The sequence below is a fragment of the Muntiacus reevesi genome, chromosome 18 (assembly GCF_963930625.1).
Source record: "Muntiacus reevesi chromosome 18, mMunRee1.1, whole genome shotgun sequence".
Lineage (NCBI taxonomy): Eukaryota > Metazoa > Chordata > Mammalia > Artiodactyla > Cervidae > Muntiacus > Muntiacus reevesi.
Genome location: NC_089266.1, coordinates 42,241,776 through 42,313,864, shown reverse-complemented (window position 1 = coordinate 42,313,864; position 72,089 = coordinate 42,241,776). Strand labels below are relative to the sequence as shown.

General features: G+C 44.9%; 1 protein-coding gene across 7 annotated transcripts; it reads right to left on the bottom strand.

The window, feature by feature from the left end:
- Nucleotides 1-27,087: 27,087 nt before the first annotated feature.
- Nucleotides 27,088-46,856, bottom strand: LYRM9 (LYR motif containing 9). 7 transcript variants are annotated; one of them, XM_065910173.1, is made up of 8 exons: nucleotides 46,794-46,831; nucleotides 45,707-45,817; nucleotides 44,712-44,903; nucleotides 37,628-37,773; nucleotides 35,968-36,110; nucleotides 34,602-34,721; nucleotides 34,192-34,284; nucleotides 31,041-33,312 (listed from the first exon to the last, which is right to left on the bottom strand). In XM_065910173.1, exons 5-8 carry the CDS (start codon nucleotides 36,091-36,093, stop codon nucleotides 33,295-33,297), a joined length of 357 nt encoding a protein of 118 aa, XP_065766245.1. In that variant the 5' UTR covers nucleotides 36,094-36,110; nucleotides 37,628-37,773; nucleotides 44,712-44,903; nucleotides 45,707-45,817; nucleotides 46,794-46,831; the 3' UTR covers nucleotides 31,041-33,294. The 7 variants fall into 7 exon arrangements, 5 of the variants coding, with proteins under 5 accessions (XP_065766245.1, XP_065766243.1, XP_065766240.1 ...); XR_010659697.1 differs by lacking the exons at nucleotides 44,712-44,903; nucleotides 45,707-45,817 and adding an exon at nucleotides 27,088-27,797 and having other exon boundaries at nucleotides 33,068-33,312; nucleotides 46,794-46,817; XR_010659696.1 differs by lacking the exons at nucleotides 44,712-44,903; nucleotides 45,707-45,817 and having other exon boundaries at nucleotides 31,041-32,671; nucleotides 33,068-33,312; nucleotides 46,794-46,817.
- Nucleotides 46,857-72,089: the final 25,233 nt, after the last annotated feature.

The window sequence follows — 72,089 nt, the reverse complement described above, 5'->3', positions numbered from 1 at the left end:
TTTTTTTGATACACCAAAGTTCAGATAAATAAACTTCGTTAGGGGTTAGACAAAGGAGTCTCTGATACCAAGCATAGGATTTCATCCATTACATCAGCATTTCCCAAACTCTGTTCCAGTGGATAATTGATGTATCACCAAAATCTTAATGAATGCTCCTCCAACACAAGGTTTTGTGACCAATAAGTTTGAGAAATACTGATTAAGTGAAATTAACCAGGTTATTTACTGTAAGATTCATCAGAGCCTTTAAAATGCTAATCCACCCATGACTCCACAATGGAGTAGCATTTCCCTAGTCACGTGACCACTAAACAACTTTGTTTTCTGTGGCATACATATTAACACACAGAGAAACGTTAGGGTTCTATGGAAAATAGCTCTGGACATGTTTTGCTACATTAAAGGACAAGCGTGGCACTTCCCTGGTGATCCAGTGGTTAGGAATCTGCCTGCCAGTGCAGGGAACACAGGGGACCCCTCGTCAAGATCCAGTTAAGTCTGTGAGCCACAACTACTGAACCCATGCTCTAGAACCCTGCTCCACAACCAGAGAGGCCATCGCAAAGAGAAGCCTGCAGGCTGCAACGAGAGAGTAGCCTCTGCTTGCCACAACTCGAGAAAGCCCTCGCAGCGAGAAAGAGCCCACGTGCCACAACAAAGACACAGAGCAGCCATAAATAACTAAAAATCTTGAAAAGGACAAGCACGACTAGAAGAAGGCTATTAAACATCTGTTTTCATATCAGTCTCCATCAAAGAAAATGTCTTCCAATCACGAAGTGTAGAACATATTGGGGCATGGTGGTTAAAACAGAGACGATGAGCCACGTAAAGTACATGAACACGGAGGTGAGACTGGGATCTGAATTAAGATCTTTTGTTGAGGGGAGCATGTTGGGTTTTCACTGCAGTGCGTGGCTCTTCATCACAGCGCACAGGCTTCTCTAGTTGTGGCACACAAACTTAGTTGCCCCTCAGCATGTGGGATCTTAGTTCCCCAAACAGGGGTCGAACCAATGATCCCTGCAATGGAAGGTGGATTCCTTACCACTGGATCACCAAGGAAGTCCCCTGAAGGCAAATCTTCAGTTCCCTGGAATGATAGGTCATTTGCTATCTTAGAATCTCAGTTTCTTCATCTATAATTTGGCAGAATAACATCTGCTTCATTTGGCTGTTTTATGATTTAAATTTCAGTGAGTAATATCTCAGGGTTAGTTTCCTTTCTTCAGTTAGAATGTTTTCAGTTGCAAACAGCAGACAGAAAAACTTAGATTGGCTTAAACAAAAAAGGGAATTTACCAAAGTAAGTAAAAGTCCAGATAAGGTTTTACCAGTGCTTGTGATGTAATTAGAGTAGGTGATAATTCTCACCACCAGGAAGCTTAATGCCCAACCCTGGAAAAATTCTAAACTGAGTATTGAATAGATGATCTTTTAGTGCCTTGATCTCTAGGGACCAATGCAAATTCACTAAGAACAAGTCATTGGAAGATAGTCCTTTTTATTTTTTCAAAAAAAATTATCCCATCAGGGACTAGTGATTCTCAAGCTGTGTAGGCAGGCACCCTAGACAGTTCTCAGAATTTCCAGAGGGATTTTCTACCAAATTCCCTTTGCTGATAGATCTATTTTAAAAGTGGAATAAATAAGCATTGCACAGGGCATGGGCGAAAAAAATGTTTGAGAAGCATTGTCACAGCCATAGTATGACTGGTTCCCAGAAAGGGCGCTTAATAAAACCTCTCTCAAGGACTTCACAGATAAATATGCTGGGGGCACGTGAGCCAGCAGAAAACAACAGTTCCTAATGATGGAAACACTATATAGTTCTGCGTAAAACACACAGAATCTTGAATTTTCTATTTAACCAGAACTTGAAGAATTCTTTTATTAGATGTGCATTGGTTATATGTATACTGCTCAATGATGGATAAATTGTGAAGTCCAACTTATATTCAGAGGATTAAAAAAGCGTTGTGTACCAAGATGCTCATTGTAACATTTATAGCAGATAAGGAAAACAATGGCAAAGTCCAACAATAGCAAAATGGTTCGTAAATCATACAAAAAAGCATTAGGGTAAAACACAAACTAAGTGAAGGGATTATTATATAGTCATTATGATGTTACTTGGGATTCCCTTGCAGCTCAGCGGTAAAGAAACTGTCTGCGATGCAGGAGACACGGGCTCGATCCCTGGGTCAGGAAGATCCCCTGGAGAAGGAAAGGGCAACCCACTCCAGTATTCTTGCCTGGAAAATCCCGTGGACGGAGGAGCCCAGTAAGCTATAGTCCATGGGGTCGCAAAAGAGTTGTATACGACTTAGCAACTAAACAACAAAATGATGTTACATAGCCTCATTATGAAGTAAGATTGTGAGGAATACATAATGACATGAAATATATAGTCTGAATTTTGTTTAAAAAAAATGTTTAAACACAGATATGGATAAGAAGGTAGAATGAATGATAAACATGTTAATGATCGATTTCTTTTTTTTTTAACCTTTCTATGTTTTTCCAAAGTCCCTCTCTTTTATAAACAAGTGGGGGAAATAGCAATAAATGTTCTTTTAATATATCGTTGGGTGTTTTTATAGATCATAAGCCTAGCATGAGTCAACAGTGAACAGACACATCTGCCAAAAATACTAACTACTCTCAGCTCCGTGAAGAGAAGCAGAGTGTTCTGAAAACAGGAGGTGACAACCTTTGGCATACAGATGGCTCATCCTCATATGAAACCTTGTGTCCTGTTCAGGAAACCACATTTTTAAGGACATTGGGACACTGGGGCATGCCCAAAGTAGGGAGACAAAGGACATTAGGAAAGTTTATACCATGTCATATTTACTCATTAATGAATTCACCTATTCAACCTCAAAAGTACCGCTTAGGCACTGTAGGTGAAATGGGAGAATTGTATCAAAGGATGGTTGACGCATATAAGTGGGGGGTGCAATAGCTGTCTACAGTATTTTAAGGTCTATCGTGTGGCAAATGGACCGGGGGCGTATAAAGGGTCAAGACAGTGCATGGAGGCATAATAGTCAAATGATTTTCTACAAGGATGCCAAGACCATTCAATGGTTAAAGGACAGTCTCTTCATCAAATGGTGCTGGTTTGATGAATATCCCCATGCAAAGGATGAAGTTGGATCCTCCTCTTACTCCTCATTTTTAAAAGTAACTCAAAATAGATCAAAGACCTAAATGTAAAAGCTAAATCTACCAAATTCTTAGGCGAAAACAGAGAGAAAACATCATGGAACTAATTTCTTGGATATGATAGCAAAAAAACAGGCAATGAAAGAAAAAGGAAATACATTGGAATTCATCAAAATTTAAATGGGAAGGAAAGCCAAAAAAGAGGGGATATATGTGTGTATATATATATATGGGCTTCCCTGGTGGGTCAGATAGTAAAGAATCTGCCTGCAATACAGGAGACCCGGGTTGGACCCCTGGGTTGGTAAGATGCCCTGGAGAAGGAAATGGCTACCTGCTCCGGAGAGAGGAACCTGGCAGGTTACAGTCCATGGAGTCGCAAAGAGTCAGATACAACTGAGTGACTAACACTTTCATTTTCACTATGTATACAGATAGCTAATTCACTTTGCTGTGCAGTAGAAACTAATACACCATTGTAAAGCAATTATACTCAAATAAAAATTCTAAAAAAATCTTTTGTGTGTCAAAGGACACTGTCAACAGATTGAAAGGAAATCCACAAATGGGAGAAAATAATTGTAGCAAATCCTATTTCTGATCCTTATGGGATATCTATATCCTCGACTTATAAGGGGTTACATCCTGATAAACCCACTGGAAGTTGAAAATATCGCAAGTTGAAAATGCATTTAATACACCCAAACTACTGAACATCATAGCTTCAGTTCAGTTCAGTTCAGTTGCTCAGTCATGTCCGACTCTTTGTGATCCCATGAATCGCAGCTCGCCAGGCCTCCCTGTCCATCACAAACTCCCGGAGTTTACTCAAACTCATGCCCATCGAGTCGGTGATGCCATCCAGCCATCTCATCCTCTGTCATCCCCTTCTCCTCCTGCCCCCAATCCCTCCCAGCATCAGGGTCTTTTCCAATGAGTCAACTCTTCGCATCAGGTGGCCAAAGTACTGGAGTTTCAGCTTCAGCGTCAGTCCTTCCAATGAACATCCGGGACTGATCTCTTTTAGGATGGACTGGTTGGATCTTCTTGCAGTCCAAGGGACTCTCAAGAGTCTTCTCCAACACCACAGTTCAAAAGTATCAATTTTTCGGCGCTCAGCTTTCTTCACAGTCCAACTCTCACATCCATACACGACCACTGGAAAAACCATAGCCTTGACTAGACGGACCTTTGTTGGCAAAATAATGTCTCTGCTTTTTAATATGCTATCTAGGTTGGTCATAACGTTCCTTCCAAGGAGTAAGCGTCTTTTAATTTCATGGCTGCAGTCACCATCCGCAGTGATTTTGGACCCCAAAAAAATAAAGTCTGACACTGTTTCCACTGTTTCCCCATCTATTTCCCATGAAGTGATTAGCCCTCCTTAAATGGGCCCAAGACACTTAACATTAGCCTACAGTTGAGCAAAATCATTTAACACTAAGCCTATTTTATAATAATATGTTGAATATCTCTTATAACTGATTGAGTGCTGTATTGAAAGTGATCAGCATTTTTGGCTGGGTGCAGAATGATTGTAAGTGTATCAGCTGTTTGCCTTCGTGATTGCTTGGCTGACTGGGACCCAGGGCTCGCTGCTGGTGCCCAGCATCAGGAGAGTATTTCCCCTCATATCGCTAGCCTGGGAAAGATCAAAATTCATGGTGTAGTTTCTACTAAATGTTTATCTCTTTCACACTGTCGCAAGTCAAAAAATTATTAAGTCAAACCAATACAGTTTGGAGTCCATCTGACTCTGTGTGTGTATATATTTCTACCTGCATCTGTAATCTTTTCTGACTAATGATAAGGATTAATAAATTTCCAATAACTTAACAACTAAAACACACAGCCCAATTAAAAAATGGGCAAAGGACTTGAATATACATTTCTCCAAAAATGATTTACAGTACCAATAACTACATGAAAGGATGCTCAATATCAATACTTATCAGAGAAATGCAAATCAAAACCCCAATGAAATCACTTCACACACATTAGAATGATGGCTATTATTGAAAAAGCAAAATAGAATAAAATAAACAGATAATAACAAGGGTTGGTAAAGATGTGAAAAAATCAGAACCCTTGTATATGGCTGGTGGGGATGTAAAATGGTGCAGTCACTGTGGAAAAAAGTATGACAGTTCCTCAAAATGTTAAACATAGAATTATCATACAATAATTTTTTTCTTTAATTTTTAGAAGCTTGATTACGTGTCTTGGCCTGAATTTTTTTTTTTTTTTTAGGATTACCCTGTCTGGGATTTTTCAGCTTCTTGAATCTGTGTCTGTTGCCATGCTTGGGAAGACTTCATCCATCTTTGCTTAAAATACATGTTAAGCTTCACTCTCTTTTCCTCGGGCGCCAATGACACAAATATTCTTTTGCTATAGTCTCATAGGTCCCTACAGCTCTGTTTTTTCACTATCTATTTCTTTTTACTGTTCAGATTTGAGAATTTCTATTTTTATCATCAAGTTCATTAATTCTTTCTTCTGTCCTCTCTCTATCCTTCCCTTAAGCCCATAAACTGAGGGTTGTTTTTTTTTTTAATAAACTGAGTTTTAAATGTTTGGTTACTGCATTTTTCAGTTCTAAAATTTCTGCTTGATTCTTTTTGACATCTTCTATTCCTTTGCTGAGATTTTTCAGTTTTGTATTTGTTTCAAACATGTTTGCCATTGCTTGTTGAAACATTTTCATGATGACTGCTTCAAAATCCTTGCCAGGTAAGTCTAGCATCTGTTTCATTTTGGAACTGGTCTGAGAATCCCATGAAATGTTATACAACTACAGTCTAGGGGCCTGAGATGCTAAGAAAAAATTGTTTCTGATTTCCCAAAATTATGATTGGAACTGAGAACCAAAGGAACTGGATCTACCATGTAGCCAAGTCCATGAGCCACCAGGGACTTCCCTGGTGGTCCAGTGGCTAAGACTTTGGGCTCCCAATGCTGGAGGCCTGGGTTCGATCCCTGGTCAGGGAACTAGATCTCACATGCTGCAACTAGGAGCTCATGTGCTGCAACTCAGAGTTCACAGGCCACAACTAAAGACCCCGCATGCAGCAGCTAAGACCTGGAACAGCCAAATAAATAATCTAAAAACAAAAAAGCAAAGTCCATGAGCCACCAGCTTGAAGTAAGCCACCATTCCACCAGGTGATTGACACTGCCAAGGGATTGACACTCGTAGGAGTCAGAGACAGACGCCCTTCTCTCCACCACCTGGGTCCAAATAAAGCTGGTGGTTTAGGGTGAGTGGCGAGATGCTTCTTGGGAGAGGACAGTGTTTGTGAAAAGAAACTCTTCTATCCTTACTCCCCTGGGGATGGAGAGGGAGGAGTGGGCCTTCGACTAGTTCAAACGGGGATGAAACTCAATAAAAAGCTGGCAGTATCTGCACGATGGGGAGATGGACACTTCATTGCCTATTTGATGTCCCCCGAGCCGCCCTGACACTACTGGAGTGCAGAGTCAAGAGAGGGTAAGAACTCTCCCCTCAACCCTGCCAGCAGCCAGGACCTTCCGGTTGCCAGAGTTGGGGCACTGGAGAGCAAGATGAGCTGGGAGGCTGTTGATTTGCTGGAAACGAGGAAGCAAACTCCACTGGGCACAGAGGAAGGAGTGGCAGGGGCTTCCTGCTGGCAGTCAGCCTGAAGGTATCCAGTCTCAAGGGACTCCCACGGCCTGCCAAAGTTGCTTGGCATCATAGTATACCAAGGGGGTATGGTCTGCATAAGTGGGAAGGAGTATTTCATCACTGACATTGTTTGGTATTTTCTGGACATAATGAGGACACACATAGACTGACTTTTGTCAGTTTCATGATTGCTTTTAAATTCTGTATGGATAGTGCCCCCAACACACACGCCCCTCAATATGCCACCCGACACTGGTATTGACACTGAGTCTCTTGCAGGTGGGCTCTTAGCAGGTACCTCGTCTGACCTGTAGCAGGGAGTAACCACGGAGGACAGAGGGGTTGAGTGACAGCAGACATACCTCACCCAGCGCGCGCAAACACACACACACACACACACACACACACACCTCAGAAGGAGAGGAGCCTCGGGAGAGGAGGCCTGGGAGAGGAGGGATGTTTGGAATTGATGCAAGATTGGAGTTTTTAAATGGAGAGAATGTACATAACATTGTTAATGTTAAGGTTTAATAACTGAAACGAGACTGTTCCCTTCCCACTGCCCCAGCTTTACAGAGCTGTAACTGACAAATAAAATTGTATACATGTGTGAAGTGTACAAAAGACTTTAATAAATGCAAATGACTAGCGTTATGGGGACAGACTGAGACGTCCTGTTGGTTGCTCACCAACAGAAGCTTGCCTGCAGAAAACAGGGCTGAGAGCATCACTCTCAGATAAATGATACTATTTATCAGTATCAGAAAAATGATATTATTCCTTGTTAAACAATCAGTGAGGTGCAATTCCTCAAGTAAAACAACTATATTGGGGATTTTTTCTATGATAACGCAAAGGTACATTTTTCTGGGAAGACAGTATATGCTTTCAACCTATTCTCAAAGGGCTCCTGGATTCAAAGAAGATTCAAGAGCATCAGGCCTACAGACAACCCAGTCTATTACCTGATGACACTTTCTTAGCATACTGTGTTTGGCAGATGTTATCTCACCTCTGTGTGATCATGGAAAATTTACTAACCCTCTCTGTTCCCAAAGTTCATCACCTGTAAATGAGAATAACAACACCAACCTCACAGGGTTGTTAAGAGCATCAAATGAGTAAATGTAAGGGAAGTGCTTAAAATAGAAGTTGCACTTATGTATTTATATGTGTATATATATTTATATAAAGTGCAGTGGTTCAGTGGTAAAGAAGCTGCCTGCAATGCAGGAGATCCCAGTTAGATTCCTGGTTGGGGAAGATTCCCTGGAGGAGGAAATGGCAACCCACTCCAGTATTCTTGCCTGGGAAATTCCATGGATAGAGGAGCCTGGCGGGCTACAGTCCATGCGGTCACAGAAGAGTCAGACACGACATAGCAACTAAACAACAACAAATAGAAGCAAAGGCTATTATTATTTTTTACTACTGTTACTTTCTATTCCTCTTGGGAAGCCAGATTTTCTGCATGGATGCCAGTCTCCCTTGCAAGTGGCTCAGTTAAGTGATGCCTGTTTCTGAGAAGTATTTTTTTCCTACAGCAAAGTCAAGACAGAGCCAAGAGCCGAGAAGGGATATTAGCCAAAGAGCTGAATCACTTGTCTCACCCAGACAGGGAAAACCCCACAGTTGCCATGCTCAGAACAAAACTGGGTGCCTCAGAATGCACCAGTTTAATAAAATGGGGAAGTTAGGGAGCTCTCTTCCTCTCCTTTGACTTGACTTTGGCTTAATGTCCCTCCCATAAGGGGACAGCCCCTTGCTTCTCAATGCTGACTCATGCCCTCTGTTGTCCATGAAACAGCTCAGTGTTCCAGAAAGAAGACTGTTACTCATCACCCCTGCCATTCACTTGGCATCTTGTGTCTTCCAAAAGGCGCACAGCCAAAAAGAATCCATCCCTAGGCTGTCCCCAAGTGGAAACTGTCTCATTTAATGGCTTGTAACCAGGAGATGGAATGGCCGCATTCAATTCTGTACCTACTTCCTTGTGAGACAATGTCTCTCGATCCAGAGAAAAGTTGTGAGCTTCCCTCAAGAATGGCTCACAGGAAAGATGAGAGTCTCCCTGGTGCCAAAGGCACTTGCAACATGGACCTTTGCAGATGGCTCCAAAGAACCAGATGAGAGAAGGCAAGGAAACAAGTTAACTGAATCTCCTGCAACTGTGTATCAGAAAAGCTGCCATTGTACATACACAGCCAAACATTGGAACTGGGCCAGTTTGGTAAAACCAATGGCGAGAATATTTGTCCTTGGGCAGGGACCACTCTCACTACAGATAGCAGGCGGGGCTTTCTTCTACCATCCCAGGAAGTCCATACTCCAGGTGGAAAAGCCAAAACGCGCCCGCTGGGAATTTCCTACATTTGGGACTCCTGCTCAGCCTATGAAGTCAGTGCTGTTCTTCACGTCTCCTTTGACCACAGGCTGTCCTGGTTGTTTCAGTTTCTCTCTTGACAGCATCACACAGGGGTAAATACAGTATTAAGCAACCACTGGAAAAAGAAGACACGGGGCTTTTCTGGTGGTTTGCTCAAGCTGATTTGTTTGTAGTACCTGTGCCGTCTGTGTCACTATTATCCGTCTTTCTGGAAGTCAATCCATGATGAGCAACCACGTCACATCCCTGACCCAGAGTTAAAAATAAACATGACATGGAATTAGGCTTATATTCGGAGCATAATTATGAGTTGACAGCTTTCCTTGAAGAACCCATCATTGATTTAAGCTTTCATGATTTCATGGTAAGATGGGGGCCACTTTTGCTCTGGCAAAACTACAGCTGAAGACATCTCTGAGCAAGTTATCTCAAGTCCCTTACATAAGGATCTACAAAACTTAATTTTCCAATGATATAATGCCAGGTGAATGCTGGCATTCTTCAAACAAAACTAGGTGCAGCTCAGCTGCTTTGCTTCTCCATCTCCTCCCCTCCTTTCTCCATCTCCTTCAGATAATGATGATGAAACTCACATGGCCCACCATTTCTACTTTTTCCTTGGGTGTTAGGAAGCTCAGAGTTAAATTTCATGCTCAAATTATTTTATCCATATTTCTGAAAAGACTTCCTATTTTTCCATAACCAGCTTCCAATCCCTTTTAAAATTTTCCATTTTCACTGTATTTAAAATTCTAAAACCCTTTCTGTCCTTTTTTTTTTTTTTAATAAAGAGGCAGAATAAAATTAATTAACTAATTAAACCTGAGTTGGGAAGATCCCCTGGAAGAGGAAATGGCAACCTGCTCTAGTATTCTTGCCTGAAAAATCCCATGGACAAAGGAGCCTGGCGGGCTATAGTCCGTAGCATCGCATTGAATGGGACATGACTGAGCACGCACACACAAACCTGACTTTGGGGTTAAGTGCCCACGCTCCTTAAAATAGTTGATCACCTAATGTTCAGTGAAGCATCGGTTACAGCTATTGTTCACAAAGAATTGGCTCTGGGTGGGGTTTGGTTTACTGATTTGAATCTGTTTTCTTGGAGCCAATTTGAATTCACTGGTAAGGCTGAAGGACTGTCACTTCCTACAGTCCTTTGTTCGAAAGGATTGTGTTTTGCATCACAGCCCAGGGAGACAGGTGCAGTGAAGCAAAACAACTTTTTCTCCTCTTGCCAAACGCTTTGCACAACTACACACATCCATGTTCTTATCTTTGAGCTAAACCTTGCTACAACAAGGAGCCGCCCCGCAGCATTCTCAATAGAACAAAAGATTCCTCAGCCTTGGGAAACAGAAGCGGTCCACTTGTTAGAACAATTGTCAACTAGTATATTACAAGAACAGCTACATTTGGACAGAGTTCAAGGTTGGTTACAGTGAGGTGTGACTGTTTCTGGTTTACAGGTTGAGTAAATGTAGGACTCAAATTCGCCTTAGGGTTCCATTATTTACAAAATCAATCAACCACAATTAATTAATTACAGCCCTCAGTTAACTGGAATTTTTTCTATCCATTTCATTCTTAAATGTAGATGCTCTGCTTTTAACATAAAAGGCCAAGTTACAAGAAGTTAAGTGTATGTCTGAGAGATAACAAAAGTACTAATATCCAAAGAATGTCCTTGACTTAGCTCAAGTTTTTGGCTGTCTGTACCCAAACTGGAAGAAGCTTTGCTGTACTCAGCCCATAGACACTATATAGCATCCTTGGCTACTGAAGGCAAAAGCGTTGTCTCTCAATATAACTTTTTTAAGATTTTTTTGATGTGGACCATTTTTTAAGAGTCTTTATTGAATTTGTTATAATATTACTTCTGTTGTATTGATTCTTTTGGTCCTGAAGCATGTGGGATCTTAGCTATTCAACCAGGGATGGAACCCACACTTGTTGCATTGAAAGGTGAAGTCTAAACCACTGGATCGCCAGGGAAATCCCTATAATTTTTATTAAGGACACAAAAGTGTATCAATCAAGATAGAGTAAATTTCTGTTCAAGTAAATCAGGAAGAACTTCCCTGGTGGCTCAGACGGTAAAGTGTTGTCTGCCTATAATGTGGGAGACCCGGGTTCTATCCCTGGGTTGGGAAGATCCTCTGGAGAAGGAAATGGCAACCCACTCCAGTACTCTTGCCTGGAAGATCCCATGGACAGAGAGGCATGTTAGTCTACAGTTCATCGGGTCGCAAAGAGTTGGACACGACTGAACGACTTCACTTCAAATCAGGAAGAGCAAGATAGCATAGCAGTCTCTTCCATAAGCACCCTGGAGAAGCAAGTTTTGCCAAGATGCTTCTCCTTGAGACATTAAAAAATCCCACTCCCACCCCGTGTGACCTGACAGTTTTGAGTCAATTCCTCAAGGAAGTAAGGGTGTTGCAGAAACCAGTACTCGAGAAACCAAACATCACACTCGGAGAGTAGGAGACCGCAGGTTTATTACACCGGCAGGCCCAGAGGAGTTAACACTCCAAGCTCTGAGCTTGGAACAAAGCGATTACAGAGTTTTTATAGACAGACTGTAGCGGGCAACACTAGCTGTCAATAGGCTGGTTTAAACTAAGGGGTTTCGCACACACGCAGGAACAGTGGTCAAGATGGGGAGGAGGATGTCTGGCATGGACAGGCATGATTAAGCAGGTTTGCAGGGACTGGGTGATTGCAAAGAGCAGGACAAGGGTGAGTGAGATAAACTCCAGTTCCTATAATTGCAAGTCCCCACTTTCTGAGACTACGTGACTTATGTGATCTAGATTTTGCAAGGGGGAAGCTGAATTACAGAGGCAGAAGGAGAAGGAGGTTATGTAAAATTTTAACTTTTCCTCTTCAAGGGGAGCAATTAAGTAAACCCCTGGGCCACAACTACTGAGCCCATCTGCCACAACTGGAGAAGCCTGTGCACCAACTCCTTGCATTGCAATGAAGATCCCTCGCAGCCAACTAAAAAAGAGAGACAGAGAAAAGAAGAATGAACCTGGCCATCATAGTCAAGAACAATTTACTAAGGGGGACAGGGATCGAAGTGGGGAGACTAGCTCAGAGGCTATTAAAATAAGCCAGGCAAGAAATGATGGTCACTTGGACAAGGATGGTGGCAGGAGAGATGGGGTGAAGTGGTCAGATTATAGGTATATTTTAATATAGAGCTAACAAGACTTGCTAATGGATTAGATAGTGTGGTGTGAGAAAAGGAGAGTAAATAGTGACTGCAAGGGTTTTCCTTGAGCAACTGGAAGGGCGAAAGCACTTTATCTGAGAAGCAGCAGATGGCAAGCAAGTCAGGAATGGGAGGAAGTGGGATTTGGACACCTCCCTAGAGGTGAGAAGAAAACTACAAACCAAGAATGTGTGGTGTCCTTGAAGCCAAGTGAAGAATGCCTGAGGGAGAAGGGAGGAGAGGGATAATTCTGCAAATGCTGCTGATGAGTTCGCTGAGATGGGGACTGAGAGCTGAGCCATGGATTTAGCAACCTGATAGCCACTGGGGACCTTGACAGGTGAGAGAAAGTTGCTCAGTCATGTCTGACTCTTTGAGACATGGACTGTATAGTCCATGAAATTCTCCAGGCCAGAATACTGGAGTGGGTAGCCTTTCTCTTATCCAGGGGATCTTCCCAACCCAGAGATTGAACTCAGGTCTCCCGCAATGCAGGCGGATTCTTTACCAGCTGAGCCTCCAGGGAAGCCAGGGGACTTTGACAAGTGCACCACTAATTACTGAAGTTCTCAGGCACCTCACCAAGCATGGAAATTCAGGTTCTGTGATGTGGAAGATGCTGGAAGAAAAATGAGCTCTTAACTCCAAATTCTGCAGCTGTCTTGGGAATCATAGCAGCAAGTCACACCTAGACCTGTAACACCACAGACATTAAGGCCAGAGAGAGTCACATTATTGATACAAGCAGGTCCATTTGTGTGAAAGCAGACAGGGAGCTGCTGGGAGTTCAAAAGTAGGACTCCAAGTTCCCAGCCAATCCACTGGCTCCTGTAACATACTGAAAAACCAACCAACCAACCAACTCAGAAGCAAAGCAAAGCAGTATCGAAAAGGCAGCAGCAGGAGCATTATAAAACTATCTGAGATCTAAACCCTTCCACCTCCAAGAAGTGATGAGAATAATCATTAAGTTCCTTTCGGGCAGGGACTCTGCTTCACAGTCGTACACCATGCCTGGCACAGAGTAGACACTTAACAAGGGTTGCTTGTTGATTGGCTGACTGCTATATCTCTTACATGTTATCTCATTTAATATTCACAATACTCTTCAATATAGTCACAATACTCTTCAAGAATGGATGCTTTTGAGAGTAAAACCTACCTGACCTTTAGGGCATGAAACATCAGAACTTGCTGCAATGGGAGATCAGGCCTTTATGTAATCCATTTACATTAGGGAGAGAGAGAATTTTCTTTTGCTTGACAGGTTGACATGCCTTCATGTGTTTTCCACTTAATCAACAGAATCATTTAGGCACTGAGGGTTTGATGGTCTCAATAAAAATACCTATTTATGTAAAAAAAAAAAGAATTGATGCTTTTGAACTGTGGTGTTGGAGAAGACTCTTGAGAGTCCCTTGGATAGCAAGGAGATCTAACCAGTTCATCCTAAAGGAAATCAGTTCTGAATATTCATTGGAAGGACTAATGCTGAAACTGAAACTCCAATATTTTGGCTACCTGATGCAAAGAACTGACTCCTTGAAAAAGACCCTGATGCTGGGAAAGATTGAAGGCAGGAGGAGAAGGGGACAACAGAGGATGAGATAGTTGGATGGCATCACCGACTCGACGAACATGAATTTGAGCAAGCTCCAGGAGTTGGTGATGGACAGGGAAGCCTGGCATGCTGCAGTCCATGGGGTTGCAAAGAGTTGGACACGACTGAGTGACTGAACTGAACTGAACTTCAATATATAGGTGTCAAGAAGAGACATACTGAGAAGACAATTCAAAAGATGGTCAGAATGAATTCCTTTAAGTCTTGTGCACCTAATGTTTGTCAGGTGGTTTCGGCAGACTTTTAATCCCACCACGATGCTCTGTGATAGACAGTGAGGCCTGGTGTGCTCTAGTTCATGGGGTTGCAAAGAGTCGGACGCAACTGAGTGACTGAACTGAATAATGCTCTAAGGTGGGTAATAGGATTCCCCATTTTACAGATGAGGGAGAAAGAGACTGAAAGAGACAAATAACTTATTCTGGACCAGTGGACTGAATTTTGGCTGTATACCACAATACCTAGAAAAAACACAAGACATTATAGTAGAAGACAAACTGTCATGTAGGAAGAAGTAGAATAAAATCAAACCCTAAGCTAATGCAATTGCCATGGTCAAACACCCGGGATAGGCAGCAATCTACAACAAACTGAGTATAGGTTTTAGAGTTGGACAAACTCATATTTGAATCCCAGAGCCACCAGGTGCTCATTATAAAGCTCTGGGCAAATCATTGAACTTTGTTGAGCTTTGATTTCCTTATCCATAAAATGAGGTAATAATAATTACTTTGAGGATGTTGTATTACATGAGACAACTTAAATAATTGTGGATATGCAATTAATGCTATTCTTCCTTTCCTCAACCTAACAGTCAAGGGAACAGGGGAGACAGAATTATGTAACTGTTATTATTTCTCTGCTTTGTTCCAACGTTTCTCAGAGTGCTATTGTAACCCACAGCACCACTTGGGAACTTTTAGGATGCCAATTCTCGGGCCCCACCCACACCTACTGTCTCAGAACCTCTGTGGATGGGGCCCAGGAATCTGTGATTGCATGTGCTCTCTGGTTTGAGAACCACAGCTCTGTTCCATTATGGACTCAGTCTGCAACATAGCCATGGAGGAAACTTGAGTAGCTGAGTAACTTGGCAAGATCACAAAGTTATTCACTGAAGACGCCATTCAAATAAGGATCTCAGGCAAAAGAGGGCTTTTATTCCCATCAATAATTACCAATGGAACATAGACTTTTCTCATTTTACAATTGAAAATATGGGACTCTCTGCCTTTGTGAGCCTTACTAAACTTTCTTATAAGGCAGTTTCTCTGTTCATGATTCTTTTCCCTACTCAAAACTATGCCTGGTGGTAAGTCCTCTATATATCTTCTGTTCACTCATGGTGAGGAAAAATATGTTAACATGTATAAATACATGTTAAATAACCAGGCTCGAAGTAAACGGGCATGCATGTTATCAAGGGAATGCAGGGTGTCGTTCTAGGCCTGGGGCAGTTGGCACACAGCTGTAAGAAGAGGGGCATTTGGACCTCTGCCCTGTGGCCCTGCAGTAGGCTCAGCGTCATGGCCACAGCATCATAGCTGGGTGTGTCTCCCGGCAAAGCACTGGGGGTGGGGGGGACAGATTTTCAAAGTACAGTAGTCCTAGACAGCACATATGGAAAACCGGCTGTTAGGGGTGTCCTGGTTTTCATGGTGAAATACTCTCACTACGAATGATTTCAAGCTACCAAAGGTTGACCATCCGGCTAACAAAGTTCTGAATGTTCCACCATCAGCAGTGGGCAGTGGAGCTGGCCCCAGCACACCACTGTGACATCTACTACCGGTGGGCCCCATTTTGACATGGCAGGTGGTACGGAGCTTTATTTATAGCGCTTGCACGTACCTTCAGGATGCTTTACAATATGCCTCCTGAGTAAGTAATCACACAGAACGTGACTTTATGAACCCTGTCTGATTCTCAGGAAACCAAATTTACATGTTGGATTTTTTCAGTAGAAACAAACATTTTGACTTTACACCTATTTTGACTGGCACTTGTGAGAGCAGGATGACCAAAATTATTGTTTTCAACTAAATAGCATGTTGACAATAATATGAAATAAATTAGAAGGTAGAGATAAACTCCTTCCTTGAAAATCTCTTCAGACAAAATTATTATATATAATACAGAAGTGTATGTTTATATTATATATTAATAGAAGAGTTCTATAAGTATTAAATAAACCATCTTTGGCATAATTTTACATGGTTAGATTTTCAGGAAATTTTATTTGTTCCAATATTTCTATGTATTGCTGAAAAGAAGAATGAAGTGAATTAATAGTATTCTGAAGTGAGGTAGTTGACCTCAATTACACAATGGATAGAAAATTTTTAGAAAGAAGATCATGGTCTTATTTTTTGCCTGTCGTCTCAGGATTAAATTCACTATCAAATTCTTTTTTCTTTTCATTCTTAAATTATCCCAAGACTCTTGAAAACCTCATAAATAAGACAGTAGAATAAATCAGGTGCATTTCAACATTTTATAAATTCTAATCTTAAATATATATACCTGCTTATTCATAAAATTTATTTTTAATTTATATCTAGCACAGTATTTTAATTTAGTTTTTTAAGAGAGTGGAATTTTTTAATATTTATTTGGCTACGCCAAGTCTTAGTTGTTGTGGCTGGCAGGATCTTCAGTTATGGCGTGTGGGATCTAGTTTCCTGACCAGGGATCGAATCCAGGCCGCCTACATTGGCAACACCAAGTCTGTGCCAGTGGACCACCAGGGAAGTCCCTTGAATCATTTTTATTATCATTATTCTAAACTCTTTTTCAGGTAGATTCCCTATCTCCTCCTCTTTTGTTTGACTTGGTGGGCATTTTTCATGTTCCTTTACCTGTTGGGTATTTCTCTGCCTTTTCATCTTGTTTAGATTGCTGTGTCTGGAGTGGGCTTTCTGTATTCTGGTGGTCTGTGGTTCCTTTTTATTGTGGAGGTTTCAATCAGTGGGTGGGGTTGGACGATTGGCTTGTCAAGGTTTGGGAAGTCCCTTGAAAACAGTTACTGGTGGAAGTGAAAATTGATTCAACTTCTATGCATGGCAACTTCACCTCATTCAAAATTACAAATATATCGATATGTACCTTTTTCGCCCAGCAAGTCCATTCTAGGAACTTACTCTACAGATATACATGCTATGTGTGAAACGATATTTGCTCAGCATTATTCACTGCAGTGTTGTTTATAATAGAAGCAGAATGGAGACAGACCAATGTCTCTCAGTAGGAGATGACTGGAAAAGTTGTGATGCCTCCATGCAGTGGACTAAAATGAACAATAAAAAAAGGATAAATGAAGCCTCTTGTGCATTTTTTAAAAAAAGAATCCCAAGATACATTATTAAGTTTTAAAGAAAATCCAGGTCAGAGCAGAGTTTGTAAACGACTACCATTTGTGTGGGTTAGAAAAACCCTAATCAACAACAACAACAAAAAAACAGGCAAAGGGAAAAAATATGTACAGCTTTTCTGTACATAGCATGACTTGAAAAGGAAACCCAAGAAACTGGTAACGTTGCTGCCTCTGGAAGGGAAACCGGACGCCTGGGGGTGGATTGTCATTGTCATTTAGTCGCTAAGTCCTGTCCGGCTCTTTTTCAACCTGCCAGGCTCCTCTGTCCATGGGATTTCCCAGGCAAGAATACTGGAGCGGGTTGCCATTTCCTTCTCCAGGGGATCTTCCCCACCCAGGGATTGAACCTGCGTCTCCTCCATTGCAGGTGGATTCTTTTACCTCTGAGTCACCAGGGAAGCCTGGGGAGTGGGTTGAAGGGAGACTTCTACAGTGTACCTGAATTTTGAACTACGTGAACATCTTACCAATTCTAAAACTAAATAAATTCACATGGCAAGTACTCATTGGCTAAATGAACTAGAAAACTGATTGATTAAATAAAGGGCTTCCAGTCAATACTCCTCTCTGCTCTTTAGAGGAAAAGGTTTTAGAGATTCCTAGCCTCTGCCCCTTCCCTAGTTCCTGGCAGAGTCGCCACAGGGAATCACCAACAGAGGTGCTCTCTGCGCCTTCAGAAAGGTTTGTGGAGAGAAAATATTTATTCCGGTCAACTGGCATAATTTCCAGGAAAGGCCTCCCTTTTTCATCCTGAAACCATGCTTTCATGCGGCCCCACAGAGACATGTCAGTCGGAGGACTCTGCCAAGCTTGTTTAATTAGGCTTCTTGCTGAAAAGCTCAGCCATTGGTCTCTGAGGCAGCAACTGGCCCCAAAAGATGCAATCACTTCTCCACAGGGAACTCTTTTTAAAAATGTCTGATAGTTAATGCCTTCCTGCATACAAACCAGCATCTAAAAGTTATTTACAATATTGAGAAAAGCAAAGGGAATAATACCAAAGCTTCCGGAATTGTGACAACCCGCAGAGCTAGTCTGTGAGTACTGATTAAATTCCAGGGGAAAGGGTAGTGAATAGCATTGCTATGTGTTTTGGGCAGCTCGGGTGTCATCACTTGGGCTTGATAAGGAGGATGAAAGGGAGACTGACAACTTCCCCGGGAGGAGGCTCCAGGTGCTCCAGATGCCAGTGAAGGAGAGTCACAACCTGCAGACCTGCAGGCCAATAATGAAACGAGCAACAGAAAAGAATGGGAGGGGTGGAGGTCCTCAACCCCCTATCCCCCCATCTCCATTTGCACTATAATGTGATCGTTTCTATAGCAACCTTATGGAGAAAGGATTACTGCCCCCTGCCTACCCCACTCTGCAGAAAACAGGCTCAGAAAAGTGCAGTAACTTGTCTAAAATCTTTACAACTAACACATGTCCAGCTCAGGAAATGAGCCCAGGGCTCTCTAAGGCCAGAGTTCGTTCACTCTAGGATTTTTATCAGAGTTTGTTTTAGGAAGGAAGACTATAATTTTTTTTTAACTTCTATCTGATTAAGTCAGACAGTGTTCCTTGCCAAGATTTTTTTGCTACTTTGTGTGTGTGTGTGTGTGCTGTGAGGGATCTTAACTCCCCAACCAGGGATGAAATCCGTGCCTCCTGCAGTGGAAGCATGGAGTCTTTACCACTGGACTGCCAGGGAAGTCCCTATTCACTTTTTAAGTCAGAAACAATCATTTAGCTTTTAAGAACTTGTGCCATTTTTCTAATATTGCATCTCAATGTGCTATTTGACATCCGTACATTATTTCCATTTCCAACACAAGGAAGATGAATTCTTTCTTTTTCTTTCCTTCTCACCTTGGGTTTGTCCATATGAGCTGAATGAGGGATCCTCAAATTGTTTTATCAGTCAGAAGACAAAGAGAAAATTCCCAGGAGTCCCAGGACAGCCAGAGCCACTGACTGGAGGTAGGATCTGGCTGCTCCGGTTACTTGGGTATTCTAGATGCCAAAAGCTTTCCATAGGGACAAGACCAGTATATTTTCCATGCTGGGACTTTCCATAAATTGTGTCTTTTGACTTTTCTGAAGACAAAACTGGGAGATACAATTTTATGTTAGCAGTGTGGACTTGTGTTAGACCTAAGAAAAACTTAATGTTCGATAAAAGAATACAAGAAACAGATAATATTAATAAAATCATGCTTCTTGTGCATCCATAACTATTGCTACCCTGAAAGGAGCGTTAATTCAAGCTGAAAGGAAGAGAGGAAGGCAACAGGTGTGCATGCGTGTATGCGCTCAGTCGCTGAGTCATGTCTGACTCTTTGCGACCCCAGGGACTGTAGACTGCCAGGCTCCTCTGTTTATGGGGATATCCTGGCAAGAATACTGGAGTGGGTTACTATTTCCTCCTCCAGGGAATCTTCCAGACATAGGGATCGAACAAGAGTCTCCTGTGTCTCCTGGATTGGCAGGTATCAGGGATCAAAGATCAACAAGCAAATTATTCATCTCTGACTGGTCAGTCCAGAAGATGCTGAACTTTGCCTTGCACACAAGGATGTTGCCTAGTACTATTCGTGATGTAATTTGAAGATCATTGCAAATGTATGTCTTCGTCAACCCAAACAAATCCAAAATGACCAACAAGGAAAGTAAAGGGCAAAACATCTTGCCTGCATTTTCACAGTGATGGTTTCTGTCTACCAGGACCCAAGGTTCAATTCACTTCCAAATAGCAAGGACCTAATTCCTCCCTCTCTGTGCCCACAACAGCTCACCGAGTCAGTTCTAATTTTGATGATGAGCAATGGAGGGCCCCATCAGGTTCTGATCCATCACTGAGAGCTTTTGTTTTTTCCTGTGGATTAGGAGTAAGAGGCTCTCCTGTCATCTCACTTAATGGAAGTGAGAACTAAATGAGATAATGATATAGGATAGCTCTTTGAAAAAGTTGAAAATCTGATATTCAAATATCATGATTTTATTGTTAACAACAGCAATTGTTTCTTGCTTTTCCCAGCTAATTTTTTTTTTCCTGTTCTTAGAAAAAAAAAAGAAAGTAATAATTGTTACAGCCTTCTCAGAAGCATGGGAATGCTGTTCAATGAGAGCTTTTTAAATGGCTGTTTATTATTAAAGCCCACAGAATTTCTTCTTTTACACATCTCTTTTGGAATGGAGAGTCCTCTAGGGAATGGATGGCACCATCCACTTTCTGTGAAATGCCTCTTGGGTCTGACTCAGTGTGAATGATGAAGTAGGATGGTTGACCATCGTGATACAAACACATGCCTCCCCCCAGCTGCATTTCTGCCTCTATTTCTCTGACCCAGTCCTCTACCCTCAACTTTTCCTTGACTCCATCCACAGTGCTTATGAAGGGGTTTCAGCCCCCCTAATTTCTATTAAGCCATTCTAAAGATCCCTTCCATAAACACACAGTCCATAAAAGGCAGTATGATTGTTGCCTTTGGGCAGCATCAGACTATCTTTTAGCTGCTCCCCTTCTAACCAGACTGCTATGCCAACCCCCTTCCATCAGGCGACTGTTGAGAACACACAGTCACCACCCCCTGTAGCAGCCACCACCTGGCTGAGTAATCCCATTTAGTCGGCAAAACTTGACTGAGTGTTGGAGTCATACAAACCCAGCATCAATCCTGGTTCTACCATTAGTGTCTGTGAGAGCCTGGGCCAGTCCTTCTCTCCCCTGAGCTTGTGTCCTCATCAGTCAATGGAAACATGAATGCTTCCTCTCATGGTGGCTGCCAGAATTCGAGATAACATACACCAAGCACCTACCTCCATATCAAGTACCCATGAAACACATGCAGAAAGGGTAGATATTGAGTAACTATGAGAAACGTTCTAGAGATGGTAGAATTTTTAGGGAGAGATCAGAGCTGCCTGTGGACAGAGGTCAAGAAAGATTTTGTAGAGGAGCCTTGCAAGAAGGGTAAGGAGTCTGGCAGATGGACTGAGGGGAGGGCAGAGAAGGCAGGGTAACAGAAGCAAAGCTGGGACTGGTGCCCAAACCACAGGGCCCAGAGGGGCAGGTGACAGGATGCAGCTGCAGCGGAGCAGGAGTGGGGAGCGGGGCTTGGGAGAGGAGGCCAGAGCCAGGAAGGAGCTAGATCAGAAGGGCCTTCTAGGGTCATTGTTAAGTTGTAGGGCACATGGTTTGGCCCACAATATAGTGAGATTCTTGCCAGCAATGGCCATGTCAGAATACATTAATTACACTAGCAACTGGATAACGAGAGTTGAACGTCATATATTATAACCCCCCAAAATATAAGGGTCTCTGAGCTGATGGAAACCTTTGTTAACCCTTCCAAGTCACACCAGGGTCTGCTGAGAGGCTGGTCCAGGAGGGATCTCTTGGCAAAAGCGGGAGATGGAAGAGAACACGGAGAGAACATCCAAGACCAAATCCTTGAGGGTCAAGAGAAGAGGAAGCAAAATATAAATCTTAAGCCCAGGGATCAAGGAACTCAAAGATACAGGGCTGAAATGATGTGACCTGGGAGGTAGGATGAAAGACATGTGAATTAAGAGCACTGGCTTTGAATTCAATCCCAGCCCTACAGTCCACTGGCTGTGTGACCCTGAGCAAATTGTTTCACCTCTCTGGGCCTTAATTCTTTCATCTGCAAAGTGAGGCTAATAATAGTTATGTACCTCTCAGAGAAAACTGAAGCAAGGCACTTATAACTTTACTGCCTAGCAGGTAATAAGTATTAAAAATATAATAATTCATAAAAGTGATTCCAGAATACCCTCCTTCCCTCTCTTTTTTCCCCCTCTACAATCTTGCCCTCTGTCTTCTTTTGTTTTCCTTGCAAAACCTAAAAGGACGGTATTTTCAAGAATCCCTGTCTTCAGCAATGTTTTGTCTTTCTTCGTTTTGTTCCTGAGGACAGAGAATAACTTGGGAAATCACCCTCCCTTGATCACAGAGGAAGCTATGACAAAAGGACTCCAAATCCTATTAATGATGGTTGGGCCATTTAAAGAAAAACCAGGCAGTGAAATTGACCTCTGGCGGCAAGTACAGGTCTATGAATTTCAGCACATGTACAGATTCTTGTGACCACACTACAATAGGACACAGAACAGCCTTTTCACCCCCAAACCTTCCTCGCACTACCTTGATAGATACACGCTCCCACCACCCCAACCTTTGCTAACCACTGATCTGTCATCAATTATCGTAGTTTTGTCTTTCTGAGACTGTCATATAAGTGGAATCATAACCTATGTAAGCTTGGTTACATGTAAACTATGCTTCCCTTATTGTCTTAATGCCATTGAGATTTATTCAAGTTGGTTTATGTATCAATAGTTAGTTCCTTTTGATTGCTGAGTAGTATTCCATGTTTGGACACTTTGAAGAGAATACACAAGCATCCTTGGTGCTATTTCTTTTGTGAAGGTTGCCTTAGTGAAATTGAAAGCAATTGGTTCCAAGTAACAAATGATGTATTTTTAATTTCTTCAGCCATGCACTCAGTTCTTAACTAATTTTCCCTATGAGAAAGTGACCCCCCCAAAAAAAAACATATAAATTAATGTATGTGCTTCCCCTGTTGGGAGATAATCATTGAGAGAGGGCTATATGTAGGCATCACTGGCATCCCGCCTCACATGGTCCTACTGCCTCCAGCCAGGTTCCAGGCTGCCCACATGCTCTCACAGGCAACCATACCATGGATCTTGTGTGACAGCTTCCAAAGCCACTCTGTGCCTACCTCAAGTGGCCTTGGTTTCAGCTGATGCCCACCACTGCTCCCCATGAAGAGGACCGGTTGTGTCTCTGGGGTTTTCTGCTGCCATGTTCACATCACCCTCCTTAACTTCACTCCTGTGAGCCCATTCATATCTGCAGTGACTCATTTCTTCCTCCCATCATTACCCCATTGCTCTCACTGAGAGAAGGCCCTCTCCTGACCAGAGGGTTTTTTTCCCCCCAGCTTTATTGAGATATAACTGACACATGACGACCTTGTGTAATAGTTTAAGGTGTACAATGTGTGGACTTGATGCACTTATATGTTGCAAAATGACTACTGCCATTGATGATTAACAACTCCATCACCTCATAAAATCACCACTTCTTTTTTTAGGTTGAGAACATTTAAGATATATTCTCCTTGAAACTTTCAAGTTTATAATAAGATATTACTAGCTGTAATCACCATGCTATACACTAGACCCCACAGGACACATTTATCTTATAATTGAAACTTTGTACCCTTTATCCCCCCTTTTACTCCATACCCCAGCCCCGGGTAACCACCACTCTACTATCTTTATGAATTCAGCTTTTTTAGATTTCTCAGGTAAGTGATATCATATATAGTTATTTGGCCTTCTCTGTCTTAGTTTACTTAGCATAATGCCCTCAAGGTCCACACATGCTGTTGCAAATGACAGGATTTCTTTCTTTCCCATGGCTGAATAATATTCCATTGTATGTTTATATATGTCACATCTTCTTTATCTATTCATCCATTGACAAGACACTTAAGTCAATTCCGTATCTTGCCTATTGCAAATAATGCTGCAGTGAACAATAGAGTACAGATATCTCTGCCATATCCTGATTACAATTCCTTTGGATACATACCCAGAAGTGGGGTTGCTGGATCACATGATAGCTCTATTTTTATTTTTATTTAAAAAAAATTTTTTTTTTTATTAGTTGGAGGCTAATTTCTTCACAACATTTCAGTGGGTTTTGTCATACATTGACATGAATCAGCCATAGAGTTACACGTATTCCCCATCCGGATCCCCCCTCTCACCTCCTTCTCCACCCGACTCCTCTGGGCCCTCCCAGTGCACCAGGCCCGAGCACTGTCTCATGCATCCCACCTGGGCTGGTGATCTGCTTCACCATAGATAATATACATGCTGTTCTTTCGAAACATCCCACCCTCACCTTCTCCCACAGAGTCCAAAAGTCTGTTCTGTACTTCCGTGTCTCTTTTTCTGTTTTGCATATAGGGTTATCGTTACCATCTTTCTAAATTCCATATATATGTGTTAGTATGCTGTAATGTTCTTTATCTTTCTGGCTTACTTCACTCTGTATAATGGGCTCCAGTTTCATCCATCTCATTAGAACTGATTCAAATGAATTCTTTTTAACGGCTGAGTAATATTCCATGGTGTATATGTACCACAGCTTCCTTATCCATTCATCTGCTGATGGGCATCTAGGTTGCTTCCATGTCCTGGGATAGCTCTATTTTTAATTTTTAAAAAGAAATCCCCACGATGTTCTCCATGGTGGCTGTACCAATTTGCATTCCCATCAATCCTTGCTAACACTTTACTCCTCTGACCAGAGCTGTAATTCTTTTATCAGAATCCTGAACAAGATGGCCTGGTTCTTGCAATGTCATAGTGCACTCTAATCATTAAGTCTTTGCTTTTTACTATCTCTGTCTCTGACTCTAAGACTGATAAGAATAGCTTGAGTTGAGTCAAGGGAACATTTATAGTGTTGCCTCCAACACTGTCCTTCCTTCAACCAGGGTCTGCCTTAAAGCATTTTGTTTCTATCTTCCCAAAATTTTAAATTTTCAGCTCACTGGGTATGGTGGATGGTCTCCGAAGGTGGCCACCATCAATGTCTCTCTCCATTGTATGTGCATGCTACTCCTTCCATCAAGATGTAAAGTCTAAGAACTACACTGGTGCTCCAGAGGTTAAGATTCCACTGTTCCAGTACTTCCATTGCAGCAGACATGGGTTCCATCCCTGGTTGGGGAATATTAATAAGATCCCACATGCTGCACATGGTGCAGTCAAAAAAAAAAAGAAGAAGAAGAAGAAGATGTAGACTCTAGTTCCTCTTTCCTTGAATCAGGGCTAGCCCGTGACTTGCTCTAACCATCAGAATGGCGTCACTCCAGTGACATCAGAAGTGTCACTCCAGTCTAGACTTTGAGGACATGAAAAAAGTGAAACTCTCATGTTCTCTGAGGAAGGCAGCCACCACACAGTAAAGAAATGCATGGTCTTCTGAATGACATTTCATGTGGAGAGAAGCCACCCTGAAAGACCAGGGTGCCAGACATGTAAGTGAAATCTTCCCAAACCTTTCAGCTCAGCCCAGCCACCATCTGAACACAGCACAGAGTGACCCAGCTGCCATTACTTGCCACCACCCAACCAAGCCCTGCCTGCATTCCTGACAGACAGAATAATGAGAAATAATAAGTCATTGCCATTCTGAGTCACTAAATTTTGAGGCAACTTGTTACCTAGCAATAGATAAGAAAAACATGGAAAGATAATCTTTCAGGTTTTCAAGAGGTGGCTTTGCCCTTTTCCTTGCTTCAGCATCTCAACCCACAGCCAGACCTGTGTTTCAACTTGTCTTCATGCTTCCCAGAAGGGCTTGAGGATCTTTGTGCAAACAGAAGCCTTGGTCACTTCTGAAATATGCCTTGACATGCCAGCCCCCACATGTGACAGGAAAAGATGACTCCTTCTCTCTCTTCAGATTTCTTTTCTGTTATGAGAGAAGTTTTTAGGAAGTTAAAATGAGTTTGCTTTCCCTAATCAGTGAAATAATGTATGTGTGTGCTAAATTGCTTCAGTCGTGTCTGACTCTGCGACCCTAGTTCACCAGGCTCCCCTGTCCATGGGATTCTCCAGGCAAGAATACTGGAGTGGGCTGCCATGCCCTTCTCCAGGGGATCTTCTCAACCCAGGGATCGAACCTGTGTCTCTTACATCTTCTGCATTGGCGGGCAGGTTCTTCACCACTAGTGCCACCTGGGAAGCCCAGGAAATAATGTACAGAGAGAAATCAAATTGGCTTCAGACAACCTCCAGAGCAAAGAGCCCCCATGCAATTAGCAATCATAGCAGATACATTTATTGTTAGCCATGGACCAGGCTCCAGGTTAAGTATGTTAGATGCAGTATCTCACTGAATCCTCAGAACAACATCGGGAGAAAGCTATTACTTTTGTCTCCATTATACAAATCAGAAAAGTGTGGCTTAGTAACATTGAGTAACTTTCCCAAATTCACATAGCTATTAGTCCATCTTTTAACAAGATCAGACGTCTTCTGGGCTGTGGTAGCCATATACACATCACAGAGGCACCTCAGTTCAGTGCTTTCAGGCACAGAAAATGCCAAGGACAAGACCTCAGCACTCCCCGATCTTTCTCATTCCCTGGCATATGTAAAAAGGGACACTGTAAGTATGGCATACTGGGATAACGGGTTGAGGTTGCTTCAAGTGGAGGTGACAAGCCTAGGGCACTCCAGCTGGGAAACTCAGTTAAACTTTTTGTAATCCAAAGTCATTTCATTTCCTCAAGTCTTTTTGTATCTCTTAGACTTCTGAGAGGGGATGAGAATTTTTTATAAAGTTTTTAAATATAACAATGTAGATAGGTTATTACCTCAGAGCCCTTGGAAGAGCAACCTTCAGTCTCTAGAAAGGGCCCAACCTGGGAGGCGTGAGTTCTTGAGATGTGACCCTGGACAGATGTCTTAGCCTCTGTAAGCATGTTTCTCTCTGAAGAAAGGGGAGAACCATCTCACAGGATTATAAACTGAGCACAGTTGAGTGCAGAAGGCATGAGGACTGGCCCTTGTTCCCAGCAGAAAAATTCAGCTTCGGACACCACTGGAAAGAGAAGACAATTGTTTCCTTCAACAGGAACTCATCAGAGGGTCGGTTCAGTTTAGTCGCTCAGTCATGTCCGACTCTTTGCGACCCCATGAACCACAGCACGCCAGGCCTCCCTGTCCATCACAAACTCTCAGAGTTTACTCAAACTCATGCCCATCGAGTCGGTGATGCCATCCAGCCATCTCATCTCATCCTCTGTCATCCCCTTCTCCTCCTGCCCCCAATCCCTCCCAGCATCAGGGTCTTTTCCAATGAGTCAACTCTTCGCATCAGGTGGCCAAAGTACTGGAGTTTCAGCTTCAGCGTCAGTCCTTCCAATTAACATCCGGGACTGATTTCCTTTAGGATGGACTGGTTGGATCTCCTCGCAGTCCAAGGGACTCTCAAGAGTCTTCTCCGACACCACAGTTCAAAAGCACCAATTCTTCGGCACTCAGCTTTCTTTATAGTACAACTCTCACATCCATACATGACCACTATTAAACCCATAGCCTTGACTAGACGGACCTTTGTTGGCAAAATAATGTCTCTGCTTTTTAATATGCTGTGTAGGTGGGTCATAACTTTCCTTCCAAGGAGTAAGTGTCTTTTAATTTCAAGGCTGCAGTTACCATCCAAGCTCCTCAAGCTCCTCAAGCTCCTCAAGCAGTGGCTTCTAACACAGCCAATTATTTACAGGGGCCCAGACCAGAAAGATGAAATCAACAGCATAGCTAAGATGAAGAAACAGATAAGAATGTTTATTTACGCACATGCCTAAAGGTTGGAGGTTGAGTCTTGAAAGACAGGTTGGCCCCCTTGGCAAATCTTATCACTCCAATTCAAGAATTTTAAAGATTCAGGGTAACAGGAAGGTGCAAACGTCAGAAAAACATATTTTCAAAGTGATTAACCATTTCTCAGCCAGCAAATGTTACATGTGTTTGTAAATGTGGGCTAATGTCTATAAACAAGAAACTTATAGGGAAAAAAACTTATTTAGTTTGATTAAAAACTAGATTCCTGTGGATAGTCACAGGTGCCCAAAATGAAATCTCTCCATACATCTCCAGAAACCATACAGATCAATAAGGAGAAGAAATTAAACCACCCATAACCTAACCTTGACAGAATGAGATGGAATTTTTGATATATAAAAGGTGCTCAAAGTTTGTTAAACCAATGAATTAAGTAAGTAAGAAAATGTGATTGGGATCCAGATTAAGGCCCTAAACAACAGTCCTGGGAGCCAACACACAAGACCCTACCCATGACAAGGTCATGAGGGAGAAAACCCAATGGGCAAGGCGGATCAGGTTTTCAGGGGTTTCGAAAAGGTCAGCTCACGAGATCCCACCCATGACAAGGTCATGAGGAGAAAACCTGACAGGCAAGGCGGATCAGGTTTTCAGGGATTCCGAGAAGCTGCCCCCGGCGCTCACCTTAAAGATGACATCTGTCTTTCTGATGCTTGCTTCAATAGACTACTCCCTAATTTCTGTGACACAGGCAGAAGGCCTTCCCCGATCTCTTTCCAAATAAGAATCAATTTAGAACTTTAATCAATAAGTTTCCCAGGTGGTGGTATTTTATGAGATTATCCAGGGTGAAAGGAGTGTTTTAATTTAAACTCCTTTGCTGGTATTTTAGTTTGTTTGGCAAATGCATCTATGCCCTTAGTACTAGTATGCATGACTGCTTATAATACCCTAATCATAAAACAGCATAAAGAACCTGATCATATAAAGGCCCTAATAGACATAGAGCCCTCTGGGGAGTAAGGAAGCCCTATTAGAAAACATAAGAAAAATTATTCTAAAAGTGGTAATTGGGTTAACATTTGCTTGCTGTGTTTTTGCTCTTAATGTGCTAAGGTTGTGTTATGGAAACCATTGTTAATATAGTTATAGATCTAGAAAAATAAGAGCTTAGCCCTAGTGTGGTACCAATGAGACGGTTGTTAATTGTCACCCAGGAGTGCTAGGCAGAGGCTGCCTCACCAAAGTCGCAGAGTCAGTGTGGGGTAAACTTCTTAGATAAACTCAACTGACAACTTCTGCAGAAGAATTGATTTTTATGTTAACAAGGTTATACTCCTACTATGTTGTGACATGCTGTGCTGTTGCCCTATGAGACTGCAACTTTTCTGTTAAGATCACCACAGAAACAGAAGATAGGTTTACATTCACCTGACTTGCATAAAATGTTAATAGGCCCCAAGGCCAGAAGATAATGTACAAGACCCTCATAAACAAAGAAGTATGCAGAAAACACCCTGGTTTTGTGAAGGACAAGCTGATGTAATGTTAAACTATCCTCCCCTCATAAATGTACTAACTTAGGATATAAAAGCTACGGTAAAAAATAAAGCATTGCCAGACTCTGCTGCACCCCCCATCTGGTCTCTCTCTCTCTCTCTCCTCTCTCTCTCTCTCTCTCTCTCACTCACAGACTTGGCCCTATCAAGGCTGGTCTCACGTGTCCTCTCTCTCTCTCACTCACAAACTTGGCCCTATCAAGGCTGGTCTCACATGTCCTCTCTCTCTGACGCCGTTCATCCCGAGGGTATCCCCTGGATCCTGCCGAGGCTGGACCCCAGCACAACAGTACCCACCAGCACCTGGCAAGGAAATTATAGCTCCCCTGGTGACTCAGATGGTAAACAATCCACCTGCAATGCGGGAGACCTGGGTTGGATCCCTGGGTTGGGAAGATCCCCTGGAGAAGGGAATGGCTACCCAATCCAGTATTCTGGCCTGGAGAATTCCATGGACAGAGGAGCCTGTCAGGCTATAGTCCATGGGTTGCTAAGAGTGGGACAACTGAGCCCCTTTCACTTTCACCAACACCTAGCACAATGCCTTGCACAGTAGCGGCTTCACAGACGTTTGTTGCATGCATTGAAGTCATGATCTTTGCCTCTGGAACTGACAGGTAGAGTAGCAAGGCCTTTAATTCCATAAACACCCAGTCTGAGTCCAGGGGTCTACAGGGAGAGCAGTGGGCCCCAAAGGAGGGGCATGCCCTTGAGAAGGCACTTAGCTTCACTCAAGCTCGTGCTCAGTCGTTTCAGTTGTGTCCAACTCTTGGTGACCCCATGGACTGTAACCACCAGGCTTCCCTGTCCACTGGGACTCTCCAGGCAAGAATACTGGAGTGGGTTTGCCATGCCCTCCTCCAGGAGATCTTCCCAACCTAGGGACAGAACCCACATCTCTTATGTCTCCTGCATTGGCAGGCAGGGTCTTCACCACTAGTGCCATCAAGATCAGGTTTCTCCAAACCACCAGAATCTCTCTTTCTACCTCCTAACTGCTACCAATGGCTGTCAGTACCATGGAGACACAGCATCTGTGGAGAGAGTGGATCCTTTCTCGTTGACATCTGGGGAGGTACGCTGTTCTCGTTCAGCTTTGAGCAATGAATGCATAAGAGAAGCTTCATTAGACCTCTGAAACTGACTAGGGCTCATAACCTTGAGGTTGGCTGAACCTGAGACTGCTATGCCTGTTCATTTCAGCCCCTAGACCAAAGCAGGCCTCTTGAATCACCAGTCTCACCTGCTCCCATTCCCAAACAAATGTGGGTTTTCTTACCCCCGCTGCTGACCTCCCTCCTACCCTGTTGATGCTGTTATCTGGTACCCTTGTCCCTTCCAATTAGATTCCTCACCCTCCTCAGCACCCTAACCTATTCATGCCATATGTCCTTGCTCATATGTCTCCTCCTAACTGGCATGCTCTTCTTGCCTCTCTTATTCACCTGAAAAAAACATTCTTTCCTCTATGAAGACTGAGCTTAAGCATGACTTCTTCTACGAAGGTGTTGTTTGCTTCCCCTCATATCATGTGTTTCAAGATTTTCTTCATGTTAAATGCTGAATGCAAAGCAATCAGATGACACTGGTTCTTTAAAAAAAAAAAATGAATACAATCTTAGGCAAAGTAACAAAGTCATGTCAAGAAAGGAGGTAAAAATCCTCTTAGTATTCTGGTTTATTCAGATTACACACAGAGACAGTGATCAAGTGCAGTCCATGGACTCCATGTACAACCCAAGGAATCCCTAAAATCCTTTCAGGAGATTCTCGAAGTCAAAACTACTTCCATAATAGTATTAAGACTTTATTTGAGCATCAGTGATAAGAACACACACACATACACACATACCAGTGGTTGGCCAAGAAATAATCACCACCTCCCAGCATCCCCTATTATTAGAAAGCAATAAACACTCCAACAAAAGAGCCATATCAGTTTGCCTGGATTATCATTCTTCCATTCAACAAATGCTTCAAGTTCACCACTTGGGCAGCAGGCACACAGCTGGCCCAGAAGATTTTGCACTGACCAGCATATGGCCCCTGCCCTCAAGGGGTTCACTCTCAGAAAGAAGAAAAATTACATAAAGAGATGGCTGCAGAACCGTCTCTTCAGTCCAGTGTCTCCACCACACAGAAGAGTGTGGGACTTCCTGAGCAAGTGGTGCTATTCTGAGCCTTTGGTGAAACTGCCAGTCTGCCAGGCACCCCTTGCCACTCCCTCACCCCAAGCTAGCAAAGGCGGCCCGCCCGTGGTCCCCTCCTCTGACAGCAGGTTTCCCACTGGAGCAGATCCCACCTGGAAGAGAGATGCCTCAACCTTCATGCAAGTTCTGAAATTTTATCTTTACCTAGGACCATACATTTCAATTAATGAATTAAAACATGAAAGAATGATCCCTCCTGGCAGCTTTCTGTCTGCCTGCCTCTAACCCTCAACATCGAACATGACAGCACACAGTAGGGAACATACACCAGAGCTCTGATGTATTTACTTCATGATCTGCTGAGTGCACATGGGTGTACCTGAGTCACTGTAAGTCACGTGACTGCAAGCTCATCCTCTGGCGGGGAGTCCTCGGGGGACACTCACCACTGGTGTGGTCATTCCTTGCATCTTCTGGCTGCTCCACCCACTCCAGCCGGTCACCCTGATGTTCCCTGCTCGCCCTCCCTGCTGCCTCCCTCCCACCCTCCTTTCCCTCTGCCCCTACTGCTGTCCTTCCCCTCTTAAATCTAGAGGATTTGGCACATTCACAGACCCAACTTAGTCATTTTGTGACCTTGAAAGGGGGCTCAATCTCTTGAGGGCCGGGTCCTGGGTGAAGCACTTGGCATACATTAGGGCTTATGACTGCTCACTGCGACCCCGTGAGGTAGGTACAGTCATTACTGCCCGGAGAGATGGGGAAACTGGGACTGAAGGAGGCGAGGTAAGTTACCCGAGAGCACTGTGTGGAGTTGGGACGTGACCCAGCTCCGCCTTCTCCACAGACTTCAGGCTCACGACGACCCTCACGATTGCTTGCTTGCTCCTCCTCCCTCTCCTTCTAAGATGGAGCCAAAGTAGGCAAGAGCTGGTCACACAGATCACGGGTTCACTGCAGCCTGAACACATCGGCGTCTACTGCAGATGCCTGGGCATTTTTCGTTTCGACACTGAGACACGACAGATCCCACGAAGACAAGGACCAGGGCTTCTGTCTCTCTGGGCTGGGAGGATCGGTGTCAGGAAGAGCAGCTGCTGGGTGGACCGCCGGGCACAGTGCAAGTGTGAGGGCTCAGGGCCTGGGGTGACAAGCAGGGACAGGACAAGCCCACAGAGAACTAAGACCTGATGTTGAGGGAGCCAGAGAGACACGTGAGCACCACGAGGGCGTCAGAGGCCGGCTTCCTCAGAAGGACATTTACTGGCCCCACCACATACCATGTCCTGTGTCAGGCTCTTTGATTTCATCTTATCCAATCCTAATGAAGGAAGAACTGGACTTGAAGCCAATACCCTTGAAAAGCCACCGAGCTGAGCTTCAAATCTAGATCAGCCTGATTGTAAAGCCCATGCCCTGTCCTCTGCACAGGCTGTTGTGTGAGGGGATACCAGCTCTGCCTCTCAAAGGATGATGTCCAGAGTAAATGAATCACTTTCAGAGCAAAGTGAGAAAACACCTTCTCCCCAAAGCTCACCTCATCACCAGCTGGAAAAGCAAATGTGAAGGACGCTGGGGATACCAATGTGGCAGGAAGCGCAGTCTGAGCAAATGACAAGCTTCTCCTATTGCTGATTTCCTGCTCCCAGCCAACCAGGCCAATGGATATCCCAGCATGGCTGCTGCTGCTGCTAGGGCCGGGCGAGACGAGGGCTCTCCATGTCAGCGTCGCCAAGTCAGCTGCGCTCTTTACACCCTGGAGTCTCAGTTTTGTTTTTTATACTGTAAGACAGAGCGATCATTAGGAGTGGGTGAGGGAAACCGGAAGGGAAGGGAGGACCTGGGAAATCCTGATAACTGTGGTTACTAGGCCTCAGTCGCCTCCCGCCGGGGCTTCATAGAGGCGGTAGCACCTTGTCAGCAGGCACCAGACGGTCAAGTCTCTAGTTGGTACCCGTGGAAAAGGGAGCTGATGGAGTTGGGGAGAGAGGACAAGAACGACACCGGAAACACTGGAACTGAAAACTGGTCGGTCCAGCCTTCTCTTCAAGCTGAGTCTTATTCAGAGGGGAAAAAAGAATCTCAGGTTCTAGAAGACAACATTCAGAAACCATCTGGTCTTATCCCTGAGTTTGAAAAACAAATCCTAGACCCCACACCTGGAGGATCTGAGTCAGAAGGACAGGAAGGTGGGGTGTGCTCCAGCTCTTAGGCTGTTCTAATACCACAGTGTGAGGACCAGCAAGCCTGTCTATATTCTAACTCCCTTCCTGCCGCCACCAAAACAGATACTTGAATGTTTCCTCAGTAACGCGGCCTCACCCAGCCAGCTTTCCTCTCTGAGCTGTCACAAGGCTGCTGTCGATTTTGGCACTATTGTTGCCTGCAAGACTCCTCTCTTCCGTCTTCCTGTAGCCCCATCTTAGCTTATTCAGCACTGTTTGCCTTTAGGGACTGAGGATGTGCACCCCTTTGCAGAAACTGCAACCGGAAGGGCATCTGCCATCCCCTTTAGGCTTCTGGAGGAGGGGAGCTGCTGGTCAGGGGCGGGGGAAAACACTCATCAGTCTCAACTGTGGGGCTGGGGCGACCTCTAGTGGTCACGGAGATTATAGCCCTCAACTCCCAACTTGCAGGTGGAAACAGGAGCCAAGGGCTTACTTTGTTCAGGATCCAGTCGGCATCTTCAATGGCTCTCTTAATAATCTGCTGGATCCTCTCAGGGTTGTCCTCATCCGAATGAACCCGGAAACTCTGGGGGTTTAAGTATAAGACACAATGACTTGGCAAAAATCAGGACTGGCTACTTCAGAGCTCCAGTCAAGGATCAGGCACGTGGTGGGCATGGGGTACTTGGCATTGCTCTTACTCTTCCACACACAGTTTTGTTTTGTTTTGTTTTTTTCACACGCAGTTACGACGATCCTGCCCTGAGGTGAGCAAACAGGCTCCAAAACTCTAACTCGCCACTAGGCAATGGCAGCAGCATCTGAGTCCTGGACTGTCTGACTACACAGCCTGTGCTCCTACCAGGAGGGCAGCCGTGAAAGGGAAGACCGGCCCCCAGTTACCCCCGAATCGAGCCAGGTCCAAAGCTTATCAGGCAGCAGGGGCCTAAGGGACGCTTCCATCTCTCTGCTGCTCCCAGGAAGCCTACCGTCAGCAGGCTGAGCTCGCTGCATGCCTTCTCCCTGGGGAAGAACAGAGTTTCTCTTGGTCCCCGTTGGAGAGTCAGGCAGGGAAGGAAGGGGAATGGGGAGGGGGGCTTTGGAAAATCCAGCCAGGCCCAAAGTGGCGCAGTGTGGGTCTGCTGTTTGCCTTGGCCAGATGTTCCCCTTTGAGTAGCAACATGAGACTCAGGTCCACTGGTGTTGCACTCGTGGCCTTTCAAAAGAACTGGTTACTTCCTCTGACCTGCCACTCTCAACCCCACATGTCCTCCTACTTATCCTTAGGAGCAACTCAAATGCTCACCTCCAGGAAGTCCTCTCTGATTCCCTCAGACAGTTAATTGCTCCTTCTCCGTATTTCCACAGCTCTCTGTTGCTGCCTTTTTTTTAACTTTCCACATCATATTTGTATACATTTTAGTTTTTAACTTTTTATTTGGAAATAATTTCTAATCTACAGAAAAACTGTAAGAATAATACGAAAGAATTCTCTACTAGAAACACCAACTGTTAATATTTTGCCACATTTGCTTTATCATTCTCTACACGGGTTTGTATAAAAATCTGAGAAAGCATTTAAACGTTGCAGGTATCATGCCCTTCATCCTTGAATACTTCAGGCGTGTAAAGACAGGCATTCTCGTACTTGACCACAGTAATCAAAATGAGAAACACTGACATAATACTATTATCTAATCTACAGTTCATATTTCAACTTCATGAATTTCCCAGTAATTTTCTTTATCATCATTTTTTCTGGTCCGGGATCCAACCTGGGATCACTCCTGACACTTAGTTGTCACGCCTCTTTAGTCCCCTTTAAATCAGAGTAGCTGTCTGCCTTTGTGTCTCATGACATTGACGTGCTTGGTGTGCACAGGCCATTAAGTGGTAGATGGTCACTTAGTCTGGGTTTACCTAATGTTTCCTCATGATTAAATTCAGGTTGTGCATTATTGGCAGAAATGCTTGTCAAAATGATGTTATGTCTCACGCTCAATTTTAATTATCCATTCAACTGTCTTATTCAAGCCTTGGCAAAGAGTTGGTGTGCCCAGATGATGCATTCTGTTTCCTAAACAGAAACTAGAGAGGAGCTGGGCTGGCCAGCACCGCTTTCCGGTAGCTCTTACTCAAATGCCACCACCCCCACACCATCACCACCTGAAAGACCAGCCCTGCCCACTGCCACTGACCCCCAACCCTGTGACGGCCCCATCACAAGAAGCCCCACCCCCACCCCTAGCCCAGAGTACCCTGCTCCCACCTGCCTGATGGCATGCTTATAATGCTCCTGGATACCCTTGGTTGGCAGCTGCCGGCAACAGCGCAGCAGGTATCGGTAGAGCTGCAGCGGCGTCTGGACGAGCTCTGCCCCCGGTAGTGGGGCCATCCGCCAGACCTCAGTCCCTGGAAAACACAGAGCATCACTTCTAGGCATCCAGCCAATACTTTGCCCTGACCCCCAGTTTCCAGCACTCTGGGAAGCAGGCGTATTTGATCCAGTGTGGATGGAGGCCAGATCCCCATGGAACCGAGACCCTGAGCTCAGGCTGGGCATCAGCCCTGCAGAAGGCTCAGCCCCGAGCAGGCCTGCAAGTACAAAGGTGGGAGGCACGACCACTTCTGGGCATAAACACTGAGGAATCCAGATCTGAAAGAGACACAAGCACCCCAATGTTCATCGCAGCACTGTTTATAATAGCCAGGACATGGAAGCAACCCAGATGCCCATCAGCAGATGAATGCATAAGGAAGCTGTGGTACATATACACCATGGAATATTATTCAGCCGTTAAAAAGAATTCATTTGAATCAGTTCTAATGAGATGGATGAAACTGGAGCCCATTATACAGACTGAAGTAAGTCAGAAAGATAAAGAACATTACAGTATACTAACACATATATACGGAATTTAGATAGATGGTAGCGATAACCCTATATGCAAAACAGAAAAAGACACACAGAAGTACAGAACAGACTTTTGAACTCTGGGGGAGAACGTGAGGGTGGGATGTTTTGAAAGAACAGCATGTATATTATCTATGGTGAAACAGACCACCAGCCCAGGTGGGATGCATGAGTCAAGTGCTCGGGCCTGGTGCACTGGGAGGACCCTGAGGAGTCGGGTGGAGAGGGAGGTGGGAGGGGGGATCGGGATGGGGAATACGTGTAACTATATGGCTGATTCATGTCAATGTATGACAAAACCCACTGAAATGTTGTGAAGTGATTGGCCTCCAACTAATAAAATAATATTTAAAAAAAAAAAAAAAAAAGGTGGGAGGCACGGCCACATCCTGTGGTCTTTCTTCTGGAGACTGACCACAAGTAAGAAGACCCTGCATCACAATCACAGAGAAACCAGATGACTTCAGGAGGATGGAGCGGAGAGAGGAGATGCCCGGAAGTCTGAGCCTCCCTATTCAAAGTGTGGTCCTAGACGGGCAGCACTGACATCACCAGCAGCTAATGAGAAACCCAATCTCACCCAAAAACAACCAGGCCTGCAATTTAACAAGATGCGCACAGGATCCTGCCTGGACCGCGACCACAGCATCTTGCCTGGTGTCCCTGCCTGAAGCCTGTCATTCCCCAGCCACCACCACACTGATGCCAGCCAGGATGAGCTCTGGAACCAATATGCTGGGCTCACTCCACTGTCATATGCAAGGATCTTCTCCCAGATCCCCGGAGCCATCAAGTAGGTCACCTCTTATGTCTATGCACACACGGCCCCCTTAGCCTGGAGCTCCCTTCCCCATCTCCTCCCCCTGAGGCACCCGTGCTTGTCCTTCCAGGGCCAGCTCAGTGCGGCTTCCTCCGGGAAGCCCTTCATGACTGTCCCTTGCTTGGTTGTGTGAGGGGGCTGCAGTGCCCTGTTTCTGAAGCTGTTATAGCACTTCCCACACTGCTGGGGACTCACCTGCTGCCAGGCCTCCAGAGCCTGGCCCGGGCCCCAACACTTCACTTCGTGCCCTGTTTGTTGAACTGGACTGAATAGAATCTGTTATCTCCTCTGCACAGATTTCCCCTCTTAGAGAGACGCTCACTGTGTTCCAAATGGAGGAGCTAAAAGACCAAGATTAAGTGGTTGGCCTTGGTTTAAAAGTAACATTAAAAAAAGACAACCTGCACCCCCTCAAAAAAATAAAGAACCAGGATAGGAAATCTAATCTATCTTAAACTAGGAGAGGAAATTTACTAAGGAGCTAAATTAGGAGAGGAAAGTAAAGAAGAGCTGAACTAGGAGAGGAAACTTACTAAGAAGCTAGTTTCAGAGGCTCTTTCATTACCTTTCCAGCATATTATCTTCCTGGTAACAATGTCTGTCCATCTCCACAGCTAAATTTGCCAACTGCTCCTTGTATTTTAGCCTCTCACTCTCACACTGGGGTGGGCTCGTGGCCGCTGACCCCCATCACCCATCGTCCCACCTGGTAACATCCGGGGATGAGCCACTGGGGCTCCACCCTTCCAGGTCTCTGCCCCCAAGGTCTGGGCGGGGCTCCACTCCAGGCCTGACCATTCAGAGCCCTTCATCTACATGGTCGCTGGGACTGGCTCACAGATGGGCACGTGACAAGCTGGTCCAACCAGAGCAGATCTCACTGCCTCTGCAGGGGTGCTCCACTCTAGACTTGAGGCTGAGAGGACTTCACCCGCAAAGAAGCCATCTTGCCTCCTCTAGAAGCCCGAAACTGAAGCGACAGGGCAGATGGCAGAGCTGAGACCCTGAGTGACACCAGGTGTGAAGAAGTCACCTGAGCCCAAACACCATGCACCTGAAGGTGGTCCCACCCCTAGATTTGGGTTTGTTGTTTCGTCACTTGCAACCAAGAGAGTCCTGACTGATGGAGAGATCCAGCCCTCCCACATTCTGCGTCCCCAGTGAGCTCCCACGGCTCCAGCTCTAAGGAAGACTGCAAACAGGGCAGGGCGCAACCTGCCAGGCCAACTAGCCACACTTCAGCGCAGCAGAGAGGGTAACCACATATGGTGGGGCAAAGGCTCTCAAGGGCCACCCACAGAAGACACATCATTAAAATCCCCAACCTGATGGGCAGGGCAGACTCCCTGGACAGGCTTCCCCAAACTATATAAAGTGCTAATCAAACATTGTAAAATGCTAGTCGTGTAACAGATGGTTACCATCTGCAGTCTTTAAAATTAACACTTGGAGAGAATGCAACTTTGTTTAAAAACTCAATACTTAGAAACCAACCCAGCAAGTATGGGCGGGAGATTATTTTCAGCTCAATTATAATACTTAGTCATTCTCATAATAACAAGCAGAGAATGCCTGTGTGGGTCCACTCAGAAGAGTTTTAAATGCTTTAATTTAATTTAAAGCATGGGTTTGCTATTATTTAAGGCGCAAGGAACTTTATATCACCATTGCTAAACCTGTAGTCAAACCCTGTGGCTAGGAACGCTTACTTCTCATATCCTGCTCTTTGAATTTGACCTTAGCCTCTACCTTGGCTCCCTGCCTCATCAGAGACACCTCTGTCTTCCCAAAGCCATCACAGAGACAGCCCACCTTCTCCTCAATCCCCACACCACTGGTCTGTGTGTGTGCATGCACGTTAGTCCCTCAGTCGTGTCCAACTCTTTGTGACCCCATGGGCTATAGCCAGCCAGGCTCCTGTGTATGGAACTCTCCAGGCAGGAATACTGAAGTGGGCAGCCATTCCCTTCTCCAGGGGATCTTCTTGACCTAGGGATCGAACCCGGGTCTCCTGCATTGCAGGAAGATTCTTTACTACTGAGCCACCAGGGAAGCCCACCACTGGTCTCTGAATCCTAACAAATTCTACCTCTGGACACCCCCTCAAATCTGTCCCCTCCTATTTCCGCTGCACAGGCTTGGCTCAGACTCTTATCACAGCTCAGGCAGACACCTGCAAGAGTTCCCAACAATCTACTGTCTGCCAATTTATTCTGCAATCAACAGCCAGGGTGAATCTTTCCAAACACACATCACAGGAAGTCATGCAAAGCCCCTGATGTCCACTCCAGCCCCATCACTCATGACAACTTTTCCCAAAACATGGGACAAAGATGAAAATATTTTAAGCAGTATATGGACCAACATCTTTTTATTGTCATACTTTGATATTTATTTTCACGTGTAATAAGAAAAAACTTCCATAATCTTATGGGTATCACAGCTCAAAACAGTTTAAAAAATGAACAGGCAGAAAAGTGATTTTTAAAAATATATCAAGCAAGTGAGAATGCAGTTGAAAATCTGGATCTGCCAAGAGTCATGAAGGTGGTACTGAACTTTGAAAAAGCACTGGTCTATAGAATAAATTCCATACTGCCTTCCTCCCAGACCCGCTCTTGATCTGGCCCCTTCCCACCACCCCTCAACACATCACCCACGGCTCGCTGAGTCCAGGCAAACATGAGCTCTCTCGGCACCCTGCAGACAGCCGGTCACAAAGAGCCGGACAGGGCTGAGGGACCCAGCACACTGAGCACCGCCCCCGGGCACGGACCACATGAGCATCTGCCACCCCTGGAAACAGGGTCCTGAGGAGCGTTACAAAGAGCCGGAAAAGAGTTCATGCACCGCTATGTGGGTCTGAATCAGCCTCTTCCTGCTTTGAACTTTTCTGGAAGATCCTGTTGCCTGACCTTCCAGAAATGTCTAGACCTTTGCCCAGTTCTCCAGCTTTTCCCTTGATTCTCAGAGCTTCTAACACTCTTTCAATAATTTCTTTTTGGTTAATTCCTCCTACCCCTCTTACCCCCACATGGAATGAGACTCACTTCCTTATCTGTTTGCCCACGGAATAACCTGCTTTCTTGTCCATCTCCCCGCCCAGCCAAACCCCGCGAGGGCAAGGACTGTGTCAGGCCCTCCACCTCGGCGCCTCTGCCCAGGCCAGCCCTGGGCACCCAGTGGACTCCTCCATCAGTGCTTGCTGACTGAAGAACCTCAAAATCCAAGCACTCCCCAAGCTTGAGAAAACAGCAGCTCAGCCTCCTCGCTGCCTTCTCGATCCAAAAGTAAGAGATGGCCCTGTGCGCCTGCCCACTATAAAGTGAGGACCGCTGCCGTCCACACAATCCTCCATGCCTCGGTACTTCTGGGCATCACCTCTGGCAGAAACACCCTACTTTCCCACCCAGATACTCCAGGCTTCTTCCAGCTTCCAGCTCATCCACAGGAACTCTTGCAGGCCACCAACACCGCCTACTTCACTGAGTCTAGAGAGGCCCTCAGACCAGAGTATCCTCAATTCCCCTCCACCACAAAATCCATCTTCACCTGAGACCCAACCAAGACGCTAAGCATGGGGCAGGTTATTTTACAACTACCCCCTGATAAAAAGCATTATCATCCCCCACTTTGCAGATGTGGAGACTGAGGCTGAACAGTGGGCTGACATGCCCACAAACACACAACCAGTGAGCAGTGGAGCTGGGTTGTGGGCTCTGGCTCCAGCTCCAGCACCCCAACATCCCTAAGTTCTTGGACAAAAGGAGGCCTTTCCTTTTCCAAGGACTCCTTAGGCCTGGATTAACCCAACACCCTTCTCAACTGCTGCCTCTTCAATCCCTCCCTATGCTCAGCCAGACTGAGCCTCTGAAAACAAAACTCTCATCTTTGAGCCCACTGCTTGATATCTTTACATGGCATCCACAGAACAAACCCAAGGGTCTCGAGTATGTGTGTATGTGTGGTGGAGTGGGGTGTTGAAGATGTTCCCCAGTCAACCCCCTATCTCTACCCCATCTGCAACCAAATCCCCACACACTCTCCACTCTTCCCAGCTCTACCTCCTCTGTCCCTCCCACAGTGCCTGGCATGCAGTGGCTACTCAACAGAGGGGTGTCTAGAGTGAATCCTCCCTCTCCCCTACAACTGTCAGGCCACTTTTCTGCCCCCGAGTACTGACTGAGTAGAACTGTGAAGCATGTGGGCCCCAAACCATGGTAAGGCTGATGTGAGGATTAAATAAGAGAAACATGTGCCTGGCTTATGACAGTGGCTCACGGAATATGACCTCCCTCTCCCAGGCCCTGCTCTGACCCTGGAGGAGCAGTAAAAGAAAAAAGAGTAAGTCAAGATGCCCTTTTCACGCTTCTATCTGAAAGAACTTGCCTGCCAATGCAGGAGACACAAGAGATGCGGGTTCAATCCCTGGGCTGGGAAGATCCCCTTGATGACAAAAGAGCAACCCACTCCAGTCTTCTTGTCTGAAAAATTCCATGATAAGAGGAGCCTGGTGGGCCACAGTCCATGAGGTTGCCAAGAGTTGGACACGACTGAGCACACATGTCCACAATAGGAATGGCCTGCTAAAGGGAGCCTTTGGTGCAAAGTGAGATCGAGAGAGATTTGTGGGTTTCATCGACTCAGTAAGCTCTCTATACATCAGAAAGGAAGAAAAAAATAGACCTTTTTTTCCTTTTAAATCAAACTACACATCAGGTGAAATTTATTTAGCTTTTTCCCAAATCAGAAGTGAGTTCTGGTTACTCATCCTACAGCCTTTAATGAATTAGAAACTTACAAAAACACCCGAAGTAGCGGGCTCATGGGAAAAGGTGTCAACTTGAATGAATAGAAATAGTGCAAAGTAGGTCACCCTTCAAAACCAGGATGCCAGAGCCCTGAATGCAACCTCCGCACACCGGGTGTCAAAAAATCTCTTCTTACTGGCAGGGAGTCACCCAGTTTTTCTCCCTCAACTCCTTCCCTCTCAGCAGTGCACTGAAGTCCTTTCACTTCGGAGTTGAGATCTGCTCTGGAAAATTTTACTCACTGTTCTGAGCTCTGCCTTTTGGAGCTAAAGTCTCCCTAACCTACTGCCAAGTCCAGACTGTCAGTATTCAAGGTCAGTTATCCCAGACCCCCAGCCTTATCTTTTCTGAGATAAGCATGCTAAAAGTGCTGTAACCCCCATCTCACCCACCTTCCTCTCTCTGGACACACCCCCTCATTATCCATCTCACTCTTAAACATACTCCAGAGGGAAAAACCACAGTTTGCTTGTATTCTGACCAGCTCCGTGGGCACTGGAGCTCATGGGGGCAATTCCCAGCTCCTCTACCTGGGAATCCAAGGAATGCAGCCCAGACTGCCTTCTCTGCTCCAGCCCTCATATGGCCCTGGTATTTGACGCAAAGGAACTTTTTTCCCGTGAACTATGCTTAAGTCTGTTTCCCAATCTTATATTTTATTAATTCAGTCCAGAGTCACAATCTGCCACAATCTCTGGGGTACCAGATCCTGTCTGTTATTCAATTCAATTCACCACAACAAAAGCAAAGAAGCAATCACATACGAGTCACAAATGGGGTACAAAGAGACAGTAACTTCAAGAAGCTCTGCAGCCACCCCTGCAAGGCCGTTCAGAGCCTCTAGCCCGTGTGACTCTGGACTCGGCCCTCGGAGCACAGAGGTGGACACCTGGCAGGTTCCCTGGCTGTCCCACCCCAAGCCTCTGCACAGCTGACGGCGTGTCTTACCACCTAACATTCAGCGAGTGACTAGCATGTGCCAGGGGGCTGCTGAGAGCTTTACATGTGTTCTCTCATGTATCCTCAGAACGGCCTTATGGACTGGGTATCATTAGCCCCATTTTACAGACAAGGAAACTGCAACTCTAGACGTAAGCAACTTGCTAGAGGCCATATAGTTAGTACACGGTCAGGTGAGGAATCAAACCTAGGCCTTTTTTATTCCAAAGTCCATGCCCTTACTTGCTCCTAACACCACCTATGTGCATATCTGAGACACTCACAAATGTTGTCCAGATCAGGGCTAAGGACCCCAACTGAGAACTCTCCCCAGGGCTCGTCAAGACCAGGTTCCAGCATCCATAGAAGCACTTGACTATACTATGTCCAGTTCCTGTTTTTCGACCTTCTCCATAAACCCTTGTTCCACTCTTGTCAGAAGCCCAAGAACCTCATCTATGGCTTCCCCCTGCATACAGACGAAAACACAAGTCCCAAGACTAATGTCACTTACACAACCAAAGGGGTAACCAGAGATACCAAAACAAAACAAACAAAAAATCTCCTAGGAAACTCTGAAGAGTTTATGAACTCTTCAAAAGAGGATGACAGAATACAGGAGAATAAAGAAAAAGAATGAAAATAAAGTCACAAAGGGAATTTCCTGGGAGCTGCACGGTATCACCATCAGAGATGCTGAAAAATAGGGCTTTGGCCCCGTTTAACCCCACTGTCTCTTTCCCTAACCTGTGCCCTGACAAAAAGACACCTAAAAATAAATGGGGAAAAAAGTCATACATTAAAAAAGAGAATGGAACTACAGAAAATAATCAGAAATTATGCCCCACTGAGCACAGATACAAGCTAAATTAAGCCTGAACAACCCATTGTTTAAATATGCAATTATTCTTCGGGATGAGGAAAGTCGCAATACAGGAACAGAATGGTTCTGCTCCCCCCAACTGCAGCGCTCCAGCTTGCATGCACGTTCTCTTAGTTAGAAACAGAACAACCCTTGCTCCTCCAGTGTCTCTTCACATGGTCAAGGCTCCAATCCCATGTCCTACCCTTAAGCCTTGCAGCCTCCATAGACACTACATCTGTTTCCAGCTTTGGAACAATGCCTCCTGATCAGACTCTTTCCTTCCAGTCCGGCCCCCACAGTGCCACCCACGGACACATCCTACAAAAAACATACCCTTCACCAGCCTCTGTGGAATGTTCTTTATCCAAGTCTGGTTGGATGAAGTCTGTTTCCATCTTCTCTCATGAAACTCACCTTCTCTGATCTTCTGCCTCCTCCCCTATAAACTGGACAACGGAATGTGTACCTCACTGGGGGATTTACCTCACCGCTGGATACTTGGACATCTTACACTTTCCTACTCTACTCGGCTACCTGTGATCCTAGATGTCTGTGAGCTTCTGGGGGACAGAGACTCTACTGTATTAGTCACCCCTCCATAGTCAACAGTGCCCGGGAACATAACAAAATCTCAATAAATGTGTACTAATGGAGTCTCACTTACCAGAGAGGAACTAAAGGCAGGAGGAGGGGACTGTCCTGAAGACATGAAGCCAGCAGGTGGCAGAGCCGGGTCTCAAACTCAGGTCCTCGGGCTCTGAATCCTCAGCTCTATTACATGTGCTGTCTCAAAGGATCTCGAACATCACATTTGTAGGTCCAAACCACCCTGGGCCTTTGTGTGTTAGAGGTGAACCTGGTGAGGTCATCCCCCAAAAGCAAACCAGAAACATCATCCAAAAGGTAAACACGCTGGTTGCAGAGCAGAGCCACCAGCAACCTGAGCTGAATCTAGTGATATCAGACGGCTCTGTGCCAATGGCTTTGCCCACACAGGCCACCACAGTCTATCCGAGGGTCAAAGAAGGGAACTGGCACAGCTACCAGGCGTCAGATACTGGGCTGGGTATTTCAAAGGGGCTACTTAAACGGAGGGTCAAGGTCACACAGAAGAACCTGGTGAGAGCCACAGCTGGGCTTCTCTCTTCTTAACTCAAGCTTTTTCTACACACACCAGGGCTTGTCTCCAAGGGCCCTTGAGCCAAGGACTCCTAGTTTACCGTTTTCCTCTCCTGCTCCTCCTCCTTCTGGCCTCCTTGCTGGCCTTCACATACCTAACTGCTCTTCAGGGCACCCACGTTGCTCACCCACCTGTATATCCAGGTCTCACTTGAGACCTTCTCTGACCACACTGCAGTCCCGCCTTCTTTGCTCCACAGCATTTTTCTCTTTGTATTCATCCCCCCTCTGGAGTGTAAGCTCCACAAGAGCAGGGAGTTAATTTTGTTCATGGTTGTGTCCTGAGCACAGTGTGTGTGCTGAAACAGTCATCAAGCACCGATAAAGCGCTAGATGCTAGAGTTACAGAAACAATCAAGGTGACCCTTCACCCCAAGAAATTTACACATTAAAAGAGGATTAAAAAAAAAAAAAACAGTATTAGCTGAATACTACAGATGGTGCAGGCTTCCCCAGTGGCTCAGACAGTAAAGAATCTACCTGTAATGCAGGACATCCAGGTTCAATCCCTGGATGGGGAAGATCCCCTGAAGGAGGGCATGGCAACCCACTCCAGTATTCTTGCCTGGAGAATCCCATGGACAGAGGAACCTGCAGGATACAGTCCATAGGGTCACAAAGAACTGGACATACTGAATGAAGCGACTGGGCATGCCCAGCTAGTGCAGGGGTCAAGAATCCCCCTGCCAATGCTGGAGACTCAAGAAATGTGGGTGAGATCTCGGCGTTGGGAAGAGCCCCCTGGAGAAGGAAATGGCAACCCACTCCAGTACTCTTGCCTGGAAAATTCCATGGACAGAGTTGCCTGGTGGGTTACAGTCCATGAGGTCGCAAAGAGCGGGACACGACTCAGCACGCACACACACACCACAAAGTGGAATTCACGTCCCGAGAGCCTGGCACACGGGGTCCCTCACCCAGTCAAGGGTCAGAGAAAGTTTCTTGAGAAAGGGACATTAAATCTGAGGGACAAAGGAGAGTGTGGCTGGGTGAAGGCAGAGAGAGCAGCCTGAGCCCTCTGACTAAACTAAAAAGACACTGATGTTCACTTTAAGGAGGTGAACTGCATGCCGTGTAAAAACAAACAAAAGGAAAGATTAACTCCCAAGGTCTGTTAGGCAGAAGAGTAGATGAAGGTGACTCGAGGTAAGCGCGCTCACAGGGTGCTTCGAGCACTCGGGCCGCGCAAGGGCCATGACTGCTTTTAAAAAATTGGCAAACCGAGGCCCGACAGGTACATTTCACAGCAGGCCCGGCGCCCGCAGACCCCTGGGCTCCTCGTGGCGCCCCCAAGCGCCCTCCCCGAAGTCCCGGGCCTTCTCCCCCGACTCCTGGCCGTCAGCCAGCCCCGCGAGGCCTGCGGCGTGTCCACAGAGCCGCACTCCGGAGGACACGGCTCTCTGGAGGCCAGAGGGTCGAGATAGCGGCGCTGAGTCTTCCACAGGCCGCGCCAGGTCGAGTACACCCCGAGGCCTCCTAACTGCAGTCCATCCCTGCCGCCCCAGGTGGCTCGGATCCCCGCGCGACCGCCCACACTCCCGCCCTCGGCCTGCGCAGAGGAGCTCACCCGCCTCCGCCGGGGAACATCCGCCTCGGACGCGGCGGCCACGAGTGCGCCTGCGCTCCCCGGCCGCTGAAGCCCCCGCCAGGCGACTGTGCGCGGAGCGCCCTCTTCCGGGCGCGCGTGGGACATGGCGTCTGTTAATGAGGGAACTATATTGCGTGCCCTTTTCCCTGATCCGAGCCACCCTCTTGAAAAAAGAAAGCTGTCCACCTAACAGCCTTCTTCTCGGAGAAGGAAATAGCAACCCACTCCAGGATTCTTGCCTAGGAGAGCCCATGGACAGAGGAGCCTGGCGGGCTACCGTCCATGGGGTCTCAAAGAGTTGGACAGTTGACTGAGCAACAGCCTTCTTGAAACACCCACTGTTCCTTTTGGCTTTTGCCACCTCAGAGACAGGGCTCCCCCCATTTTCCTGAATATGAATTGCTGCTAAAATATGAGGAGTGTTCAAGATCTGTGAAAAGGCTTGCAGGAGGACTTTTCCTAAGCCACTCGTGTTGATGACGGAATTATATTTGGATGGGAAGCTGCGTATTGAGTCATTTCATCAAATTACAGTCCCATAACACCTGTCAAAAGAATAAATATGACAGTAATAGTCATGCTTCCTTTCAGACCCGTCTATAATTATAATTGAGGAAAAGAATACAGAATTTAAACTCATAGCGACTGCCAGTATCTTTCTTTGAAAATGAAATAATGCTGTTTTATTAAATAGGCTCTCCCTGCTCTCTAATGTTTAGAGCTAAAGTGCTTCTCTGAATTGATTTAAATACAAGTTTTATATCCTGAAAGAAATAAAGATGAGTCTTTATCTTAAGACAAACCCACTGTTCAATGATGCTGCTGATCTTCTCTCAGCTGATGCCGAAAAGGGAGTTAGGTTGTTAGTGGGTAATATTGCTTCTGTTCACATCTCCGTTCTCTAGGGCTTTTTAAACCTATTTGTAATGAAAAGGCTGATTTCCTTACACAGACAGACTCCATATGTAGCTGATTTAACAAGGCAATTTTTTACTTTAACTTTTTTTCTTTTTCTTTCTCCTTCGTTCTTTAGTTTATTTTTGAAGGGAAACATTGCTCCCTGATGGCACCTGGGAATCTCTTTTTCTTCTTTTAGGATGAGAAAAGTAGGAGATATTTCTTAACAGAAGTGCTGTTTTAAAGTTTTATCTTTTTTCCTAATTACCTTTAGAGTCTCTTTCCTTCCTCCCTCCCTTCCTTTTTCCCCTCCCTCCCTCCTTCCCTCCTTTCTTTTCTTTCTTTTTTATTCCTCTTCACCTAATATACTAGCCTCCCTCCAAAGCAGGTGGGGATTGCTCCCCTGAAATATTCAGGCAATGACCTCAATCCTTCAACTTTATTTTCAATATGTAGACTTGGACCAAATATATCTGAAAGATAACAATTGTACCCTCATAAATCAGTCATTTATTTACATATACAAGGGCACATCAGTGTGGATCCAGTTGCTATATCATGAAGCTTTTAAAGCTCTTATTAGGAACAATCTGCAGTATTACCATCCATCCATTGCTGTTTTCAGTCTTAAGATTGCCTAACATTTTGATGAAACATCACAGTCTGTTCTTTGGCCCTATCTCCCTTTTGTTCCTAGATCGCTGTGTTCCTGCATCACAAACATTGTTCTAATACCTAGATCTTATAAAATATTCAAGATGCAAGCTGTTCACTTTACCTCAGAAAGACTCCACCTTCAGAATCATTGGTGCCTCTTCTGTCTTTACAAACAATTTTAACCTTTCACAAAAATTTCCTTATAAGCATCCAGGAAGAAAATAATAATAATCCAAGTAGAGTAGGCTTGGATAATAATGTCCAGTGTTTTCCAAATTGTGATGGAAACCTAGATTTTGAACTAATTGGATTATAATACTTTTAACGTGACAGCAACCTTTAGGTTCTTACAACTTCAGTGATAAAACTGAAGAATTCTTACAGTCCAAACAGTCACTAAAATGACACCAGGCACACAATCTATGAAAATCCAACCATTCTTACTATGTCATCGTCCTTTATACTGACATTTTAGCAGATGAACACCCTCATGTCAGACACTGCGTGAGTGATATTTAGAGACAAACACAATTGAAAGTCTTTACTTAAGAAATTGGTCACCTAAGAGTTGGCAGTCCAGGGGACATGTTCTCCCAGGGGCATTTATCGACTTTTGTAAGAAATACATCATTTAATTCTCTTGACTTCTGACAATATGTCATTTAACCTGACAACTGCAGGTTTGTAACCATATCTGTGGGAGAAGTTACAAGTCTTGATGCTTCTTCTAGTTTAAAACTCTTTTTAGATTTCAAAGAGACATGATACATTTGCATCCTCTGATTAAATCAGGTTATTGTCTCAAAAGCTGACCATGTAAATAATTCAAATTCATTCATCACTGTACAATAGATTTAATAAGCATAATAAACACTTTGAAGAAAACACTCAGGACCTTTGGTCTGCCCTTGTTCTCATCCCCCATCATCTCAGATTTCCCTGTGAACAGAAAGAGTAGTGCTACGTGGTTCTCTTCTATTCAAAATATGCAAAGTTGCTATTTACCAGTTTGCAATTTGCATGTCTCAAATCCTGCCAGAACACAGGGTGAGGGGCCTGGGGTGACTGGTGAATGTGCCAAAAGAGGACACCAGGGTGAAAATGGAAACCCTTATGAACAGATCTTCTCCACCCTGGGGTGTTGCAAAACAACCCTCACTGACTACTAAAGATTTTGTTAAAGACAATGAAAATATTGGGTATAAAAGGTTATATGAAATCTCAGAGGACTAGTGTCTTTTTTCTTTAATTGCTGGGTTGCCCAAGGGGATGAGCAAGGATTTAAAAACACATCAAAAGAGTAAAAGAGGAAGAAGGGTACAACTGTGACTGTTTACACTAGGAGAGTAATTTACCGCCTGGGTTTTAGCCTTTCTGGACCTCTCTCTGTGTTTCTTTCTGCAGCTCTGTAAATCTAAACTTGCTGACCAGCATAAATCACTCTAGATTCTCAGTGTGTTCTGTAGTCATATATCCACAGTGGCCACACGTGAGACCACGCTGATGGTCAGATGCGTGTCATCTCTGAATATGGAGTCTTTACTTTTTCTATTTGAAAATATGCTCAATGTCTCATGATTTTAGATTATAAATAACATGCACACAAGCATGCAATTTTTCGTATTAATCAGTTTTGGAATGGAATTTTTCCCATAAAAATTGTAAGTGCCTGCCAGGTGTGCATATGGAGATATTCACAAAGGATCAAATGTGCTCGGGAATATTTTTCTTTTTTGCTTGTTGATGGCATTTTACTCATGATCCGCTTTAAAATTACCTTGTTCACAAAGTGTAATCCTGTTTCCACTGACTACATCTGCAGAGCATTAAGCTGGCCACAAAGAAGAATTAAACACCATGGTTAATAGAAGTGGAGACTGTATGAAATGATCCACTTTATTTAAAAGTATAATTTGGAGGAAGATAAGAGACAAAGTGTAGAGAGGAAGGTGGGAGAGAGAAAAGAGGGGTTTAAAAAAAAGGAGGGAAGCGGAGAATGAGAAAAAATTAAAGGAAGTTATCTTTTCCTCCCCAAAGCCTGATAAAGTGAAGTGAAGTAGCCCTGAACAAAAGGCATCATCAATTAAGGGAAACCATTACTCATTTTGGCCCAGAAGTAAGGCGTCCTGATCAATCAAATAGGGTTAGGGTTAGCTGGGCTTCCTTGGGGGCTCAGACGGTGAAAAATCTGCCTACAAGGCAGGAGACCTGGGTTCGATCCCTGGGTTAGGAAGAAGGGAATGGCTACCCACTCCAGCATTCTTGCCTGGAGAATTCCATGGATAGAGGGATCTGACAGGCTACAATCCATGGAGTCACAGAGTCAGACACAAATTGAGCAACTAACACACTCAGACTACGGTTAGTTACCTTCCACTTCAGCAAACATTTGTTGAGACTCCTCCATACAAAGCCCAGGGTCTTAGCAGAAGCCTCTGAGCTCCATCTCTCTCAGTCCTGTTCTCCTGTCCTTCTCCACTTTTTGTTAGAGGCACATCTGATCTTGACACTGTCCTCTTTAGCTCCTGTAACGGCTTCTCAATGTTCTCTGAATAGATATGCCGAATGCCTTATCACATCCAGCAAGACCCTGCAGGATCTTCCTTCTTAGGCTTTACCTAGTGTCCCTAGTTCCCTGCTGGGGCCATCGTGGCCTTTCAGACCCTCAAAAACCCCATGTTCCTTCCATCCTGTGCCTCCTTTAGATCAACTTCTCCGATGCCCCCACTCCCACTAGACACTGGGGCAGATACCCTTCTCCTCCCAAATAGTAGCCTGTACTTGTCTCCAAGGCATGCATCACAGTTTATAATTATATACACCTTAGTTCGTCTTCCCCCAGAAGACGACTTTGAAACAAGGATTCAAGAGCAAGTAATCTGTTTAGGAGATGAGCCTAGAAAATATCCATTATGGGCAGTGAGACAGGGAAGGCAACCCATAAAGAGAATCTTGCTCAGCAAGTTACCACCAAGGGCACTAAGCTTCATCCTGCTGAGGAACCAACACAGAACACACACATCAGTTATCCCACTGGAGGGTTGTGGGAGCCAGGGTATTTATCCATCAGTTCCTGTTAGTTACTGGTTGCCTGATGCTCTCAGCAGGACTGATCCCCTGGTACTACTTCTGGCTTGCAGTGCTCTCAGGCAGAGAGGCAGATGCTGGCAGCTGCAAGTCAGCCAGGTATACATGTGGAAGGCTCAAGGAATTATGGGTGAGGCATTGACAGTTCTGCTGGTTACATACGATACATACCAAAGAATTGATGCTTTCGAACTGTGGTGCTGGAGGAGACTCTTGAGAGTCCCTTGGACTGCAAGGAGATAGAACCAGTCAAACCTAAAGGAAATCAACCCTAAATATTCATTGGAAAGACTGATGATGCTGAAGCTGAAGCTTCAATACTTTGACCACCTGATGCAAAGAGACAAGGCACTGGAAAAGACCTTGAAGCTGGGAAAGATTGAAGGCAAAAGGAGAAGAGCAGCGAAGGATGAGATGGTTAGATAGCATCATCAACTCAAAGGACATGAATTTAAGCAAACTCCAGGAGACAGTGGAGAATACAGAGGAGTAGGGCATGCTGCAGTCCATTGGGTCACAAAGAGTCGGACATGACTCAGCGACTGAACAGCAACAACAATAGATGTGCATGTTGGCTTCCCCACTAGAGCCCCATGAGAGCAGGACTGAGTAGCAGTGTCTCAGTGTCCCAGGGTCTGTGCCCCACTTCCTGTGTTCCATCATTAAAATCACTCCCCCTTACCAACACCCACAACTCCTTGGTTCCTCTCGCCCTCTGTCACGCTCTCTCTGGATGACCCTCCCATCCTCTTTCTCCAACCTGCACCCGAGCAGATTAATGGTGGGAAAATGACACAAGAGAGCTGACATTTCACTTTAAATTTTTGATGCAAACTCAGTCATACTGGAGGATACCTGGGAAGAAAATGACTGTTTCTGGGAACACCCACAGCCCACCTCCACCCTCTCTCTCCGATAATGACCTCATTGAAAAGTTAGACACCCTCAGTCAAGAATTTCCTCCTCTCCTCACCCCTTCTGCTTTTTTCCTATTAAACAGGGGACAGTTTCCTTTTGCCTTTGAGAAACCAACCCCTCCTCTGGCTGGGTCTCTGCATTCTATCCCCTCTGCCTTTCCCCTCTTTTCTCCACCTGTTCACTCTGACCGATGTACCAAAGTAGCCCAGGGTACTCGCTACTCAAAATGGGATTCACAGACCAGAAGCACTGGCCTCACTTGGGAGCTTGTTAGAAATGTAGAATCTCCCACCCATACCTACAGTATCAGAGTCTGCATTTTAACAAGATCCCCAGGCACTCTAAAGTTTGAGAAGCTCTGGGCTATGTTGCTCCACCTTCTACCACAGCCAAACTTGTATCCATTCATTCAACAAATGTTTACAGAATACCTATAGGAACCAAGCAATCTTCTAGGTTCTGGAGGTATACAAAAAGAAAAAATGATATGATTATTGTGCATATGTGGTGTCCTGGTGGCAAAGAACAGCAAAGAAAGAAAGAAAACATTATCAGGTCATAGATAAGTGCTTTGGTGAGAAATATAGCCTTGTGACAGTCACCAGACCATAAAGAATCCGCCTGCAATGTGGGAGACCTGGGTTCAATCCCTTGGAGAAGGAAATGGCAACCGACTCCAGTACTCTTGCCTGGAGAATCCCATGGACAGAGGAGCCTTGTGGGCTACAGTCCATGGGGTTGCAAAGAGTCGGACACAACTGAGTGACCAAGCACAGACGGTCACCAAATGGCTGCTTCAGATCACTCCAAAGAGGTGACATTTAAACTGTGATCTAAGTGATGAAGCCATCATTAATTGTCTACACAGGCTATCTCACTTTTTCACTCATTCCCTCGTTCACCCTTCCAGGCATACAGGTGGCTTCCATCGTCATGCCACCAAAATTGCTCTTAACCAGGTTTTCAGTGGCTTCCACGTTATGATAAGATTCCTTCCACTCTGTCCTTAGCTTCCTTCCTCTGCTCCCGGCAGCCTTTGGGTCAGCTGACCGTACCCTCCTTCTTGAAACATTGCTAGTTACCTAATAAATCTTTTCTTCACCGTATATTGTTCAACATTAGTTCTTGTTAGAAAAAAAATTGAAGATATTTCTGAGTAAGAGAGGGCAGAGAAGATAAAAGAGGAGATAAACAAGATACATTCTATTCAAGCATAAACATGTAATTGCAAATCAGAAAAAAATACATTTTATGGTTTTAGAAAATTCTTTGTCATGTCAGTTGTAATTGGAAGTGAGAGACATAACTACTTTGATCCAGATCACAAAGGAAAAGCCTGGTTCCGCATTCCTTCTGTACCTGCCTCTGTACCTTAACAGAGCCCTACATTAACTCTCAGTGGATCTGGGCAGGAAGGAAAGCTGGAGGAGACTAGGAGGCTTCCCGCAGTCTAAATTCCCATCCCAGTCCTGGAGGGCAGGTTGGTGCAGTCAGGGGCAGGGGGATTGAGGAGGAGGAAAACTAGTTTCTTCAAGTTACAGAATCATGGGGCTTCCCAGGTGGCTCAGAGGTAAAGAATCCACCTGCCAATACAAGAGACGCAGGAGATGCAGTTTCCATCTCTGAGTCAGGAAGATCCCCTGGAGGAGGAAATGGCAACCCACTCCAGCATTCTTATCCAGGAGAAGCCCATGGACAGAGGAGCCTGGCAAGCTACAGTCCGTGGGGTCACTAAGAGTCAGACAGGACTGAGCACACACACACATACAGAATCTTACCCAGAAGATGGATGGAAGTTATTAGCCTGCTCATGTACAGAAAGACCTAATTCAATACAGGGAAACTGGTTTAGGAATGTCAGGAGATAGTGTACCAGAATGTGGGTTCGTAAAAGTAGAGGACGGTCTGTGTATTACATTTACCACACAGGGATTGTCAAAACTCTTGACCTAGGTATTTCTTTTTTAACTACCAAATACCATTAAGCGCATTGGGAGCACTGCCCTAGTGCTACATGCCGAAGCTTGGTCCGGTCCAACAGGGTGATAGAACCAGAGCCACCGGTGCACGCATGTGCCATCACCACCACTTGAAGCCCTGACTTTGTGGTTCTCTGCCGCCCTGGATCCAAACTCATCAGCACTTGGTTCTCTGTGATTATGGGAATATGTTCAAAAGTAAAGAAAAACTCAGAGCTTAGGAGATGGTTATAGCTTCATACCCCTGCCTACCCCAGTGGACTTCCCAAGTGTTGCTAGTGGTAAAAAAAAAAAAAAAAAAAAAAACAAACCACCTGCCAGTGCAGGAGACATAAGAGATGCAGGTTCAATCCCTGGGTTGGGACGATTCCCTGGAGAAGGAAATGGCAACCCACTTCAATATTCTTGCCTGGAGAATCCCATGGACAAAGAAGCCTGGCAGGCTACAGTCCATAGGGTCTCAAAGAGTCGGACGCGACTGTAGTGACTTAGCATGCATGCACAACTTCATGCCTCTGCCTACCCCAATAGCAGAGGAGAGTAATATTGATAAAATCATAAGAGGAATATATTGTAACACATGAAAATTCACATTTCAGTGTCCATAAGTAAAGTTTTATTGAAACATCGTGATGCCCATTCATGTACATGTTGCCTCTGACTGATTTCGTGTTCCAGTGGCAAAGTTGAGCAGTTGTGACAGAGATCACATATCCTGCAAAGCCTAAAATATACTCTCTGGCCCTTTACCAAAAAAAAAAAAAAATAGCCAATCCGTGATCTGCAAAAATTGGTGCAGGGACTTCCCTGGTTGTCCAGGAGCTAAGAACCCGCCTTGCAATGCAGGGGACGCAGGTTCCATCCCAGGTTAGGGAACTAAGATCCCACATGCCTCTGGGCAAGTAAGCCAGGGCACTGCACCTACGGAGCCACCACACAGTGAAAATCCCGGGTGCGGTGCCTAAGACCCGACACAGCCAAATAAATAAAGATATATTTTAAAAAATCAATGCAGATATTTTGGCTCTGGATGCTAGATTCTGCACCAGGGAGCCCCAACCTACCTTTGCAGTGTTCCCTCCACTGCTTTCCTTCGCATCCCTCCTGTAAAGGCCACGGTAAACATCTCGTTCCTCATTTAGATTTCATGCTGTCCCACCTCTGTATTTTCTTCCTGCTGTTCCCCTCACCTGGAAATCACACCCTATACTCTCAGTCTGCTTTTAAGCCAGTTTGCCCCGACCTTCAATCGGGCCTTCCTAAATCCCTCAACTATAATTTATTCCTCCACCCTCCTTTTTGGCCATAATTCTTTCTTCGCTGTCTCATGACCCACCAGTTCTCTACTTTGCATTATAATTATTTATGCACATGTTTTATTCCCCCCTAGACTATAAACTCCTTGAAGAATGCATTGGCTCATTACAAAATTAGCATTCTGAGAGTCCTGATTTGCATCACACATGAGATCTCTTGTCTTCAGCGAAAAGCAGTATACTTATGACACATATAATTGGCACTTATCACACAAATCAATGATAATGGGGAACAAGGGCAAAATGGTTAATTAAAACCCACAGCAAATTCCTCCAAAATTCATGTTTGGCTTCCCTACCATTTTTCCAATATACTATGCACTGGTTTGTATTAAACCCCCTTTCTGCACATTGTGTAGATATGTAACTGTATTTGTCACCATCAAGTGAGTAGGAGCAGAAAGATCAGAAGTGGATCATTCACCAGGTGAAATCATCAAGCCTCCAGGAATGGGAAGCTTAGGGGGCATTCTTTCCAAAGAGGATTATGAGCCTCTGAACTTTCCACCCCAGGGGTGCATTAAGATTTGAATTTGTTTGTATGCCATTGGGAACTTAGACATGGAACAGTAATCTTTCGGTATGGCCCTGATACTCAAAAGAAGAGGTGAATTGAAAGTTTAAAAAAAATCAAACAATAAGTTGTCTGCACATATGTTTGATAAGGAAGACCAAAATTTCTATTGCAAACATTAATTCAACAAGACATGATAAGGAAATAAAATAAAGATGAAGAGTAACCCTGCTTGCCAAAACGCCATATGCGCTTGGGATGATTCCCTGCACCCATGACTAGTGTACACAAATATTGTGTTAAACCTCTCCTCCTAATAGCCTCATTTCTCACATGCTCTTCAGAGGGAAAAATGTGATGCTAATTTAAGATGACTTATCCTGCTAAGCACATAAATAAAAAATAGTTCAGAATCCAGAACATGACAGAACTCCCCTTTCACGTCTAATTAAGTACTTTTAATTGGCAATTCAATTGGCAGACTGTAGATTTCAGGCTGGAGAGAGGAAGGCAGAACAGACCCCTAGTAAGATCCAAAAGAGGAGACGCGGGGCGTGGACAATTGTTTTATCTTATAAGATGCAGCAATGGGATGCTAGGCGGCTATCTGTACATCTGGGAAGAAATTGAGCAGTGAACAGGGCAAATGCTAGAGGGTCTGATCATGATTATAAAAAGTCATTTAGGAAGATATTTACATTGTTAATTAAGCAATGAAGCTGATAACTGCTACGCTGTAAATTGTGCTAATTACCCCCGTGCCTTGGAAGGTTTTCTAATCAGCCCGATCAATAGGCTCCTGGTTTATGGTAATAATGCCGTGTCATCCTCCTTCTGAAGTGCTTCACTTACAGCAGTCCGAACCCAGCTCCCGCCCACTGACTGTCCCACGCTACAGGCAGTCAACATTCATCTGTCTGCCCACATCACAGTGGTGAGGCTGATGCCCGCTCACCCCCGAGGCCCACAGCGAGGAAACAAGAATCCCACCATGCACTGCGACTCCATCAATTGTTCCTGAAAGAGGCCTGAGCCTTCGTGCTCCATGAGATGTTTTTGTGACCGCAGCCCTGTATCTTTCTGACCACTGGGAAGATCACGTAGTCCTGAGGGATAAGGGCTATGGAGGAAGACCTTGATTCAAGTCTCGGCTCTGCCATTGACTTTGATGAGATGACTCTGAAGCAGGACACACCAATTGTTCTTCCATGAGGCTATGAGTGTAGACCAAGTGAGAAGGTCAATTCAGTTCAACTACTGGGTGGACGTTTAGGGTTTTTTTGTTTGTTTAATCACTGAATTAAGTGATTGTTAGTATGAACAGACTGGTCTTTTGAGCCAGAAGAACCGAACGGCTTCCAACACACCATCAGCCTCTCTGGGGCCCAGCATGACAATCAGAGATCTGAAATATGTGATAAACCTCCAAAACAGTCTAATGCCAGGTGCTTTCCTGGGCTCACCTGACTTCTGGTCATACACAGGCGTGAGAAAGTATACAGAAAGGAGACCTAGAAATAATTCCTTTACTTCATTGCAGTCTATAGTTTCTATCTCTTTCCTCCATTAGTTTGCCAACCAAAAAATCATCAGTTGGTAACCAAGTGGCTGGTTTGAAGATGAATTTTGTTTCTCTCTCCTTCCTTTGTAGGTATCCTAATGAACAGTCCAAATCCCACTTGGAGGGTAAACAGGGTAAAAAAGAGAACTAGCAAAGGGCTTGGGTAACTCCTGGGTTGATCATCTGTCTCCAAAGTACCGAGAGCCTACCACACATGAACTTTAAGCGGCGGCCAGGGGAGAGCCAGGAGGTGGAAAGTCAAGGTGAGGGAGATAGAGAGGCACAATCAGGGCTGGAAACAGCTGGGATGCATTTCTTCTCTTGAGAAACAGAACTCCTTCTGTGAGCCCCTGCCTGGGGCTCCCGAGCTTTCATCACCAGCTCTGCGGCCCCCATGGGCAGAGCCTCTGAGTTCAAGGCCAGCTCCGTGCTGGGCTTTGGGATGGGGCCAATTTGTCAAGTTGTTTCAGTGCTTTGATGTGTAAACTAATCATCCGTCATTGTGTTCTAATTAAACCTAAGTGGTGCAATGGATTTGCTGTCATAGAGGCCAGGGCCCTTCCTGGATTGGGGGAGGGAGGGATAGTCTGTCTGCCAAAAGCAGTCCTGTCCCCAGGAGAGCAGAGAGCGAGGAAATGCCAGACAGGAATCTGAAAGGAGCTGGAAATCCTGTTTGGGGTTTCCAGGAGGCTGGAGGAAAATGTGACAAACCAGAAACGAGGCCAGGCCTATGAATCTCTGATTTCCTGGGTGATGTCGCCCTCAGCATGAGTGTCTAGACATAACAAGCTCGGGTCAAGTGGGTAATCGTTATGTGACCTTACTGTTTGCCATGGTAACAGACTCTTGGGGGCCAGCTGGCCCTGACATTGCCAAAATGTTATCCCGTTTTATAAAGCTGGGGTTTCCCTCGTGGCTCAGATGGTAAAGAATCTGCCTGCAATGCAGGAGACCCAGGTTCTATTCCTGGGTTGGGAAGATTGCCTAGAGAAGGGAATGGCTACCCACTCCAGTATACTTGCCTGGAGAAGTCCATGGACAGATAAGCCTGGCAAAAAGCCAAAACCGCTGATCAAAACGAGCAGAGAGGGCAGTATCAGGACTCTTTAGAAAATGGAGATCCTCAGGATTATTTATTTACCCTGGACTGAGCAACTAAGCACGCACACACAACTCCTTGGTATTTGCATTCTAACTTAAAAGAAGTGTTTCTAGAACTGCAGAGTGGGGATGGGGTCCTTCTTCTGAAAGAGAACTAAAGGAAAGGGGGAGAAGATGGTGGTGGTACAGTTGACCTCGTGACATGTGTCCTGGGAATAAAGTCACTGGTCCCCAGTCTGACTCTTGTGGCTCAAGAGCATCACCAGAGGGCAGGGAAGACGATGTTGACGTCCCTCAATGCTTCCACATTTTGTAATAACTCAACACAGATAATACTGATTTATTTGTACTGTTGACTTAACGTGATTGATAAATCCAGCTCCATAGAGACAGGTAATGGTGGAATGACAAAGCTCTTCTCTTCTTCACCCATGTATTCATTCAGCAACTATTGATTAAGTAACTAGGTACCAGGCATGCTAATAAGATCAAGGCTGTGCAAGATACAGATGAAAGAGTTCATGCTCTCAGAGCACACATAAGATGACTATGCATGATTGGTGAGTAATTCAATCAAAAATGCACCTTAAAAAAAAAATAGGTCAACTATATCATATGGAACTGTCTGGATATTTACAATACGCCAGTTTAAGAATGGAGTGTAAACAACAAGGTCCTATTCTATAGCACAGGGACCTATATTCAATATCCTGTAATAAACCATAATGGAAAAGAAAATGAAAAAGAATCTGTATATATGTATAACAGAATCACTTGGGTGTACACCAGAAACTAACATGACATTATAAATCAATGATACTTCAATAACATTTTTTTTTAATGAAAGTGTGGCAGACAGACACTGCTCCTTCTTCCTGCCCTCCCCCACACTCCCATATCTATTCTTTCCTTCTCTCCTTCTCTGATAATGGAAATTTTAGCCTTAGATGGTTGCCCAGATGAAAACTACTTTTCCAGTCTCCTTTGTAGCCATCTCCAGTCACATGACCAGGTCCTGAAAGTGGGATGTGAAGAGATGGGAGAGGTACACCTTTAAAAAGGAAGCAGCAGGACTTCCTGGTGGTCCAGTGGCTAAGACTCCACACTCCCAGTGCAGGGGGTCTGAGTTCCATGCCTGGTCAGGGAACTATATCCCACGTAGTGGTGCTGGTGGTGGTTTAGTCACCAAGTTGTGTCTGATCCTTGCTGTAGAGTAGCCTGCCAGGCTCTTCGGTCCACAGGATTTCCCAGGCAAGAATACTGGAGTGGGTTGCCATTTCCTTCTCCAGGGAATCTTCCCGACCCAGGGATCGAACCTGAGTCTCCTGCATTGGCAGGCAGATTCTTTACCACTGATCCACGAGGGAAGCCCAGATCCCGAATGCCACAACTAAAGATCCCTAGTGCCACAATTAAAGTCCTGGTACAGTCAAATAAATAAATGTTTTTTTAAATGAATATTAAATTAAAAAATAAAAAGGAAGCAGCCTGTCTTCCCTCTTTGCTGCTTCCTGCTGCTTAGAATGCAGATGGAGTGGTGAGCCACCTCCAATGGTGCACATAAATGAAGGTGACATCTGAGGGATGACAGAGCTACTGGCCAGCAGGATCCTGGGTACCCCACCCCTCAAAGGCACCTTATCGGTATAGCCTGCTGCCACTCTGACTCTTGATGAAAGCAGTACATTATCTTGTTTAAATCACTGATATATCCCAACCAACGAGGAGTAGAACAAACCAACTAACATAACAGTGCAGAGGGAAGGAAAATCATCACAAAAAAACATTCAATTCTTCCAAAAATTTTTTTCTTATCAAGAGCTTATTATGTACTAGGCATTGTTTTGTCTCTGGGGGGTTCAAAAATATATGAAATCCTTGACCTCAAGAAGGGAACACAAAACAGAATCATTTTTCATTTTTTAAAATATTTTATTGGAATATAGTTGATTTTGTAATTTGTGTTAGTCTCAGGTGTGCAGAAAGTGAGTGAGCAATATATATAAATATACTCACTCTTTTTTAGGTTCTTTTCCCATATACACCATTACGGAGTATTGAGTAGAGTTCCCTGTGCTGTATAGTAGGTCCTTATTCATTATCTGTTTTATATATAGTTGAATGCAGAATCATTTAATAAGGAAGTAGCAGTGATAGAAATAATCACAGGGTGTCATGAGTGAATAGGAAATGGACACCTCTTTCAGCCTAAAGGTGTCAGGCATTTAACCTGGGCCAGGAGAAACCCAGGTGGATGTTGGTAGGGAAGATGGGAGTGGAAGAAAGCCTGTGAGCCGAGGCTGCCAGCTTGCCTGGCTTGCTTTTAGTCTCACAACCTGGAATTGCACCCTGGGAGGGTCCCCTCTCTTTCCAGGTCCTCGTCATTCTTGAAAGCACGGTGTAAAGTGCTGCCTTGTCTAGAACACGCTTCTGAGCCTCCCTCACCCTGACTCTGAAAGAATATCTCCAAAGACACTGGTGTTGGGCTGCACCTCACAGACCTGCAAGCCCTGTGCTTGCCCAGCCTCAAGACTAGAGCCTGGAGTCAGTAACAGAGGCACCAATAGTTTAATGGAGAGAGGATCTTACATGTCTGAAGCAAGGTCCTGGAGCAACGCCCCACTGCGTGCAGCAGACAGCAGGCAGGACGTGGTAGTGGTCTTTGCTACCAGAGGGAAAAGGAGGTAGCCAGTTATAGGGTAAATTAGAAACCAGCAGAGGGGCACGTATCTCCTTGCCCCTTTGATAAACTATCATAGTAGAGATGGCTCTGACTAAAGATTAGAACAATCACTAGCTGGGGCTGGGGGCAAGTACATAGGCATTTACTGGTTAGGCTTTATGATTAAGAGGGAAGGTCAATCAGGGTGTAGGTGAGCCAGGCACTGGTTGAGCAGGAAGACCAAGAGAATAGCCATCTTGGGTGGCCTGGCATTTAACTAGCAGCTAGAAAACTAAACTAGTTTCCCCTGGAAACTGGGGAGCCCAGAGCAGTGTAAAAAGAACTTGCACTTTGGACCAAGGCTGACAGACGTTCAGCCCTTCCCTTCGCTGAATGTGTGGGACCTTGAACAAGTTACTTGTCCCTCTGAGCCCAATTTCCTCATCTGTGCAAAGGGGAATAACAGTTGTTATTCCGTCGCTCAGTCGTGTCTGTCTCTTTATGATCCCATGAACTGCAGAACACCAGGCTTCCTTGTCTTTCACTATGTCCCAGAGTTTGCGCAAACTCATGTCCACTGAGTCAATGATGCCATCCGACCATCTCATCCTCTGTTGCCCCCTCTTGCCCCAGATCTTTCCCAGCATCAGGGTCTTTTCCAACTTTCCTCGTCTGTGAAAAGAGAAATAACAGTACCTACCTGGAAAAATTGTTGAAGTAACTGAAGTGGATGATGTGTGTAAAAGTACCTAACAGAGTGCCCGACACAAAGATAACTTCTTTTGCTTTTTAAAGAAATACTTGTCCAAAAAGAATCCTTAACTCTGCACATGTTATATCACTGATTAGAAACTGCAATGCGCAAGCAGTCTGCTCATTCAAATTGACTGCATGTGGAGCAGTTTGAAAGATCCTCGTAGATAGAGCCTAAATTCAACTGATTTGTGTTCTGGTCATAGCCAGTATTAAGCAAGGGAAGCATGTATTGAAGGTGTGAGGGGCAGATAGGAGGAGTTTGCTGGTCATTTCTGGACCTCGTTTACAAAGCTGGCTATTTATTAAGCTTTTAAGACTTGCCAGATTGGACCTACAAAGCAAAGATTGTTGTCAACAACCCAAGCTGGGAAAATAGATCATTCATATCCTGGATGCCTCCTACTAACATTTTTCGGAGAAAGCAGATAAGGCATGGTATTTGCAGTTGCCTGGCCTTGAGTTTTTGATCCTCCCAAACACAGTACCCTTCCCCCCGCCCCCCCCCAAAAAAAAGCCTGTTCTTGCCCCCATCTTCCCTATATCAATAAATGGCACCACCATCACTGTTATCAAAGCCAGAAACCCAGCCTTGGGTTTCCCTGATTCCCTTTCCCCTCTGTCCACATCTGTCCTTCAGTATCAATTCTCTCCCTTCCACATCTATCCTTCAGTAGCAATTCCCCCGCAACCTATCTTTTTTTTTTTTCTTTCCAACCTGTCTTTTGAATCCATCTTCCTCTGTCTCTCTCATCACCAGCCTAGTCCCAACCACCATTGTCTGTTACACAGAGCCTTGCTATTCAGAGAATGGTTTGGACAGCAGGCTTTCCAGGTGGTGCAGTGATAAAGAACCCACCTGTCATTGCAGGAGACACAAGAGACATGGGTTCAATTCCTGGGTCAGGAAGATCCCCTGGAGACAGAAATGGCAACCCACACCAGTATTCTTGTCTGAAGAACCCATGGACAGAGGAGCTTGGCAGGCTGCAACCCAAAGGGTCGCAAAGAGTAAGACACGACTGAGCGACTAAGCACATACCACTCAGATAGTGTAATTTTTTTTTAATCTACCCCGCCACGTGGCGCAGGATTGCAGTTCTAATTTCTTACAGATTCTTTTTTCCACAAGACAAAGACTCGAATTCTTGTTCCTTCCCTGAGCTAATGAGGGAAAGTATCTTGAGCCATTTCACTGGAGGCTTTTTGTTGTTGTTTAGTCGCTAAGTCGTGTCCGACTCTTTTGTGACCGCATGGACTGGGGCTCACCAAGTTCCTCTGTCCATGGGATTTCCCAGGCAAGAATACTGGAGTGGGTTGCCATTTCCTTCTCCAGGGGATCTTCCCGACCCAGGGATCAAACCTGTATCTCCTGCATTGCAGGCGGATTCTTTGACTGCTAATCTACCAGAAAACCTCTTTCAGGGGCCTACATTTATGAAGAGGTTTCATTCTGAGTTCCCTTTTCAAAAGGTCTCAAGGTTTGTCTCCTGCCCAGCACAGGCATGAAAACTCTAGCCACCGTCCGTTAGGGTGTGTATTCTGGAACTTTCTCTTGGCTCCTCTCCCTCACCCCCCACCCCCAGCAGCCAGAGTCCACTTGGAATCCTCCTGCTCTGTGTTTAACTTCCCTCTTAGTCTCTGAGCCAAGTTTGTTTGTGTCTTTCTATCAAACTCAGATATATAGTTCAGTTTAATTTTGTCGTCTTTATTTTCTTAATATATATTTTATTGAAATATAGTTGACTTACAATATTTCAGGTGCGCGGCAAGGTGTTTCAGTTATACAAACACACATATATTATTTCTGAAATTATTTTCCATTGAAAGTTTTTATAAGATATTGACTATAGTTTGTTTTGTTTTGTTTTTATAATGAAAGTCATTTCTAGGTATGGGGAATAAAGGGGATCTCTAATGGCCCAATTTATTTTGATCCTAGCCAGTCTTATTTTTTTGGCCATATCACTCAGCATGTGGGATCTTAGTTCCCCGACCAGGGATCAAACCCACACCCTCTGCATTGGAAACATGAGTCTTAATCACTGGACCATCAGGGAAGTCCCCAGAACCATCTTTTTAAAACTGAGATCAGACTCCACCACTCCCCATTTTAAAGCAGGTCAGTGGTTTCTCCTCTTGTCTAGAACAAAATCCCAAACCCTGAAGGGCACTCTGGTCCTTGCCTCAGCTCAACTGTTCAGCCACTTGTGCCCAACCACGTAGCTATTCTGTCTGTAGCTCCTGAGCCAAGGACTTTCCTGCCCTTGCCTTGGCCTCACCTGGAAGTCTCTGCCTCCGTCTTCGTTCTGGTTCCTTCTGTCCTTCAGGTTCCAGCTGGGATGTCCCTTCTGGAGAGAAGGCTCCCCACCACCTCATCCTCACCCACCACACTCAAATGCCCTCCCAGCTCACTCTGGGGTAGCTGCTCATCACAAACAATAATTGTCTGTATGTATGCTTGTTTACTACATCACCCACTCTAAAATGTAAATTCTACAAGGTCTCAGACCAGGTAGGCACATTCCTTGAAGGAGCTCACATTTGAGAAATGAAGCTGTTGAAAAAGTTACATTCGGGAACTGCAACAGCCACTAGCCACGTGGGGCTTCTGGGCACTTGAAATGTAGCTGGGACAAACTGAGTTGTGTGCTCAGTGCAAAATACAGAAAGGATTTCAAGGACTTAATGTGAAAATGCCTCATTAATACATTTTAAAAATACATTTTTCTGTCCATGACTTGTTGAAATAGTCATATTTTGGATTGTTATGTTAAATAAAACACATTTTAAAAGTTAATTTCCCCTTAAATACATGGCTACTGAAGAATTTTGAACAACGTGTGTGGCCCATGTTATATTTTTACTGGATATCACTGGTCTAAAAGTGAAATCCCTGGAACCGGAAGTGGTAGCCAACTTCATTTGAACTCATATCTCATTTCCGTCTGCTCTGGAGGAGGAAATGGCAACCCGCTCCAGTATTCTTGCCTGGAGAATCCCATGGACAGAGGAGCCTGGTGGGCTACAGTCCACGGGGTCTCAAAGAGTCAGACTGAAGGGCCTTGGCACACACGCACGCACTGGTCTTACTGGGTACCTTGGGGAAGCTCAGTGATTTGGGAAGGATTCATTCGGTGACATCTGAGCTCATTCCTGACTGTGCTGAGGAATAGAGCCCCCTCACAGGGGAAAAACAAACAGCCCCATTTCAGGCTTTGTTCTTAATGCTGCTCCTGAGTGCTGACGACACCCCTGCTGGGCCCAGCCTCAGGGGAAACAGTGGGGAACTGATTGACAGCCATTAAGAAAATGGAATTGAACATCTCAGATCAGACATCAAGGCAGAGTCTTTATCAAGCAAGCATCAGACCCTGTCAGCTCTCCAGCTAGGAGGAAGGCTTGCCTAGAGGACCTGAGCTGCTTGTGATTATCTGTCAACCTCCTCTGCAGTTTAATATTTTAGGATTACAATTGTAAAGAGACACTATTATGTCCTGCTTGCCACTCATTAGCTGTGTGGGCAAGTTAGTTAACCTCCACATTCCTTGGTTTTCCCACATGTAACGTGGTGATGATAATGTACCTACTTCAGTATTGTTATAAAGACGAGATGAACAGCAAACAATGTATTTAGAACCCTATCCAGCACACAGCGAGTGTTCGTTGGAGGTTGGTTGCTATTCTTATTATTGTTATTTATGTTTAATATGAACTTTTACCCCAACAGCCGTTTCCTAGATCCCCAAATCTTCCCCGATGGCTTGATGGTAAAGAATCTGCCTGCAATGCAGGAGTCATGAGAGATGTGTGTTCAGTCCCTAGATTGGGAAGATCCCCTGGAGGAGGGCATGCAACCCACTCCAGTATTCTTGCCTGGAAAACCCCATGGACAGAGGGGCCTGACAGGCTACAGTCCATGGGGTCACACAGAGTCAGACATGACTGAAGCCACTTAGCACGCATGCAAAGCCTACAGATGTGATCCTTATTATTTTACAAACCTAAGAGCCATTTCTGGACACTGGTGAAGGACCCATCTTAAAATATTTTTCTTCTTATAAAATTAATTTATATTGAAATATAGTTGCTTTTGACTGTGTGGATCACAATAAACTGTGGAAAATTCTGAAAGAGATGGGAATACCAGACCCCCTGACCTGCCTCTTGAGAAACCTGTATGCAGGTCAGGAAGCAACAGTTAGAACTGGACATGGAACAACAGACTGGTTCCAAATAGGAAAAGGAGTACATCAAGACTGTATATTGTCACCCTGCTTATTTAACTTACATGCAGAGTACATCATGAGAAATACTGGGCTGGGAGAAGCACAAGCTGGAATCAAGATTGCCGGGAGAAATATCAATAACCTCAGATATGCATATGACACCACCCTTATGGCAGAAAGTGAAGAAGAACTAAAAAGCCTCTTGATGAAAGTGAAAGAGGAGAGTGAAAAAGTTGGCTTAAAGCTCAACATTCAGAAAACTAAGATCATGGCATCTGGTCCCATTACCTCATGGGAAATAGATGGGGAGACAGTGGAAACTGTGTCAGACTTTATTTTGGGGGGCTCCAAAATCACTGCAGATGGTGATTGCAGCCATGAAATTAAAAGATGCTTACTCCTTGGAAGGGAAGTTATGACCAACCTAGACAACATATTAAAAAGCAGAGACATTATTTTGCCAACAAAGGTCCATCTGGTCAAGGCTATGGTTTTTCCAGTGGTCAGGTATGGATGTGAGAGTTGGACTGTGAAGAAAGCTGAGCGCCAAAGAATGAATGCTTTTGAACTGTGGTGTTGGAGAAGACTGTTGAGAGTTCCTTGGACTGCAAGAAGATCCAACCAGTCCATTCTAAAGGAGATCAGTTCTGGGTGTTCATTGGGAGGACTGATGCTGAAGCTGAAACTCCAATACCTGGCCACCTCATGTGAAGAGTTGACTCATTGGAAAAAAACCCTGATGTTGGGAGGGATTGGGGGCAGGAGGAGAAGGAGACGACAGAGGATGAGATGGCTGGATGGCATCACCGACTCGATGGACGTGGGTTTGTGTAAACTCCGGGAGTTGGTGATGGACAGGGCAGCCTGGCGTTCTGCGATTCCTGGGGTCGCAAAGAGTCGGACACGACTGAATGACTGAACTGAGCTGAACTGAACTGAATAGTTGCTTTACAGTGTTGTGCATCTTGAAATATTTATTTATTTGACTGTGCCTCAATCTTTATTGCAGTGGCATGCAAATTCTTAGTTGCAGCACGTGGGATCCAGTTACCTGAGCAGGGTTCAAACCCAGGCCCCCTGCATTGAGGAGCATGGAGTCTCAGCCACTGGACCAGCAGGGAAGTCCCTATCCTGAAATATTTTTAATATAAGATTCTTTTGAGCATCCCTTAAACAGCAAGGAGATCCAACCAGTCAGTACTAAAGGAAATTGACCCTGGCTATTCACTGGAAGGAGTGATGCTGAAGCTGAAGCTCCAGTACTTGGGTCACCTGATGTGAAGAGCCGAGTCATTGGAAAAGACCCTGAGGCTGGGAAAGATTGAGGGCAAGAGGAGAAGCGGGTGACAGAGGATGAGATGGTTGGATGGCATCACTGACTCAATGGACGTGAGTTTGAGCAAGCTCTGGGAGATAGAAAAGGACAGGGAAGCCTGGCGTGCTGCAGTCCACAGGGTTGCAAAGATTGAACACAACTGAGCGACTTAACAACAACAAGCTACAATGGTCATTAATCATTTTGACTGTCAAGCAATGCAGCTATCTCTCTTTTTCTTAGGACCCCAATTTTCTTTAGGGAAATGGAGCCTCCCTTGTTTTCTGTGGATGGGAATTCCTAGCACCCCTCCCTGTCTAAGCCCAGCTCCTGCTTCTGGGTCCAGGTATAGACTGGGGCACGTATGACCTAAGCTGCTCAGCTGGACTGATGTCCTCTTGAGCACCTCACGCACAGACAGAAGGAAAAGCAGATTCCAGGTGAGTCTCTGAGGCCGTGGTGGGCTCACCAGGCTGTCCCTGCGGTGAGACTGTTCCCAGGGCTCTCATGGTCCAACCTGCACAACACCTTTTCCTATAAAAAGTCCCCTCAGCAATATTCTTCTAATCCTTTCCTTTTTGTGCAACTTGGGGGAAATCATTTTCTGATGCTTGCAACTGAAAACCCCAGTGATAAAAATTTTTATCCCTCCTTTTTCTTTCTCCCCTGCTCCCAGTTCCACATGCCACCAGAATATAAAACAGCCCAAATGGTCAGAGGAATTGCACTCCTCTAGATTCTTTCTTCAGGGTTGGAGGGTAAGAGAGCATTCCATTCTTCACCCTGTGTGTGCGTGCGCTCAATCGTGTCCAACTCTTTGCAACCCCATGTACTATACTACCCAACCCTCCCCTTGCCCCTCACCCAGGCTCCTCTGTCCATGGAATTTTCCAGGCAAGAATCCTGGAGTGGGTTGCCATTTTCTCCTCCATCCATTCTTCATTAAATGACCTGAAATCACAAGTCCTTTAACCCTCAATGTTATGACCCAGTAGACAGCATCCTATAGTGGAAAGTAAGCTTCATAGTGTGAGGAACCAGGATTCAGATCCTGCCACTTCCTGGCTATATGACCTTGTACAATTACTTACTTTCTCTGATCATTACTTTTCTCATATATGTACACACACACACATATGCTCACACAATGTGGGGGCTGGTAAGTCTGGAATCTGTAGGGCAGGCTATCAACTTGGGCAGAAGGTGATTCTGCAGTCTTCTTTTTTTTTTAAGTATTTATTTATTTGACTGCACCAGGTATTAGTTTCAGCTCATGGGTTTAGTCGTCCCGTGGCACACAGGATATTAGTTCCCCCACCAGGGATGGAACCCATGTCCCCTGCACTGGAAGGCAGGTTCTTAACCACTGGACCACCAGGGAAGTCCCAATTCTGCAGTCTTGAGGCAGAATTTCTTCTCCAAGAAAGCTCTGTGCTAAGGCACTTCAGTCATGCCCAACTCTTTGCAACCCTATGGATTCCTCTGTCCATGGGATTCTCCAGGCAAGAACACCAGAGTGGGTTGCCATGCTCTCCTCTAGGGGATCTTCCAGACCTAGGAACTGAACCCATGTCTTTTACGTCTCCTGCATTGCAGGCAGGTTCTTTACCACTAGCACCACCTGGGAAGCCCAGGGAAGCTCAGATTTTGCAATTTGTGCTATCAATTGATTGGATGAGGCCCACCCACATTATTGCTAGTCATTTACTTTAGTGAAAATCAACTGGTTGTAGATGTTAGCTTTATGTACAAAATACTTTCACATCAATGCCTAGATGAATGCCTGAGTAAATAACTAGGTACTATATGATAACCAAGCTGACACATAAAACTATCACAAAAATCATAATACTACTCTGTATCCTTAAGGATTAAACAAGGTAAATGAATATAAAGTTCTTAGCACAGTGCCTGACATTTAGTAGGTATTCTATAGATGGAAGACTCTATTCTTAGAGGTAGAAAAATATAATATAATTCATGGGATGTCCTATACACTGGGCTCTATTCTAAATGCTTTACAAATATTAACTCAGTTAATTTTAGCCCCCCGATTACCATAGGAGTTTGGGGTGTGTGTATGTGCGGGCATGCACTCACGCTAAATCACCTCAATTACGTCCGACTCTTTGCAACACTATGGACTGTAGCCTCCCAGGCTCCTCTGTCCATGGGATTCTCCAGGCAAGAATTCTGGAGTGGGTTGCCATGCCTTCCTCCAGGGAATCTTCCTGACCAAGGGATCGAACCCAAGTCTCTTACATCTCCTGCATTGGCAGGAGAGTTCTTAACCACTAGTGCCACCAAGGAAACCCAGGAGTTGGTAGTATTATTTAAATGACAAAACAAAGGTCCAGAGAGGTTAAGTAAGTTGCCCAAAGTCACACGGCTAGCATGCAGTAAGCTAGGATGCACGTAACTGCCTCTATGAATCAGACTGTCTCTTAGTGGTCTCTTTAACATGCATAACTCAATTTCAGTGAAAATTCTGAGATAACGCACAGCCTGCCTTGTCCCTTTAAGTAAAACTCCACCCAATCCCACAAACATGGCCAAATTTAGCTGCCAACATGTTTTAGAAAAATATTTTCGGGTGAAATATCACACCACCACCACACACTCCCTCCACTATCACCCCCTACCCACGATGATAAAAAGTCAACACCTTTCCTTTAAGAAAACTTGGCAGAGATCCCCCGACCCGTAAGGAGTGGCTCCTTCTACCCACTTCCACTAGGAGCATCACACAACAGATGAACTTTCCAAACAAAGAAATGTTGAGTCAGAAATAAAATCACTTGTTAATTATGGTCTTTCTGGAATGGATGACTATATAATATCCTAATCAAAAAGTTGGAATCACATTAGCATTTAGATAAAGGCTTATTAGAAAGGAGATGAGGATAAAAGGAGGCTCTGAGACGATGGGTGCTTCCCCAAGGCCAGTCATTACCAACAAGGGCAGGCAGCCAGCAAGTCTCAGAGTTGCCAGATTTGGGTCAAGTCCAGGAGCAACTCTGGGGATGCTCGTTCATGTCCAAAAGGTTTCTCAGGGGGCCCCCCAATTCTGCTCCCGCCACGACCATTAAGGGCATTCAAGCCAGCTCCTCTACCAATTTGAAGTTAGCAGGAATCCTCTCTCATAGTAGGTGTTTTTTTCACTTTTCAAGAATGTGCTGGAGGTGGGACAAATTGAGAGAGTAGCCTTGACATATATACACTGTTGTGTAAAATACCAAGTGAGAAGATGCTGTATAGCGCAGGGAGCTCTACTCGGGGCTCTGTGATGACCTAGAGGGGTGGGAAGGATTGTGGGTGGGAGGGAGGCTAGAGAGGGAGGACATGTATGTTTACATATAGCTAATTCACACTGTTGCACAGCAGAAACTAACGTTATAAAGCAAATATACTCTAATTAAAAAAAAAATTTTTTTTTAAAAGAGCAACAAAGGGACAGATGATTGGGGGGAGGGGAATGTGTTGGAAATGTAATATTCAGTAAAATAGAATGCCAAAATAAAGATGTTAAGATCAAGGGCCAAGGATTTCTTAACTGTGATTGCTTTTGGAGGGGCAGAAGACAACTCCATGTGTCTTGGTATAGAGTTGTATGTATGGCAGGGTGAAGTGAAAGTTGCTCAGTCGTGTCCAACTCTTTGCGCCCCCATGCACTATATAGTCCACGGAATTCTTCAGACCAGAATACTGGAGTGGGTAGCCTTTCCCTTCTCCAGGGGGTCTTCCCAACCCAGGGATTGAACCCAGGTCTCCTGTATTGCAGGCGGATTCTTTACCAGCTGAGCCACAGGGAAGCCCAATATGCCATATGGCAGGGATGGAATAGGAAATACAGTGGAAGACATTCTCAGATGCTACTGCCCTTTGGAATAAGAAAGATCTGACATGGACTGTGGGCTATGCTTGGGCACAACCGTGACATACAGATATCTTAATTCTACAGAGCTTCGCATTTTCTTTTTTTTTTTTTTTTAATTTTTTATTATTATTTTCTGACCACATGGCATGTGGGATCTTAGTTCCCTGACCAGGGATCAAACCTACATCCCCTGTAATGAAAGTGCAGAGTCTTAACCACTGAACCACCAGGGAAGTCCCAAGAATTTCGCATTTTCTATCTCTTCTCATTCCTCCCTGATGTCAAGATTTTTTTCTCTCCTCTCCAGAAACTAGGCTCTGAGAACCCCAACTCTAGAGATCCGGGTTGTCTAGTTGGGCAAATGGCTCTTCCACATGTCAGTTCCAGAATCCTCTCTCCACTTCTGTTC

Coding starts and splice junctions, on each gene's coding strand:
- LYRM9 (XM_065910168.1), bottom strand. CDS start 46,813: ATGTTCCCCGGCGGAGGCGG. Junction 36,111..37,627: donor CTCTGGAGGCCTGGCAGCAG/GTGAGTCCCCAG, acceptor TGTGTTTTCCAG/GGACTGAGGTCTGGCGGATG. Junction 34,285..34,601: donor GGACCTGGCTCGATTCGGGG/GTAACTGGGGGC, acceptor TTAAACCCCCAG/AGTTTCCGGGTTCATTCGGA.